The following is a 71516-nucleotide window of genomic DNA, read 5'->3' on the forward strand; positions in this document are numbered from 1 at the left end:
TCACCATCTGCAGTGATTTTGTAGCCCAAAAAATTAAAGTCTGACACTGTTTCCACTGTTTCCCCATCTATTTCCCATGAAGTGATGGGACCGGATGCCATGATCTTCGTTTTCTAAATGCTGAGCTTTAAGCCAACTTTTTCACTCTCCTCTTTCACTTTCATCAAGAGGCTTTTTAATTCCTCTTCACTTTCTGCCATAAGGGTGGTGTCATCTGCATATATCTGAGGTTATTGATATTTCTTCCGGCAGTCTTGATTCCAGCTTGTGCTTCTTCCAGTCCAGCGTTTCTCATGATGAACTCTGCATATAAGTTAAATAAGCAGGGTGACAATATACAGCCTTGGCATACTCCCTTTCCTATTTGGAACCAGTCTGTTGTTCCATGTCCAGTTCTAACTGTTGCTTCCTGACTTGCATATAGGTTTCTCAAGAGGCAGGTCAAGTGGTCTGGTATGCCCATCTCTTTCAGAATTTTCTACAGTTTATTGTGATCCACACAGTCAAAGGCTTTGGTATAGTCAATAAAGCAGAAATAGATGTTTTTCTGGAACTCTCTTGCTTTTTCCATGATGCAGTGGATGTTGGCAATTTGATCTCTGGTTCCTCTGCCTTTTTTAAAACCAGCTTGAACATCTGGAAGTTTATGGTTCACGTACTGCTGAAGCCTTGCTTGGAGAATTTTGAGCATTACTTTGCTAGCATGTGAGATGAGTGCAATTGTGCGGTAGTTTGAGCATTCTTTGGCATTGCCTTTCGGAGTACATATATATTATTCATCTATTTTTACTTCTTTTATGAGTAAACGAAAGCTCAGAGAGGTCATGCAAGTTACCTAAATTCACCCAGCTAGTAAGCAGCACAACAGGATTTAAAAACCAGGTCTCTTGGCTGCCCAAGTCTTGAGTCTTCCCTAGACATTACATTCAAAGTCAGGGTCAAGTTGAAGCCATTCGTGAGGAACCCTTTAATACCTCCAAAGTATTTTGTTCTGGAGATCAGTGCTGTCCCTGGGTTCAATCCCCTCAGCTCTTGTTCTGCTAGATTCTGTCCTTGGCTGCAGAGTTTCCCTGTCCCACCCTCCTCTAGCTCTGTCTTCAGACATCACTTGGAATGGTTTGGGCTTCTTGCCCCAGGTTTGCTGCTGCTGCTGCTAAGTCGCTTCAGTCGTGTCCGACTCTGTGCGACCCCATAGACGGCGGCCCACCAGGCTCCCCCATCCCTGGGATTCTCCAGGCAAGAACACTGGAGTGGGTTGCCATTTCCTTCTCCAACTACATGCACCTTAATTTATCTGTTCAGTGATTTTTTTTTTCCTGTCTCTTGTCAACTCCTTCCCACTCACTGAAACTAACTCTGCAAACTCTTTATGAGGAAACCCTGAGCTGGACAACCCCTCTGCCCCCAATATTCTTACAGTCTAAAGAGGAGGCAGCATGTTCATTACTAACCTCCATCCAGTGGTTCAGAACTTTCTGAGGACAAGGACAGATAAGATCTAAAAACAATACTGTTTGTAAAGAAGATTAAAATAATGTTCCCTCAGGCAAATGAAAAAAAAAAAAGTCAGAAGTAGACAATACAGAAAGGGGCTGGGCATCTTCACAAAGCTGTCAGGCACGCAGTTGATCTTATCCCGCAGCCCTGCCTTGTGGTCCAAGATGATTGCTAAGCTCCAGCCATCATGTTCTTATTCCAGTCAGCCTGAAAGTGGGAGAGGAAAGATCAGTCCTGCCTAACCACTCAGATCAGGCCAGCTTTCTAGTCCCATGCTCCCTTGGCACTTTTGCTTCCCTTTCCGAATGGAGAGTAATTTATTTTCCGTGTCACTATTTGTCTGAGGTCTGTCTACCACTTTCCCTTGCCTCTCACCAGCCTAGGAACTCCGTGAAGTCTGGCATCACACCTGTCTTCTCTGTTGCTCTAACCCTGTTGTGCAGCACAGTGGCTGGTGCATAATAGGTGCTCCACAAATAGTTATTAACAGGAGAAACACGTTATACACGTTGTTGATATTATAATGAATCCGAATTGACCTGGTCCAAGTCCAGAGCCTTCTGAGTTGAGTCTGTAATGATGAGTGCTGCTGTGGGCCAGGCCTTGTGCTAAGGGCTTCTCATGCATTATCTCATTTAATCTTCACCAAAAGCCTGGGAGGTAGACGCTGCTATTACCTCCAGTTGGCCATGGGAAAATGGCAACAGATCATGGAACTACTAAGAAAGCAAGCTTTAATTTGAACTTGGCTCTCCTGACCCAAAGCCTCTCTTCACTTCTTCCTGCCTTTCTGGGCTAGCAAGGTGCCCACCATCACCTCCAGAACTCCTCCACTATGGCCCTGGCTCTCTCAGTTGCCAGCAGACAGTTCAGCAGGCATAGATGCTCAGGAAGCACTAAAGTGGCATCTCTCCTACAGAAAATGAAGGAAACTTCTTTGTTCAGAGGTGGTGGGCACCCACATTGATTAGGAGAATGTTGGTTGCCCAGCCTCCCTTCCCCTCTGACAGACTTCTAGGAGCCTTTGTAGACCCAGGAGATTTTTCAGACTACAGAGGAGGAGCAGGTGAGTTTGCAGGGGTCTGTGGCATGTCTGGTAGTGTATGCTGTGTGTTACGGTGCTTAAACTTTGTCTCCCTCTCAGTGGGGCTCACTTGGTAAAGGGAGGGTGATGGGAAAACCCTGGGATCCTCCTGGGCCAGGCTACCCTTGAATCATGTGGGGTTTATAGAGCTCCAAGCCCAAGGAACAGTACATTGGGGGTGGGGTTCTGGTATCTCACTTAAGACTCATAGAAATCCTCCAGATAGGAGCTAGATTCTGGCTTGAGTCCAGGAATCAGACTATCCAAGCCATAAAGAGCCCTTTCAGACCTTCATTGCACAGATGGGATGTGGAAGCCCAGCGACGGAACTGACTGGACAAGACCAGACACTCAAAGAAACGCTGGCTCATTTGACTGAAGAATTCATGATGCCCATAGGCTGTCTGAGGGACTTGAGGGTACCAGTTTGACACCTAGCTTGAAGAGGGTGCCACGGCTCAGTGGAGGTCACCGTAGGACCAGCCAGTTCTAGTCACGGCTGGCTTGCTTCCAGTGGTCACCAGCAGGTGGCGCTAGGCACACAGTGGCCACTTGACTCCCAGAAAAAGGGAACCACAGACCGTGTCTGGGAGTAATTAGGGCAAGAGGCCGGCCGGCTTTGGGGCCCACTTCGGTCACCTTCCCTCTGGAGCCCCTGTGCTTGGGCACCGTGGGGCAGAGGGCCCGGAGGCCCCGAATGGGGCTTCTCTGGTTCCAGACCCTCCGGGGAGTTGCTCTGTGGTCAGTGAGCAGGCACCTCCGGGTGTGCTCCACTTACTCATTTTGAATGATGATGGGGTAAAAGCAAGGAGGACAAACAGTTGCCTTGCCTCCACCTGGCATGAGGCTTAGCCTGGGCTCCAGCTCAGGCCCCTTCCCCTCACTCACTCACACATGCCCATACTGAGTGGCACAGAGTACTTCCTTTGCTGTTGGGCAAAGCCCCTAGAACTCAGGATCCACCTGAGAGGCCATCTGGTTCCTTCCTCTCCTCTCTCCTTCCTTCCATCATCCTCTCTCTCTGTCTCTCCATCTCCTCTCCCCTCTTGTCTCTCTTTCTCCTGCCCCTTGTCTCTCTCTCCCCTCTTTTCTTCCTCTCTCCTCCATCTCGTTTCTCTGAGGGACCCTGGAGGTCTAGCCCCTGCCCCCAGCACCTCATCTGCAAAGGCAACAGGGACCAATACCAGTGGGTTTCTAGGATGTGGTTTCCATGGCAACAGTGCATCTCTTGCCTCTGTGGTCTCAGCCCTGGCCAGGTTGCCGTGGAGACTCACCTCATTGAAGAGTGATTTGTGGGACTGTTTTTCTTAGCTCCATCTCCTTCCTTCTTTCCAGAAATCCTGCCAGCCCAAATTGTCTTTTCCCCACTGATGGCAGACCTAGAAGACTTCTCCAGGTCCATAAAGGCCTGGCAAGCATTTTGTTTACACAGGGTTCCCCTGGTAACCTTTGCCTGCTCTCATGAAGACAGTGAGACACCCCTAGAGGCCAGTTGAGGGCTTTTCACAGAGAAACAGGCCAGAGCAGACCCTGTTCCCACCTCTCCTGCCCACGGTGCCCTTCAGGACTCTGGCCCCTTTGCTTGTAGGCAATGACATTGGCTCAGGAGATTCTGCTCGTCAACCCCGTTACCTAAGACTCCTCAGCTTTGGAGAGAAGGTGAGAGGCAGCGAAAGGGGTGTGGTGGGAAAAAGAGGGATGTGAATATGGGAAAAAGAGATGAGTTAACAGAGGGAGGTGCATTGGGAGAGGGGGACAAGTAAGGCAAGGAGACACGGATCTTAAGGGGAGAGAAAGAGCCTGTGGGGGTGGGGGAGAGTTCCAGAAAGCTGACCCAGGAGTCTGTAGTGGGAGAATTTCTCTGATGTTGGTGTTCTCTGTAAATCACTCCACAGCCCCAAACCCCAAGCAGGCCTCTTTCTCTGCCAAGGAGAGAATGTGTTTGTCGACATCAAAACATATTAAGCACATTGTGACCCTCTCCCCCCCAACCTCAAGTTGAAAGCCATTACAATAATTAATGAAGGCAGGAGATTAATTAAAGAGTCGTTTCCCCACATTCTCCTCAAATAGATCAGTCGGGGGGTGGGGAACATGTGCTACACTGCCGACAGAAGAAAGAAGGGGCTAGAGAAGGGGGTGCAGAGAGTCGCTCACAGACACAGCTGCAGACAAAGGACATACTGGGGGGACAGAGGAGCTGGGGGCTGGGAGGGGCTGCCAGGGAAGCCCAGGAGGAGAGCTGGTTCTGCTTCCAGAAACCTGTGATCAGCTTCCCCTCCTGGTGGACAAGGCCTGAGGGGTTCTGGTACAATGGAAACAGGTCTTGTGGACATGAAGGAGTGTCAGCCCTCCTCTCCTGGAAGCTCCCAGGTTGTCCTGTGTGATGGCCAGAGCTCCCTCAGGCCAGGGGAGCGCAGGCAGGAGCCCTTTCTGTAGTGTGGGATGAGGGCTGGTGGCTAGCTCCCGTCCTGCTCCCTAAAACCAAGTCACTGCATGGCCCACATACGGGTGACACCACTTGGAAGTCCCATTCATCAGGTGCTGCACTGCAGAGCTGAGAGGCCAGTTTCAGCTCAGGCCGAACATTGCTACAACCTTTTACGTAACTTCTCTCATTTTGCTGAGTTCTGAGGTCTTAATGATTCCTTCCTCCCTTCCCTCCTTCTTTCCCTCTCTCTCTCCATCTCTTAGTCTTTCTCTCTTATTTCTTTGGCCAACCTATTTTCCTAATTCATATTTCTAAGAAATTCTTGTACACAAACAGTCTCCAGCTTATAATGGTTCAACTTATAACGTTTCAACTTCACCATAGTGCAAAGGCATTCAATGGAAATGGAACTTCAAATCTTGAATTCTGACCTTGTCCCAAGTTAGCAATATATGATGCTGGGCAGCGGCAGGTCTGTCTGCCACGCCACCACGAGGGTAAACAGCCAATACACTGACAACCATTCTGCACCCACATCTTTCTTTTCACTTTCTGTAGAGTGATCAATAAATTACCCACGAGATTCAGCTCTTTATTATGAAATAACTTGGTGTTAGGTGATTTTGCCCAACTGTAGGCTACTGTCAGGGTTCTGAGCGTGTTTCAGGTGGGCTGGCTAAGCTATGATGTTTGGCAGGTTAGGTGTATGAAATGCGTTTTCCACTTACAGTGGGTTTATCTGGATGTAACCTCATCATGTAAATCAAGGAATATCTATAATATAGTGTAGTTCACTTGTGACATAGAAGGTTTATCCCATTCCATCTTCCTGTCTTGCTTCCTTTTGAACCTTCCAGAATTTCCTGATTTGTTCAAAACAAAACACACACACCCACAAACGCTATTTTTGTGTTTTCATATTTTATATGATATTTTCCACATCTTTAATAAACACTGTAAAAGGTGTAACACTCTGTTGATGATTCCCCATCACCTCCCCTGATACCTCTTCCTTCTTCCTCTTGTTTTCTTTTAGGCTTTGTGTATCTCTGAGCATTGTGTGGACTTAGCAGGCAGTTAGCTGCCGGAAGGGGGTCACTGGGCAGGCCGAGAGCAGAGGAGCTCATTCACCCCTTGGTGCTTTGTGTTCTGACACTACACAGTGTCCCACACGGCAGCACGCTGTTTACTCTCCCTGTCATCGTGGAAGTGGGCTGGGGGGCCTAGACTCTGGGGACCCACAGTAGACAAGACAGATGTGGACCCTGCCCTCTGGGACTGACAGACACCAGTCAATAAACACACAGAAATACAGCAACCAATTATGGAAACTACTCAACAGAGGAAAAGCAGGGTTCTGTAAGAGAGAACAGCAAGGCCCTGTTGTAGGCTAGGGCTCAGGAGGAAGTGACATTTACCTTGTGATAAAGTCAACCAGACAAAGTGAAGGGTGAAGGCCTCTGGCAGACGTGTCGCTACCAGAAGCTGATGAGACTTCAAAGCCAGGGTGCCCCCGTGCACCGGAGCCTTCGCAGGCCCAGGAAGGGTCCTCGCTGTGTGTCCCCATGGTGACAGGTATTTGTAATAATTGCACAAATGAAATAATTGAACTGCAACCTGTGAAGACCACTGACCTCTCCCTTCACTTTGCCTGATGCTTGGAGGGGTTGGTCAGGATATCACTGGGATCTGGCTCCGGGGACGCCAAGCTGAGGAGAGTCTGTTTGGGTTCAAGGAGGTGTGTCACTGGCTGTGGCATTCATCTCTGGCTGTCCTGGGTTGCTGCTGCTGCTGCTAAGTTGCTTCAGTTGTGTCCGACTCTGTGCGACCCCATAGATGGCAGTCCACCAGGCTCCCCGGTCCCTGGGATTCTCCAGGCAAGAACACTGGAGTGGGTTGCCATTTCCTTCTCCAGCGCATGAAAGTGAAAAGTGAAAGTGAAGTCGCTCAGTTGTGTACGACCCTTCGCGACCCCATGGACTGCAGCCCACCAGGCTCCTCCGTCCAAGGGATTTTCCAGGCAAGAGTACTGGAGTGGGGTGCCATTGTCCTGGGTTGGAGGGAGGCAAACAGCTCCTGTGGGTTTCTGATATCCCCTGTGCTGGGCAAAGAGGTGGCTCTTGGGGCAATGTGGAAATGCTCCAGAGCAGGTGGAAGGGAGGGGAATGAGGTCTGAACTGGGCAAAGGCAGAGGCTGATCTGGAATATCGATATGGATTTTGTAATGTCTGTGAAATTCATCAGCTTTTTAAAACTTGTAATTTGTTTTGATTTTTCTCATTCTAAATAAGTTTTCATTTTTGCATCTATGATTATTTTTGGATTTCTGCATTTTTTTCTTTAAGAACCCCTGCCCTACTGCTGTAGATCTTGGTTCTGCTCCCTTCTGTCTCCTCTGAGACCAGGAGAACTCAATGGGTACTCAAGGGGGTGTCCCCAGGGCCAGAGCTGCTGGGCACATACTGTGCTGTGTGTTCAGTGCCTGCAGCTCTGCGAACTGGCCTTTCCATTTCCAGGTCTCTCCTCTCTCCCTTCTCCCCACCCTCAGCCTGCAATGCATGAGCTTCTGTGAAAAGTGAAAGTATTAGTCATTCAGTAGTGTCCAACTCTTTGTGACCCAAGGGACTGTAGCCCCCCAGGCTCGGTCCATAGGATTCTCCAGGCATGAATACTAGAGTGGGTTTCCATTTCCTCATCCAGGGGATCTTCCCGACCCATAAATTGAACCCACATCTCTCATGTCTCCAGCACTGGCAGGTGGGTTCCTTACCAGTAGCACCACCTGGGTAGCCCATGAGCTTCTGTACTTGTTCTCTTTTAAAATAGCTGTGCTATCAAACAGTGTTTATACATAAAAACTTGTATGAGATGTATTAGGTAGACAGGGCAGAATGAAAAATACACATATCATTTTTATACATAATACGTAAAATGGCCCAAAAGAAATGTCTGTACATTTGGAAGGATGGAAGGGAACCCATGGAGATATTAAAAGGTTGTGTGTGGTTGCGTTTTATGAGAGTGTGTGTGTGTGTGTGTGTTGGGAGTTGGCAACCCATGAGGATAAATGCAAAGTGATCCAAGGAATTTCCTAAAGAAAAATGCAAAGCCCGACAGTCCCTGGCTGGGGGTGTCTCTGAAGGTGGTAGGAATGAGGTTGCTTGGCCTGGGGACTGAACTGGAAGCCTGACCACATCAGCTGTCTCCAGCTAACCTCCCCTTGGGCCACAGACCCTAAAAACCCTGACTCCACAGGACAAAACCCAGAGCTGAAAGGGACTTTGAAAAGGGGGGTTGCCCATAGCCCCCTTCCCTTGGCCGCATGGACTCCAGCCAAGTCCCTCACCTCTATCTGCTGTTGCCCAGGCCAAGCTCCCCATAGATGTGGCTAGGGTAGGGCTGTCACTCTGCCTTTGTGGAGTTTCTACCTGGCTATACCCCTTCACCCTCAAACAAGCCCCCTCAAACCTGAAGTTCCTGCCCCAACCGCACTTAGAGTCCTGGGGCCTCTGGCTCAGTGGTGCTGCCAGTGATGTTTATCAAGGAGGTTGGCAAATGCTGTTGATTCCCAGTGGGCCCCTTTGCCCTCCCCACCTTGTTCCAAGGCCCTGTGTATGGTGCTGAGGCTTAACTAGGTCTTTGTTGCGCGGGGCAGGCGCAGGTGGGGTGTCTGGAGGCTCACGTTTGCCTCCAGCTCTTCAGAGTCAGCACCAGAGCCCGGGCCTTCTTCCTGCTCACTGAGGCTTTGCCCTGAGCCCTGGGATGCTAAATGCTTCTCTCTCCTTCCATCCAGCTCTCTCTCGTCTGCCCTGGCAAAGCCTAGGGGTGCAGAAGAGTACGGCCGCCTGCCGGGCCTCCTGAAGCTTTTTCCTCCAAGCCCCAGCTGCTGGACTCCCTCCTCCTGGGGCTCATCCTGTGTGCCTCTCCCCGTCTATACTTTACAAGTAACAAATGAAGATTTGTTGAGTATGAGGTGCAGCTTTCAACTTTCCAGAGGAAGAACAGGAGGGTCGTTCTGGGCTGCACGCTGCTCGGTTCCTAACAGTGCTTTGACCTAGAAGGACAGGTTTGTTATTGTTATTTAGTCACTAAGTCCTGTCCAACTCTGCAGCCCCATGGACTGCAGCACCCCAAGCTTCCCTGTCTTTCACTGTCTCCCAGAGTTTGCTCAGCACTTTGCATAGTTGGTTTACATGAGGTAGGTCTGGGAAGTGGCCCTTCACAAACTCCAGGTCCCCTTGAACTTGCGACTGACTGCTTGCTTGTATTCTGAGGTCTTGTTTGCTGGGCTGGCAGGGGCTAGGAGCTGGATTCCAGCCCTTCCCGCCCTCCTGGGCCCCGGGACAAGCCTGGCAAGGCTGGTGGGGAGAAGAGGCAAAGCTGAAGATCTCCTGTCACGATCGGAACCCCAGGGATTAGGCGAAGGACGTCACTAAGGAGACAGGGCATTTGGCCCACCAGCCTGCCTCCCATCTGGAGATCTGGAATCCTCTTGGGAGCAGTGTGAGATGAGCTCACGCTCTGGGGGGTTTCCTCCAAGCGGGAAGAACTCTTTGATCAACTATGGCTGGTTTTTCCTGAGGCCATTTTTAGCCCCCAGTCTAGGCTTATAATGTGCAGAACGCTGAGCTGTCGGCTTTCCTGTGACCATCCCAAGGCCTCTGGTGCGTGGGTGTTGAGACTGGGCCAGGGAATGGCCACATTATGTCCATCCCCAACTCCGAATGGGAAACGGGCAACTGGAGGACCTGAGTGCTGCCCCTCCCGCCCCTGCCAAGCAGGAAGTGCAGTCAGCAGGGCACATACAAACGCGCTTCCTGTAATTACGGGTGCTATTCTTCCAGATAGAAGAGATCACATTAAGGAATCATGCAAGGAAAATGCGGCACATGCTAATTTTAAAACAAACAGGAAGTTGTTATGGCCTCTTTGGGCACAAGGATGTCTATTTCATGAGAATTGTATGCTGGGCGGCTTCTTCAGTCGCTCAGTCATGTCCGATTCTTTGCAACTCCAGGGACTGAAGCACACCAGCCTTCCCCGTCCTTCGCCATCTCCTGGAGTTTACTCAAGCTCATGTCCACTGTCAGTGATGCCATCCAACCATCTCATCCTCTGTCGTCCCCTTCTCCTCCTGCCCTCAATCTTTCCCAGCATCAGGGTCTTTTTCATTGAGTCAGTTCTTCACATTGGGTGGCCAAATTATTGGAGCTTCAGCATCAGTCCTTCCAATGAATGTTCAGTGTTGCTTTCCTTAAGGATGGACTGCTTTGATCTCCTTGCTGTCCAAGGGACTCTCAAGAGTCTTCTCCAACACCACAGTTCGAAAGCGTCCATTCTTCGGTGCTCACCCCTCTTTATGGTCCAGCTCTCACATCCGTATATAACAACTTGAAAAACCGTAGGTTTGACTAGACGGACCTTTGTCGGCAAAGTGATGTCTCTGCTTTTTAACACGCTGTCTAGGTTTGTCATAGCTTTTCTTTCAAGGAGCAAGCATCTTTAATTTCACGGCTGCAGTCACCATTTGCAGTGACTTTACTGAACAGACGTAAGCTGAAGACCTGTTGAGTCTGTGGCCCTGAGTGAGGGCCTGAAACGGGGACACAGGGTGGAGAAGTGTGGTTCCTGCTTTCAGCAAGTTCATGGTCTAACGTGGCAGACAAATAGGTGAACTTCTACTTCACAGTCTGGTGTGCTAAGGTATAGATAAAGCAGGAAATAGGCTTCTTGGGAGCTCAGCATTGGGGTGGGAAAGGTTAGGGAAGGGGTAGTGGGTGGGACTCTGCCAGATCTTCAGCTGGGTGCTGAGACAGTCAGATGAATGAGGTGTGGTCTCCGTGGAGGAGCTCATGCCTCAGAGGGAATGCAGGTGGGCACGTCTGCCATGTCGCAATCGAGGGGTGCCTGGAGAGCTCTGTGCCTCCAGAGAGGAGGATGGCCCCTGTTGGAGGGTCAGGCAGGCTGCATGGAGCGAATGTGGGTTGTCATGCTGGCTTGAGCAGCTGACTCCTCTCCCCCTGACTTCTCTCTAACAGTTATGTCCCCCCTACTTCTGATTCTCACTGCCAGTCATTGAGGTGGGACCACCCAGTCAACCAGAGCATCCTTCCCTCTGCCCACAGCACTCATTCAAGCTTTGGCTTCTGACCCCAAGCCAGATGAATGAAAGTGTCATGTGGGCCTTTGCTGGAGTCTCAGAGTTGCTGAGATGATAGGATGTGAGTTGAGGCTGGGGATCATCTCAGGGTTTCCTCCTAACCAGAAGAATTCTGGTCTTAGTGTGCTGGCTTTAAAATATATCCATCTTCATGAGTCCTCAAACTGTTGACTCAAACCAAGGAGGGACCTCAAAGGAAGCCCCTCAGGTCTAATCCTCTAATGTTACTCTAATCCTCTAATGATGCAAGAACACAGGCCCAGGGGGCTGCTGGCTTGCTCCGGTCCCCCTGCGATGCAGTGGCAGAACTGGATGGAACGCTGGTGTCCCCTCTGCCCCTGCCCTCTCTTCACCGTGTTCAGGATCTCTCCTTGTCCGACTTCTCAGCCTCAGCAGGAGTGAAACTGGCCCCATGACTCAACATCCAGGCATTAAAGCACAAGGCACCCTATCTCTGAGGGGAGAGGGCTCTGCCTGCTGGAACTGTGGAAACAGCACAGGGGGCAGAGCTTAGTCCACCCCCTGACTCTGAGCATGTGGGGCTCAAGGTCACACCCATGTAGCCTACCCCAGACTCAGGAGCGCTGTAGATATGCGTCTATCACCAGGAGGAGGGGTGGAACAGAACAGCTCCAGAAACCTCCCACCCAGCTGCTCTGGGGGCCGGGGCCAGGGTACCTTGGCCCAGGCTGCTCCCTGCCCCTGCTTCTCTCTCCAGGGCAGGGCAGGGGGGTGGAGTATTTAGGGCTTCTTGTGTTGGTGCTGTTCTGAGAAAGAGACATACTTAGAGCTCACGTGGCTGCCAGCAGACACTCAGAAGGGGCTAGAAGAAGACCAAGCAAAGACCAGTGAGCAAGAAGCAGAGGGGCAGAACTAAGTGGCCAGGTTTCCCTCCAGAGAATGACCTCTGGGGCATGGTTTCTGTTCTGAGGACAGGTCACATGATTTGCAGAGCCCAGTGCAAGATGAAAACTCTGGGCCCGTTTTTCAAAGATTACTCAGAATTTCAAGATGGCAACCGCAGGGCTTTAAACCCAGTGTGAGACCTCCGTGACTGCGAGTGCACATGCCTGAAATCTGAGCATCTCAGCTCAGTCTGTTAGAACTGTTCCCAAGCTGACCCAGGGAAGTGCCCAGGAGCTGTCTCTAGAGCCCGCAGGGGTGGAGTCCTGGGATCTTGGCAAGTCATTTAACCTCTCCAGACTATGGTTCCCTCACCTGTGAAAAAGGGATAATAATGGGCCATGGTAGGGATTAGATGAGTTAACACATACATTGCTTAGAACAGGTCACGCGACACTTTGCTGTTATTATTTCTATGCATACTCTTCTAGGGTGAAAATTCATCTCCAACTTCCCGGCTCACATCAGGGCCTCCCCAGCTGCCCCATCCAGGTTCTGGACTGCAGTGTTTGGAAATCAGGATGGGTTCCCAGGACCCACCCCACCCAGGGCCCTCTCACCTCTTCCACTAGAGCAGCCCAGGGTGAGCCAGGGCTGGTGGAGCCAAACCCACCCTGGTCAGGAGCCCATAGCTGTGGTTGCTGGGAACTTGGTCGGACCACTGAGCAGTTCTCCCTGGAGTGCTGAGGTGGGGAAGGCTGCCAAGGTTGTCAGAGGGAGGGTCAGAGGGTAAAATGCACGCGTAGGCCAATACTGCCCCAGCTGAGGGGGGAGTGGGTGCTGGGAGTGGAGGGAGAGAAAAGGGGGCGCTTACTCCACCCCTGTGGTAGGAAGGGGCAGTGTCTCGGAGAGCTATGGGCAGAGGGAGGAGGGGGATAGTGACTCACAGGTGGTCTCCTTAGCCTTCTCTGGGCCAACCTGCTTGGTGGGGAGGTGGAGCGTTCAACCCATTTGGGACACTCAAGCCCTGGATTCTTGGCCTGGCCCTGCCCCTGGTTGACCCAGAGCTGGTCTCTCAGTGATCCCTTGGGGCTCCCTTACCATCTGTCTGGTGGGATTAAGACTCCTTAATTCAACAGAGATTCTCTGAGAATAGAGAATATGAGGGAGAATGAGAGCAAGAAAGAAAGAGAGAGAGAAAGATGAGAGAGACACAGAGAGAAACAGAGACAGAGGGGAACAAAAGGCCTAGAGACATTGGTCTTCCATGGTGGTCCAGGTCCAGAAGCCTTCATCTTCCAATGCAGGGAGTTCAATCCCTGTTTGGGGAGCTGAGATCCCACATGCCTCACATCCAAGAAACCAAAACATAAGACAGAGGCAATATTGTAATAAATTCAATAAAGACTAAAAAAACAAACAACAAAAAAAATGGCCTAGAGAGACAGAAGCAGAGAGAGCCGGGCACAGAGAGAAAGGGAGAGAACATAGAAGCACAAGGAACCGGTGCACGGATGTGTATGCCCTTGGAGGGGTTTTGACTTCCCCTCGCGGCTCGCTTGCTCCAGGAGAGGGGTGCTCTGGGCCTCGAGCCCCGGAGTGGAGGTCCCCCTGCCACCCCCAAGCCTGGTCACTCAGGCCAGCTAAGCCTTGCTCTTGGCCAGCTGGATCCCTGAAAGTGAGGCAGTGAGTGGCTCTGCCGCATCAGGGCTCTGAGCCGGGCTCTCTGCCAGTTCACCCTGGGAGCCTCCTTGGGGACCTGTGAGCTGTGCACCAGGAAGGCCAGGACGAGCTGCTTCTGCAGGACTTGAGTGTCCCAACGGGTGTACTTCTCAGCCATCTTCCCCTGGATGGCCCCCCACTGAACCTTCCCTCTGGGCCGCAGACTCAGGCACCTTGAAGAAGAATAGCAAACCAGCCAGATTCCAGGAGGCACAGGGCCAGTGTATGGCCTTGGAGTGTTTGCTTTTTTAAACTTAGAAAATATACAATTTTAATTTTCATCATGAAAACAATTGTGTTCTTAGAACTTCCAGGCGGCCCCTGACTTGGCCAGTCCTCATTCAGGCTGCCTCTCACGAGGGAAAACCGCAAAATACAATAACCGAGAAAACAATGGGCTGGGTTATATTTAACATGGGGCCAGGGCTCAGGGGCCCGCCTGCCACAGCGCCCAGCGCTTACCTTCCTGTCCCCTTCCGGGCTCCTCGCTCCCAGCCACCCCTGCATCTCGCTGTCTCCAGTCGTCCTCACCCTGAAGCCATTACTGATGGAAAGTCAGCCGGGCCCCTCCCAGGGCAGGAACCAACCCCTTCCTCCCCGCGGTCCTCCGCAGACCCTCTTTGTGATCCTGTGTCCCTTGACTGAAGTCACACTCCTGAGTCAGAGATATCCCTGAGTGGTACCGGCGCCTCCAGGGGTGGAGTTGTCTGGAAGAAAATCATCCTCACCTTTATCTGCTGCCTTCAGACCTCAGAAATACTTCATCCCCAATGTTCCCAGCCCACAGAAGACCGTCACTGCTTGGCTTGCTTAAACTTCATAATCAGTCTATTTTACAGATGAAAAACTTGAGGCCTGCAAAAGTGAAGTAGGCCCATCACAGAGTTCCCGTGATCCCAGGAGAGTCTGCATCACAGGCTGTGGGCTGCTGAGGCCTCTTACAGTTTTGAGGTCTGACGAACATGATGTCCAGGTGCTGGTGGTGGTGGTGGTTTGGTCGCTAAGTCGAGTCTGACTCTTGCGACTCCATGGACTGTAGCCTGCCAGTCTCCTCTGTCCATGGAATTCTCCAGGCAAGAATACTGGAGTGGGTTGCCATTTCCTTCTCCACCAGATGCTAAGGGAGCCTTCAATTGTGGACCTCTTAAGAGCAGGAGGTGTCTGTAGGAGCAGGGCACGTACAAGGGCCAGGGCCATGGGGACAGAGGAGGGCAGGCCTCGGGTGGGCAGCTCCGTCACTTCCTCGTAGAAGCCTTCCCAGACACCCCGTGCTGCCAGACCGTCTTCTCCTGAAGCTCCCCAACCTTTCCTTCATTCAAGTTTATACTTATTCCTGCAGTTATTATTGTTTACTCTGTCTCTTCCACGATGCCATGGACTTCTTGTGTCCTCCTTGTGGACACACTACCAGTGATCCCACCCTTCTTCCTCGGGCAGGACAGAGGACCACCCGACATCCAGACACATCGTGAATGGGTGTTCAGTGACGATTCCGGTCAGGCTTTGCTGACCTCCAGGCTTCGGGGGGCGGGGCGGGCGGGGGAGACGGGGAGTAGGAGACATGGAATTCATTCCGTTCATGGACAGGGCTGGCTGCCTCTTGGCGCCTTTTGCAGACCCTGTTCGAATTTCCCAGGATCTTCTGCAATCTCCGGTTTCAGTTACTCCTCCTTGGAGTTTTCCCAATGAGGGTCTCCTTTTGGCTGCATCAGCATCATTTTTTTTTTTTTTTTTTTTTTTGCCACCCAGCATGTGGAATTTTAGTTCCCCAACCAGAGATCGAACCTGTGCCCCCTGCAGTGGAAGCATGGAGTCTTAACCACTGGACCACCAGGGAAGTCCCTGCATCTGCATCTTGACTATTTCTTGAGGCTGGGAGTTTGGAGGTGGTGGTGGGTGAGGTGAGGGTTGGTGCTGGGAGGCTGTGTTGGGATGTGAGGTTGATGCAGTGATGCGGAGGTAAACAGGGGTGTGGCTTTATCTGTGGGGATCAGCTAGAGGAGGGACTGATGGAGAGACCTGCCAGGTCACACTAAAAGTCTTCCAGTGGGTCGTGATCAGCTGGTGGGGCCTCCTAGGGTGCGTGTTTACCTAAAGATGAGGTGCACTGAATGCCCAGCTGATTACTCACTCCCATGTGCTATGTGTTGTGAGGAATCAGGTCAGCAAGAATAAAAAGTCACATTGACGTTCAAAGCCTGGTACAGAAAGAAAACACAGTGAGGATTGCGGTTCCCCTTGGATCCTGGGGAGAGGTCATCAAAGGAGAGAATGGGAAGAGGAGTGTGCTTAAGAGCATTCACTCAGAGACCCCCGACTGCCCAGCTTTGGGGTCTGGTTTCAGCTTCTGGGGCCTTTCAGCCCTGAATCCAATACCTTACAGTCCCTTCTCAGAAGGGGCCTTAGAGAACAGGCTGCAAGCAAGTGAGAACCAGGAGAACCCCTCATCCCTTAAATTCATGTGGGCCAAAAAATAAATTTTAAAGTAGCTCATCTAAACATGCCCTGGGCTTACTCCAACTGAAAATACTAGACACATAGTCCAGAGCACTCAACAAGCTCGAATCTTGGCCAGCTCTGCCCTCCCTGGTTCCTCATAACTCCAAGGAACTGGCAGCAGCCATCAGGTTTGACTAATAGCATCTCGGCAACAGAAACCCTATTCAGATCAGCTGGTGCAGAGCCCCGAGAGCCCTTATCCCTTGCCCACCTCCTCACAGTTCCCCCACCTTATATTTATATTACTTATATTTACACTTAGCTCAGGAAGCCTTATAGACATAACCTAATTGAGGGGACAAAAGGGGTGGAGTTGCAGGGAGAAGGAACCATCTTTTTAACACAGAGGGATGCTGGGCAGGGGAGTTAGAGATGCCAGAAAGCCTATACCAGGTGGCCTTCTGAGAACCATGCAACCACGATGACAATCTTTATGGCTACCTCCTGAGCCCAACCTGCCTTAGAGCTTGGAGGAGTTCAGAGGCATGGAGCATAGCTTCTGCTCCCCAGTCGCCCTTGACTTGGTACAAAAGATAAGGGTGCACCCGGGGACATAGGGTGAACAGAGCTTGGCTAAAGATCAGGAACTGGGGTCCTGCCTGCTCTCTCCATCCTGTGCAGACCTAGACCTTCCTCTATGCTGCCTGCTTCCTTTTGACTTGGGCTAAAGAGTCACCTCTTTGCCTGGCATTAAAGCCACTTGACTCCCACCTACCTTTCCAGCCTCTAAAGCAGGCGCAGTTGCGTCTCTGTCTCTCATCATCACCATTGTTTTTAGGTCCCAGACAGGCATCAGATGCCCTGACACATGTGGTCATGGTCCCCCCCTTGCTGTAGGTGAGTGGCTGCCATTTGCTTAAAGCCAACTGAAAGGTGAGAGAACTGGATTCAAACCCAGCCTGAGCTCTTTTCATAACATCCTGAAAGAAAGCCCACCATCCCACAGGGATGGACAGAGGCAGGTTCCAGGAGGAGGTGACCTTTCCGTGTAAACGTCTGGAGGTGTCTGGGCTAGAGAGCATGTCCTGGCAAGAGGAAAGAGACCATGTACAGAGACTCGCAGCCAGGCCAGAGCTGTTCCTTTACCAGACAGAAGGGAGGCCACGTGGAAGGGCAGGGAGCACCAGGGCCTGGAGAATGAGCTGAGACCTAGAGAGGGCATGGCCTGGGGATGGATAGGGCAGGGTGTGTGGAGAAAGCTGGGTTGTGCCCCAGGCCACCCAGGGCCCTTGTGTTCCAGGCCGGCATGGGGGCCTGGGTCCTTATTACCTGCTTCCAAGTCCTTCTATGAACCTGTTCCGGCTGAACTGGCCCTGCGTGTCACCTGTGCCCATGTCTAGCACAGGTCCCTGCACAGATGGAGCAACGTGAGTGAGTGTTGAATACCTGGACCTCTGAGGATGCTGTGACATGGAGCTTTGGAAGCCTGGTCAGGCACTCAGTGAGTAAGAGGTTGCTGATTTTAACCAAAAGATCACTAAATGCACAGCAAAAGCTTGACGCTTCCTGCCTGTCTACGTCGCTTTGTTTCATATGCCCAAGAACCAAGATAACAAAAGGGAGCTGCTGTTTATTAATCATTTTCTATGTACTAAGTGCTATGCTAAAAACTTTACAAACCACTATTTTAATTTAATGGCGTGGGGTGTGAGGTGAAATTGGTGGTGAGGAGTGGTGGTGCTGCTGAGTTTGGATGTGGGGAGAATGGAGTGCCATCATAGGTTCCAGAGTGAGGGAAGACGAAACTGGTGTCTGATGTTGGTTTTAAAGGCCGTGGGGCCAGGGACTCCCCTGGTGGCCCAGTGGCTAAGACTCCAAGCTCCTAGTTCAGGGAGCCCAGGTTCGATCCCCGGTCAGGCAACTGGATCCCGCATGCCACAACTGAAGATCCCAGATGCCGCAACTAAGACTCAGGGCAACCAAATAAATGAATATAAATTAAAAAAAAAAATAAATAAAGGTCGTGGGGCCAGGAGGAGAGGGGAAGGACTAGAGGAAGAGAGCTCAAGAGAAGAAAAAAGTAAACTAGACAGAGAAAAAGAGAAGGAGGGGGTGAGGCCCAGGCAGAGGAGGACACAGTGATAAGTGGTAATTGCTACCATTCGTTCACTGTATTTCACCAAGCCTTTGCATGCACATCATCTCTCTGGATCTAATCCTCAGAACAGGCCTATGAAATAATAATGATAACTCCTGCTTACTGAGCCCTGCTCTATGCCAGGGACTTTATGTACATTTCCTCTAGCACTCATCTGCCAGAGGGTGAGTGCTCTTATCCAGTCCCCTCTACAGATGATATATCTGGGGTTCCAATAGGCTGAGGAACTCACCCAGGATTGAGGCTCAGACCTGGGGTTTGAATGCAGGCCTGTCTGGCCCTCCCCACTGTTTCAGACTTTATCCCATTTACAGATAAGGAAGCTGAGGTTCAGAGAGGGCCCGAGGTGCCGTAGGCCAGGGAGCATCTTGGCTGCAGCTCTTCCATTTGGCTGCAGGCTGGCCACACTGGGCCTTAGGGGTTTGGGGACCAAGTGGCCCCTCCCTGATCAAAGCCCCTGAGTCTATTCATGTTGGTCCCTGTGATTCCTGAAGTGGCCGTGTCCCTGCTAACCACTGCTGGAGGCAGCTCTTCCAGGTGCTTGAAGTCTGGTCTGGGCCCCACAGTAAGGCTTTGGGGAGCGGAGGCAGGTCCTTGGGAGCAGACAAAGTCCAGATTGTCTCTTACCTTGCCAAGTCAGCATCAGAGCTTGGCACTGCAAGGCATGGGGCCTCTTCAGTGCATGTTGGGCCCACGTGGGGCCACTTTCTTACTTCCTGGTACCACAAATGCTTTAGGTTCATTTTGCATTTTTCCTGTCCCAGACATAGAGTTCCTTTTACTGGAACCTGGTTCCTTGTACTGGACGATGATATTTAGAAACCAAGATCTGGGCATGAAGTATGCTTGTTACTACTGAATGTCAGTGCTTCTAGATTCTCTTAGTGGACAGAGCTAGGAAATGTATCTATCTACAGATGGTGACTGCAGCCGTGAAATTAAAAGATGCTTGCTCCTTGGAAGGAAAGTTATGACCAACCTAGATAGTATATTAAAAAGCAGAGACATTACTTTGCCAACAAAGGTCCATCTAGTCAAGGCTATGGTTTTTCCAGTAGTCATGTATGGATGTGAGAGTTGGACTATAAAGAAAGCTGAGGGACTTGGGCTGTGTCTCTCAGAGGGTAAGTCTCTCTAGGGTACACTTTTGCTGTTATTTGTTAAACCAGACATCTCTCCAGGGGCACATGGCCAAGACCCAGGTAACCGTGTACCGTGATAAGAGTGTTTTTATAAGTTCTGCAAAGACACAGCGCTTTCCCGATGGCCAGAACAATGTAATTTGCGACCTGGCCCGGGCCCTGGTCACTGGCTCGTGCGGGGCGGTGTCTCGGGGGAGCTCCGCGCGGCCCCAGGAAACAGCAAGAGATTGACTCCAAAGATGCTATTATTTTGCATCAGTTTGCAAGACCTAACAATGGTGTCCCCAGTTTATCTCCTTTCTGTTTGAAAATGGAAACTTATTTAAGGATGGCTGACTTACCCTATCAGAATTATTTTGGTGGAAAACTCTCTGCTCAAGGGAAAATGCCTTGGATTGAATATAATCATGAAAAAGTTTCCGGGACAGAATTCATAATTGACTTTCTGGAAGAGAAACTTGGAGTGAATTTAAACAAAAACCTTGGTCCTCATGAAAGAGCCATCTCCAGGGCAGTGACTAAGATGGTGGAGGAGCATTTCTACTGGACCTTAGCTTATTGCCAGTGGGTGGACAATCTCAATGAGACCCGGAAGATGCTCTCTCTTAGTGGTGGCGGTCCCTTCAGTAACCTGCTGAGGTGGGTCGTGTGCCACATAACGAAAGGAATCGTGAAACGCGAGATGCATGGCCACGGCATTGGCCGCTTCTCCGAGGAGGAGATTTACATGCTGATGGAGAAGGACATGCGGTCTTTAGCAGGGCTTCTGGGTGACAAGAAGTACATCATGGGGCCCAAGCTCTCCACCCTCGATGCTACTGTCTTTGGACACTTGGCCCAGGCAATGTGGACCTTACCTGGGACAAGACCTGAACGGCTGATTAAAGGTGAGCTGATCAATCTCGCTATGTACTGTGAGAGGATAAGGAGAAAATTCTGGCCTGAGTGGCACCATGATGATGACAACACCATCTATGAGTCAGAGGAGAGCAGTGACGGGAGCAAAACACACACGCCCCTGCTGGATTTCAGCTTTTACTCAAGGACAGACACCTTTGAAGACGAGGGAGCAGAGAACAGTTTTTCCAGAACCCCAGACACAGATTTCACAGGACACTCGCTCTTTGACTCTGATGTGGACATGGATGACTACACAGACCATGAACAGTGCAAGTGACGGGCAGCCTCGCTGACCCTCCTCTGTTGGAGCTGCCACTCCCTGGGGTCAGTCCAGTTTCCCAGGCAGAAATCCATTGATCTGGGAGGAGATCTTCGTGCTTGGCACAGTTCTCACAAGCTAACTGGAGTAGAGCAGCCTTATTTCTTTTTTGTACAAACAAGACACAGAACCATTCCTATGGCTCCATTTAAAACAGAGGCAAAAAAAATAAAAAAAGTCAGCATGGTTCCTGAAATCCATTTTTTGTTTTCATTAGAAAACTAACATTGTGTGGTAGAGCAGTGCAAGAGCGGGTTGTCCACAGACTGCTTATACGTTGATCCCCTGCAACCTGAGGGCTTAGGTGTGAGATGGATCCTGGAACATCCTTCATCCAGTAGGATTCAAAGTCATGAGTGATGTCATCAGAAGGAATGCAGGAGATAAATGTTCTTTGGTGGCCACTTGTATTTTCTGTGTGTATATTGTATGTTGAAATATAAGTCAAATAAAATCCATAGATATTCAGTGAAAAAAAAAAAAAAAAAAGCTGAGCACCGAAGAATTGATGGCTTTTGAACTGTGGTGTTGAAGAAGACTCTTGAGAGTCCCTTGGACTGCAAGGAGATCCAACAAGTCCATTCTAAAGGAGATCAGTCCTGGGTGTTCATTGGAAGGACTGATGCTAAAGCTGAAACTCCAATACTTTGGCCACCTCATGTGAAGGGTTGACTCATTGGAAAAGACCCTGATTCTGGGAGGGATTGGGGGCAGGAGGAGAAGGGGACGACAGAGGATGAGATGGCTATATGGCACCACCGACTCGATGGACATGAGTTTGAGTAAACTCCGGGAGTTGGTGATGGACAGGGAGGCCTGGTGTGCTTCGATTCATGAGGTTGCAAAGAGTCGCACATGACTGAGTGACTGAACTGAACTGAAGAGAATTAAGGATCTTCCCAACCCAGGGATCCAACCCAGGTCTCCCACCTTACAGGCAGATTCTTTATCAGCTGAGCCACAAGGGAAGCCCAAGAATACTGGAGAGGGTAGACCTATCCCATCTCCAGCGGATCTTCCTGACCCAGAAATTGAACTGGGGTCTCCTGCATTGCAGGCGGATTCTTTATCAACTGAGCTATCAGGGAGGCCCATTAAGGGAGGGGAGAGGTTTCAATTCCTCCTTATCTTTATTCCACTGGCCTGCGAGGGCTTTGCCAAAGTACAAACTCCTAAAGTCTGGCCTGATGAGCGGCTGGAACCCTAGGAGGAAGAAGAAGTAGGGTCTTCTGGCCGCTGTGGCCAGGGGCAACTCCAAATCTAGGTTCTCAGAACACTCACCAAGGCCCCAGGTGGCTAGGAAGTGCTGTCGGGGCATGTGGGCGGCAGCTGAGAGAGGGGGCAGTAGCGCTCCCTGCTCTTCCTAAACCCCAAGTCCTGTTGGTGTCAGGTCTCCCCCGGCAGAGCCTGTGGTTGTTGTTCAGTCGTTCAGTTATGTCTGACTCTTTGTGACCCCATGGCCAGCCTTCCCTGTCCTTCACTATTTCCTGCAGTTTGCGCAAACTCATGTCCATTGAGTCAGTGATGCTATACAACCAACTTGTCATCTGTCACCCCCTTCTCCTCCTGCCTTCAATCTTCCCAGCATCAGGTACTTTTCCAATGAGTTGGCTCTTCACATTAGGTGGCCAAATGGAGTTTCAGCTTCAGCATCAGTCCTTCCAATGAGTATTCAGGACTGATTTCCTTCAAGATTAACTGGTTTGATCTCCTTGCAGTCCAAAGAACTCTCAAGAGTCTTCTCCAAAACCACAGTTCAAAAGCATCAATTCTTCAGCACTCAGCTTTCTTTATGGTCCAATTCTCACATCCATACACGACTACTGGAAAAGCCATAGCTCTGACTGGATGGATCTTTGTCAACAAAGTAATGTCTCTGCTTTTTTAATACCCTATCTAGGTTGGTCATAGCTTTTTTTCCAAGGAGCAAGCATCTTTTAATTTCATTGATGCAGTCACCATCTGCAGTGACTTTAGAGCACGAGAAAATAAAATTTGTCACTGTTTCCACTGTTTCCCCATCTATTTGCCATGAAGTTATAGAACTGGATGCAATGATCTTAGTTTTCTGAATGTTGAGTTTTAAGCCAGGTTTTCACTCTCCTCTTTCACCTTCATCAAAAGACCCTTTAGTGCTTCTTCGATTTCTGCCATTAGGACAGTGTCATCTGCATATCTGAAGCAATATTTTTCCTGGAAATTTTGATTCCAGCTTGTGCTTCATCCAGCCCAGCATTTTGCATGATGTACTCTGCATATAAGTTAAATAATACAACCTTTACATACTCTTTTCCCAATTTTGAACCAGTCCATTGTTCCATGTCCAGTTCTAACTGGTGCTTCTTGACCAGCATACAGGTTTCACAGGAGGCAGGTAAGTTGGTCTGATAGTCTCATCTCCTTAAGAATTTCCCACAGTTTGTTGTTATCTACACAGTCAGAGGCTTTTAGCATAGTTAATGAAGCAGAAGTAGATGTTTTTCTAAAATTCTCTTGCTTTTTCTGTGATCCAACATTTGTTGGCAGTTTGATCTCTGATTCCTCTGCTTTTTCTAAATCCAGCTTGTACACCTGGAAGTTCTCAGTTGAAGCCTAGCTTGAAGAATTTTGAGTATTACCTTGCTAGCACGTGAAATGAGTACAATTATTTGGTAGTTTGAGCATTCTTTGGCATTGTCTTTATTTGGGATTGGAATGAAAACTAACCTCTTTCAGTCCTGTGGCGATTACTGAGCTTTCCAAATTTGCTGGCATATTGAATACAGCGCTTTAACAGCATCATCTTTTAGGATTTTAAATAGCTCAGGTATTTAAATAGCTCAGTGGGAATTCCATCACCTCCTGTAGTTTTGTTCATAGTGATGCTTCCTAAGGCCCACCTGACTTCACATTCCAGCACATCTGGCTCTAGGTGAGTGACCACACCATTGTGATTATCTGGGTCATGAAGACCTTTTTTGTATAGTTCTTCTGTGTATTCTTGCCACCTCTTCCTGATATCTTTTGTTTCTGTTAGGTCCGCACCATCTCTGGAGTCGCAGGTGGGTGAGGGAACTGAGCCTCAGGTAGATCTGCACAGTGCCTGGGGCTCCCAGCAGGTTGAGGTGAGAGGATCCTCCATAAGGCCTGAAGGGTCTCTCTCTGACCTGGGGCACCTACAGGCCCATTTCCAAGGGTCTGTCCTTGCTGGAAGGCCACGGAAAGCAAAGGCTTCCAAATAGGGAATGTTCTAGTGGGGGTAAGGGGTGCAGAGAGATGAGCCTCCCACCCCAGGGTATGAAGGGGCAGTTCCTTGGCCTTAATCATGAGGAATTGGGTGCTGCTGGGCGGTAGACAAAGCTCCACCAGGGAGCTAGAAGGTTTCAGCGCAGCCTGTGACCTGGACTAGCAATTTAACCTCTGTCATCAGAACGTCAGAATATTTTTCTCACTAGGTTGCTGTGGGGCTCAGAGGAGATTACAAATAATGGTTGCCAATATTTGTTTTATTGATTACTGGCTAGGAACCAGGCAGGAAGTCCCAGGCAGATCGAACATCTGCTCCTTAAGAAAAATGGTGTTTTAATGCCTTGTGGGCTGGGCTCTGAACCTTCTCCTCAGGGTCTGCAGGGCTCAGCAGGAACGGGGAGACCCAGACATCCCGTGGACCCAGCTCCTGCTGCCCACACATACCTGAGATGCCTGGAGGAGGCAGGAGAGCAGATGGTGGGCAGGAAGTATGGCCTTGGGGCACTGGTCAGGCAAGGTGCCAGTGTTCAAATGACCTTGGGCATGTCCCTTACTCTTTCTAAGCCTTGGTTTCCTCATGTATAAAATGGGCACAATAGAAGTATTTACATCACAGCATTGTTGTGGTTTAATAAGATACCATCCACCAATAGCACTTTGAAGAATCAACTGGTATTTTTTCCCCACTGTATTTCCTCCCTTCCCCACCCTTCTCCCCTTCCTGCAGAGCTTTTGTGCTCATTGCCTCAGGGAAAGGATGTGACAGAAGGAGGCAAAGGAAAATAGAAAGAGTCTCTTCCAGACTTTTGTGTGCAAAGCCTTGGCTGGAGGGAAAACTGAAAAGATTTAGGGAAAAAACATCCTGAGTGAGTAAGAACACCCCACCCCACCTACTAGCAAAGCACTCCCTGATGAGGAGGAAGAGGAGGATGGCTGGGCGGGTTGAGGAGAGGGAGGGGTGAGTCCTGGAGGTATCCTGGGGAAGCACCACCGCTTTAATAGAGGTTTTGGATCTGGAGTAGAGTGGGGACCTAGGCTCCGCTCGTGGGGAGAATCCTGGGGAGGCCATGAGGCCCAGCAAAAGGAAAGGGCTGGGCAGCATGACAAGGTCATGGCCTCAAACAGCCCCACTGTGAGTTCTGCTCCATCAGGATGTGGAAGCAGCAGGTGGGTCCCAGATGCAACTGTGACCCAGAGGTGGATAGACAGTCCCGTCCCCTCCCAGACTGACAGGATCGTCAGACAGGATCACAGGGCACCTCCATGGTGACCAAGTGGACTCAGGACACCATTGTCTCACTTGATGCCTTGTCTGTAATGACAGCCACCCTCCTCCCCATGGGAACTAGGACATCCTCCTGGGGAAAGTGGCAATGTAACTTGAGTTGTCTGAGATTAAGATTCAGCCACCACTGGCACGGAGATTTGAAGAAAAAAATAAGGCTGAGTCACAGAAAATGAAGTCCTATGTCTTAGCCACTTAAATGATGGACTGTGTGCAACTGGTGCCTGCTACAAATTTAGGCAAGGGGCTTAGCGTGGCGCCTGACGTGTGGCAGGTCCTGGCTGCCGTGCCCAGAGCCAGGTGGGCTGCAGAGCCTAGCCCTGCCTGTCAGGCTCTCCCCTGCTGAGGGTAATCAGGTGGGTAGCGCGGCTCTGGGGAGTGCGTACCCACTCAGCTCCCTGTCCTCCCCAACCTCCCTGAGGTCTGAATGTGACATTGCTCCCCCACATTCCATGAACATTTCTCCCACTTTTCTCCAAGCTGTTGGGGTTCTCTGCTGAGCCTCTGGAGCCCTTGGCTTGATGGCTGGCACCACCTAGACTCGGTGAGCATAAAGCGTTCTCTGGGAAGATGGACCTCAGTGTGTCCTGCCCGACTCTGCATGACACAGAGATCTCCTAGGACACCCCAGCCAGTTCACCCGAGTCACAGCCAAGTGAGTGACATATCTACTCTGGCCGGGGCCCATGCTTACACCCTTCTCAGCCTGGAGTCTTGAGAGGCAACACAATGGCTGGGAGTGGTCCGTGTTGTCTGGGCAGGGGCAGCTTCATCAGGGTCAACAGAAGATTCTCAAAGAACAGCACCCTGGTCAAAACCTTTCAAAGGCAGCTTGAGGTTGAATGTGGCATTTTCTACACACACCTGGATCTGAGGGTCCTCACCAGAGAGAGGGTCCAGGCTTTATCCTCATTCGTGGAGCTGATTGGCCTGAAATGTCATTGTATTAGGATTCACCAGAGAAACAGAACCAGTTGGCTGTCTCTAACCCTCACCATTGGGTTTCAGTAGAGCTCCAAGAGGGCCAAGGTCTACCTTTGTCACGTGGCTGGAAGGTGGCAGAGAGCCCTGGCTCTCACTCCTGTGCTCCTTTGAAAGAAACCTGCTATATCTCCTCAGGCAGAGGGCAGTCCAGATAGATTGTAGAAGCAATGCCAACCTCACTCCCGTTACTTTCCTGTTTCCCACTCATGAGCTCTTTGTAGCTTTTTATCACAGGACTCAGAGGTGCTTGGCTAAGCCTGGTTCAACAGTATGAGTGGCAGATAATCACAGTTGTTATATGGGTTCAGGGCAACTAAAAAAGACAAACCACCTGGTCCTCGTTAACTGTGATAGGCAGCTGAGCTGCTCAGCACAGAGGGTGCACTCAGCAGACTTCAGCCGTGATCATCACCATCATCCCTGTGGTCATAACAGGCAGTCTTGCTCTAAGCTCGTCTCTGCACTTATTCATGTTGTGACCACGAGCACTCTCATCTCAGGTCCTCACCTGTAAAACGATGGCAATGATAACATCCTCTTGGGATTAATTTGAGGACCAAATAAAACAATGGATGTAAAACGTCTTTGAAAAATATTAAAGTAAGCCAGTGGTATTATTTCTTGGTAAATAGTTGAATTTTCTTGTACTTAAACATCAAACCAAGCACGACTCACCTCTGAGCTTGATGACTGTGACCATTCTTGACAGAAACTTGTGTGTGAATGTAACAGTTCGCACTTTAATCCAAGGGAGAACATTTTATTTATTTTCGCAAGCTAACCCCTGCAATTAAGACAGAAAAGTGAATTTAAAGAAAAATAAAGCTTAGGTTTGGAAATTGGAACATAAATCGAAGAATGCACCAACTTCTGATTGTTAGTCAAACGCTCACTGGAGTTTGGTAGCTTATAACTGAAATATAGGACTCTGGTTTTTAATACCAGTTTTGTCTTTTAAAGACAATTTGATGGTAAATCATTAAAAAAAATCAATGTGATTTAAAAAATGGGCCATAGATATAAATGGAAAGTGCAGAATTATGAAACTCCTAGAGGACAGAAAAAGTGAAATTCTAGATGACCTTGGATATGGCAATGGCTTTTTAGGTAACCCTAAAAACAAATAGATGGGGAAACAGTGGAAACAGTGGCTGACTTTATTTTTCTGGGCTCCAAAATCACTGCAGATGGTGATTGCAGCCATGAAATTAAAAGATGCTTGCTCCTTGGAAGGAAAGTTATAACAACCCTGCTAAGTCACTTCAGTCGTGTCCGACTCTGTGCAAACCCTGAGATGGCAGCCCACCAGGCTCCCCGTCCCTGAAGCATATTAAAAAGCAGAGACGTTACTTTGCCAACAAAGGTCCATCTAGTCAAGGCTATGGTTTTTCCAGTAGTCATGTATGGATATGAGAGTTGGACGGTGAAGAAAGCTGAGCGCCAAAGAATTGGTGCTTTTGAACTGTGGTGTTGGAGAAGACTCTTGAGAGTCCCTTGGACTGCAAGGAGATCCAACCAGTCCATCCTAAAGGAGATCAGTCCTGGGTGTTCATCGAAAGGACCGATGTTGAAGCTGAAATACCAATACTTTGGCCACCTGATGCGAAGAGCTGAGTCATTTGAAAAGTCCCTGATGATGGGAAAGATTGAGGGCAGGAGGAGAAGGGGATGACAGAGGATGAGATGATTGTATGGCACCACTGACTTGATGGACATGGGTTGGGTGGACTCTGGGAGTTGGTGATGGATAGGGAGACCTGGTGTACTGCGGTTCATGGGGTCACAAAGAGTCGGACACGACTCAGTGACTGAACTGAACTGAACTGAACTGAAAAGCAAAATCTATGAAAGATGTAATTGATAATTTGAACTTCAGTAAAATTACAAACTCCAGCCCTATGAAAGACTGGCAAGAGATACGGAAGACAATTCACAGACTAGAAGAAAATATTTGCAAAAGACATCTGATAAAGAATTGTTATCCAAACTATGCAAAGAATTTTTAAACTCAACAAAAAGAAAATGAGTAATTCAATTAAAAAGTGGGCAGAAGACCTGAACAGACACCTTGTCAAAGAACAAATGGACAACAAATAAACATAAGAAAAGATGCTGAATATCAAAGAACTGTATTAGAGAATCACAAATTAAAACAATTAGATACCTCACACACCTGTTAGAAGGGCCAAAATAAAAAACACGTTGTGACAACACTGTTTGCTGGTGAGGATATGGGGCAACATGAACTCTCATTCATTATTTATGGAAATGCAAAATGTTGTTGTTAAGTTGCTAAGTCGTGTCTAACTCTTTGCGACCCCATGGACTGCAGCATGCCAGCCTTCCCTGTCCTTCACTACCTCCCAGACTTTGCTCAAACTCATTGAGTTGGTGATGCCATCCAACCATCGCATTCTCTGTTACCCTCTTCTCTTCCTGCCTTCAATCTTTCCCGGCATCAGGGTCTTTTCCAATAAGTCTCCTCTTCACATCAGGTGGCCAAAGTATTGGAGCTTCAACTTCAGCATCAGTCCATCCAATGCATATTCAGGGTTGATTTCCTTTAGGATTGACTGGTTTGATCTCCTTCCTATCCAAGGGACTCTCAAGAGTCTTCTCCAATACCACAGTTCAAAAGCATCAGTTCTTCATGGGAATGCAAAATGGTACAGCTACTTTGGAAGACAGCTTAGCAATTTCATGCAAACTAAACATACTCTTAACATATGGCCCAGCAATCACATTCCTTGGTATTTACCCAAATGAAGTGAAGACTTATGTCCACACAAAACCCTGCACATGAATGTGTATGCCAGCTTTATTTATAATCGCCAAAACCTGAAACAACCAAGATGGCCTTCATTAGGTGAACAGATAAACTGTGGTACATCCACACAGTGTAATATTATTTAGTACTATCAAGTCATCAAAGGCATGGAGGATATGTAAGTGCATATTGCTAAGTGAAAGAAGCTGATCTGAAAATGCTACTTTATGATTCCAACCACATGACATTCTAGAAAAGACAAAACTATGGAGACAATAAAAAGGTCAGTGATTTCTAGGGGTTTTGAGGGAGGGGATGAGGATAAATGGTGGGACTCAGAGGATTTTTAAGGCAGTGAAACCACTCTGTTTGATGCTTAATGGTAAATACTTATCATTGTACATTTGTCCAAACCCATAGGATGTACAACATTCAGAGTAAACCCTAATGTGGACCCTAACCGTGAACCCTGAACAATAACGATGTGTCCATGTAGGTTCATAGGTTGTAACCACTATACCTCTGTGGTGCGGGATATTGCTAGTGAGTGGAGGAGGCTTGCATTTTTGGGGACAGGGGTATTTGGGAACTCTCTGCACCTTCAGCTCAATTTTGCTGTGAATCTTAAAACTGCTCAAGAAAATAAAGTCTATTTTTAAAAAGTCGACATGAGAGAAATTGTCTTCCGATACCATTCTGTCCTCCTCTTAAAAATGTCCTTTTGTTTTCAATTTTTTATTATGGCTGAAGTCAACTCTTTACTTGGGACTCAGCCTCTTTGATGAAAACTTGAGAGATCTGAGCTTTAGTTCCATGAAAGCCACTACATGTCCTGTCTTATAAATCACCTCTTCTGGCCCTCATTCTTTCTATGTAGTGGGGGTGTTGGGTGTGCTGGAGCTGGTGTGGGTGCTGAATGGGTGGTGCCGGTGGAGGAGATGATGGTAGTTGTGGTCGGCTCGGTGATGAAGGTGGTGAGCACGGCACCGGGCAGGGTAGTGGTGGTCCTTAGCTTGGGCGTGACTGTTGTGGAGCTGGTGTAGGAGCTGGCAGAGGGGATGGTGGGCATGGTTGTGACGGTGGGGGTGGAGGTGGTGGGCATGGAGGGGAGTGGTTGCAGTAACAGTAGAGGTGGTGGAGATGGAGGTGGAAGGAGAGGTGGCGAGGGAGGGGTTGGTCCAGATGGCCTCAGGTTTTTTCCCAGAGCTGCTCTTCTCTGTTCTTAGATCTGTGCTGTCATTTCTGTGGACAGTGGTCGGCCTCTGAGGCTACCAGTGGAACAAAGCGGAAAGGAAGAAAAGATTCAAAATCAGCAGGGCCAAATGCTTTTACTTACTTTACAGTTTGTAAGGTTCTACATTTGTATTTTGGGATCCTCTTCTCCAGTATTCTTGTCTGGAAAATCCCATGGATGGAGGAGCCTGGCAGGTATAGTCCATGGTGTCACAAAGGGTCAGACACGACTGAGCAATTTCACTTTCACTTTCTGTAGTATTTGTGGAGTATAAGTTGAATTAGGGAGGTTATTCTCAGTCAAGAGTTCATCAGACACCTACGTCTTCCACCAAACTGCTGGAATTGAGATGAAAAAGAGAACACTGTATTGGAATTTTGCTGCACAAAATTTGAATTTGGGGATTATGTCAGACTCTCAAAAAGATGCCACACAAATTAGGAGAATTCTAGAGATTTAATTTACAAAGAGATATTTACAGAGGCATGGCCAGGGTGAAGGGACATCACCAGGGATGGTGTGGGAGCCTGGGTTACCACCGCTAGTCTTGCTTATAAGAGCAAGCCGTTGCCAGCATCCAGGAGAGACCATGGTTTGTGTGATAGAGGAACTTCTGTAGCGGGCTCCAGCCAGCAGAGGAGATTCTGTAGAGATGTAGCCAGGTCAGTGGACTTCACTGTCCTCCCTCCCTCCAGTCTCCTACCTGGGATCCCCACTGGCCAATCCCTAGAAGAGCCAGAGGGCAGGGGAGCCCACTGAGGTGGTTCACCCCATAAGTCTTCTGGGCAGAGAGCAAGGTGGAGACAGAAGGAGAATGGACCTGGAAGGGCAAACATATGTCCCTGGCCAGGATGGTTTAATTACCATTAATTCTTCCATTCAGTACATATGTTTTGAACATCTATGATGTTCTAGCTAATGTCCAGGCATGGCAGACAAAGTCTTTGCCCTCATGGAACTGTCATTCACTGGGTCATGGTATTAGGTGTGACATCAGGACTCTTGGGCCCAAAGTTGGAATGGCCATTTAGTTTGGAATATGCCCCGCCTGACCTCCCTCTGCCCCCAGTGCACATTTTCATGTCTAGTCAAGTGGGCCAGGTCAAGGGTTGCCACCCCTGTGCCCTTTCCTGACCCTGACCATGACGCATCCTGCCCCGCTGCACTGTGAGGCTTTACTTGACATAGAGGTCACTGTCCTGCAGTTTCCCTGGTGTGGTCGTGACCCCGCTAGGAGCCCTGTGTCCCTGTGCCTCGAAGGCTAACTGGCACTTACTAAGTACTCAGAGAGTAGAGGCGTGACAGGCATTTGAGGCATGATAATCAGTGGGTTTTTTTTTGCTCTCACGGATATTAGTGCTCTGTTTTCCCACTTTTGGCCATGCTTCCCTCCCAACCTTTTTTTTTTTTTTTCATACTTTATTTATTTTTGGTTGCTTCGTTGCTGCACGAGGGCTTTCTCGAGTTACGGTAAGCAGGGGCTACCCTTCGTTGCCAAGTAAAGACTTCTCACTGTGGTGGCTTCCCTTGTTGCAGAGCACAGGCTATAGGTGCGTGGGCTTCAGTCGTTGCAGCACATGGACTTACTTGCCCCACGGTATGTGGCATCGTCCCGAAGCAGGGATCAAACCTGTGTCCCCTGCATTGGCAAGGTGAATTCCTATCCACTGGACCACCAGGGAAGTCCCCATGCTCCCCTTTTATCCTCTTCTTAGATCTCATTGTCCTCATAGACTCCACCCCACAGCAGCCCCACCCCTTTGTACTGATGACGGTTCCCACCCACAACCAAACTGTTTCCCCCTTGTCCCCTGTGGGCCACAGGGCTCTCCTCTTTAGCCAGCCGTGAGCTGGACTTCAACCCAGGACTGTGAGTTTCAGAGCCAAGTCTTCTGCTGCTTCTGGTGTTTGCAACCCCCTGCTCCCCAGCCCCACTGTAGATGATGTGAGAGTGCAGATGATAACTACTGATTGTAATGATGAGCAGTTTCTGAGCCAAGAACACGGGGAACCCCTTGACTCGCATTGTCTCATTTAATTCTCACGACAGCCCCATGAGGCCATAGCTTGGCATCCCCATGTGATGGATGTGTAAACGGGTTCAGAGAAGTTTTTGGTGGCTTGTCAGACCGTCCACAGCTGGTCAGCAGTGGAGCCTGACCTTGAACCCAGGCTGTCCAATTCCAAATCCTGCTCTAATAACCACATCTCTACCCTCTGCTATTCTCCCCACACTCTACCCCTTCCCCATCCAACACAGAGTCTAGAGCAGATCTGGGCATAGAGAAGGTGCTTAATAAATGCATGCTGATGGATGGTTGGGTGAGGTACCCCGTGACTGATCAACACGCTGGAGCCCCTGACACATCTTGGGACACAGTAGCGACAGGAAAGACTCTGCAGTTTAAGCTTTGCCTCCAGAAGCCAGCATGTCCTCCCTGTAACAGCTGATGTCCTTTGTCTCCCCAGACTGAGGCACTGGCTGGGCTTCCAGACCTCCCAGGACATAACTCCTGACAAGTAGCCTTTGCTTCCAGAGCAGAAATAGCAGGCGGAAAACCCAGGTCCCTCTCTCAAGCCCCTCTGAATCAGAATGGCGGGAGCCCATAAAACGGCCAGTTATGAAGTGTCAGTGTCTGAGACAACTGCTTCTTTATTGCATAAGCACTCACCAGAAATTGGTTCATTTCTGGGCAGGGGCTAATGGAAAAAGAGAGCAGCTTTCCATGTATTTATTATGTGAAACCTAACATATGGGGAATATGTGTGGCAATATGTAATTAGACATAAAACGAGCCAGACTTGAGGAATTGCCAAGAATCTGCAGCAGGATAATGAAGCTGCTTTACTGGGTTTGAGCATTATCTTTCTTTGCCAGTCCATCACTGTACTCCACTACCCCACTTACCTGTTGAAGAATACCTGGCCAGGCATCATCTTTGATTAGTTCCCATGTCTTTTCCAAGGCAAGGATATATTCATCTTGATCCCCTGGACTCAAAGGAGATGGACATAGAGAAGGTGGGTGTGGAGGGTATGAGGCCCATCCCAGGAAGTGGGTGATAGAAGTAAGTGGCCTGCTGTCCCCAGTCCTGCTTGGACTGGGTCACCTGTTATCATTTACGACACACCAGCTGGACAGGTCAGGGAGGGAGTACTGGGGGCCAGAGGGAGACTGTGGTGGCTTCTAGTTTCAGCTCTGTGGCAGTCTTGCTTTGTGATCTTTCCCAAATCACTGGAATTCCTAGGGCCTCAGTTGCCTACTTTGCAGAATGGGGGTGATTCACCCAAGAAGCCCAGGTACAGGAATATGTACTGGGTGATTGTGACCACAATGTGAAAGAGAGCCTGCTGTCCTGACCCTTCCACAATAACCTGTCTGGTGTTTTCTTCATCACCACGGGTTGATTTCAAATGTTTCATAACGCTATACCAGAACAGGTCACTGTGTGTGTTTTTTCCCCTGTTCATATAGAAGATCGGTTACATATACACCTGGCACTTAGCAGGTAACTGAGCTCTCCCTTGCCTTGGAGATAATTGCTCGCCAAATTCTGCCAGTCTTACCTCCTTAAACTCTTTTGCATCTGTCCTCAACATCTCCTTTTTCTCTGTAACTGCCCTGGTGCGGTGTCTTTTTCCCAAACCATGACAACGGCCTCTCAATCTGAACTGGGCTAGTGAATCTTGTTTCTGTCTCTTCCCATCCCCCGCACCCACCCCTCATCCTCTCTCCATCATTCTCTGCCCTGCTCAGTGTCCCCAGAAACTGACCCCTGTAGTCTTCCTTCATGGGAACTGTGTTGCCAGCAGCTCTGGCTTCTGCCCCTGGAGAGCCCCAGGAGGAGATATGAGGGTGGGTTCTTCTTGCTCCAGGCTCCAGTCCTTCTTGGAGCCATGTTTCTGGCTGTGATTACTTCCCCAGGGTCTGCACCTCTGGCTCTTACCTAGTGATGCAGTTTCTTGCTCTTGCTTGGCAGGCCTAGCTAACAGTGGCAAAGCCTTCCCACTGCTCATCTCCAAGGGTTTTTTTCATCCCTCATTGGTCCCACTGACACCTCCCTGAACGATGGGCTTATTTACACATGGACTGAGCCCCCTGTCTCCTGCCAGAGACCCAAGTGTGCATGTTGTTCCTGCTTCCAGGTTTTCCCCTTCCTGGATTCTGTTGTCTGTACACAATTCTGCAAACTCAGTCCTGGACCGCATCCCTCCATCTCAAACACCTTTACCTCTCCTTGTCTTCATTCAGTGTCAGGGGGACGTTTACAACGCTCTGCAGCTTGGCTGGTGTTCTCTTCTCTGATCTACCTCTTTCCTTGCTGTCTGTTGCTCCCTGGCAGAGCCGACTGTCTCCCTAAACGTGAACCCCACTGCTCCCTCTCCCCAAGTCCACACGGTTCTAAATCCTACCTGCCCATCCAGCCTCGGCTAAGATGTCACCTCCTTCACAAAACTTCCCTGTCCTTCCAGCTGGAAGCCATGTTCCCCTTCTCTGAACTCCCAGGAGGCATTATCTCTTCCTCTCTGGTCACTTCTCACTTCCCCAGCTTCCATTAGGATAATTTATGGACAAGCCCTATCTTCCCTTTGGGCTGGACCTCTTTCATCTCCCTGTGACCATGTGGCATGGTCATTAAGCATGAGTGCTCTGGAGACAGCCGCCCAGCTTCAAAGCCTAGCCTGCTGCTTTTTACCCACACAAACTTGGCACACTGTGCTACTTCCCTGCGCCTCACGTTCCTCATCTTTGAAATGGAGGGGGCGTAACCATAACACCTGTCTTATAGGCTGTATGGAGGATTACACGCGTTAGTACACAGAGCACACTTCGAAGGGGGTCTGGCACATAGCAAGTGCTCCATAAATGTCAGACCTTTTTTTTGTCTTGTTGTTTCTCTAAGCAGTGCACAGATAATGAATTCCATGTGTTGTCAGAGATAATGTGAGGGTAGATGGAATGATAGAATAGTGCCTTGAAAACAAAAACTTTCTCATCAGAAGGATTTTCCTGGGTTGGTCATGTTGAAGAATGTAACCATTTCCAAAGCTAGAATTATTTTCAGGGTCCACGTCCTGCCTTCTCATTAAAGCTGTGGGTAAACAGATGCCTAGAGCCCATTTAATTAGTGGCTATTTGCTTGGTAAAGCCTTATGTGACCCGTGAAGTAATCAAAATAATTATGGGCACAAATTGGAAAAAAAAAACTTGCCCAAAGCCACACTGTGAGTGGCCAGAGCTAGGGCTTGAACTCAAGTCTTACTGAAACTGTTTTCTTCTATGCTTGTCAAGTTTCTGAATAATTAGAGTTTCCAAACTTTTCCAAATAACTAGAGTTTCCAGCCCCAAGAGAAGGCGACCTCTATGGGACTAGGCTAAACAATGGGATCCCTGGGATCCCATTGTGAACAAGGGGCAAGGGCCCATAGACTCAGGGGTTCCCTGGGACTCACCAGACCTTCTTATGCTTTGGGGGTGGAATTCAGGGGTCTGGAAATCCTGCTTCCTGTTTGCCTTCTGGAGCTTTGCATCCCCTTCTAGGGGGCAGCTTACCCCCTGAGCAGGTCTCAAAACACCGGGAGAGTCCTTGCTTCTGAGTGAGAGACAAGAGCATATTAATGGGAGGAGATGGATGAGAAATAGTCTGGTTGGTGTTGGCCAGTCTGAAAACAAAATAGATCTGATCTGAGGACATTTGGGCAACTATTGACCTTGTCATGGAGCCCAAAGCTGTTGGTTGGGTGGGCAGGGATTTGGCAAGAACTTTCAGAAAGAATGCTCCTGGCCTCAGCCCCCAGGAATGGTGTTCATCCCCACCTGGAGGAGGGAAGCTGGGGGGAGAGGAGCCCAAGGGGCCAGTGGTTGGATGAGTGGGGAACCTGCTCTGGAGCCCATCTGCCCACCCGTGCTGATGTCTCACAAGCCAGTTGTGAGGTAACATCCTCGTCCCTAGGAGCCTGTCCCCTGCTGTCACACATGCTGTACAGCAGGGTCTGGGAGGGAGCCTGAGTGAGGGCAAGGACAGGAAGGGTGGGCGCTGAAGCTGGGCTTGGGAGTGGGGGTGGTTTTGGGGTAAGGCTTCTCTTATGGGCAGTGGGGACGTTGAGCCAGGTTGGCACTCCCACCCAGCCTTTTATTAGATCTCTGGAAAATCCCCTAAACCCACCAAAGGTCAGCTTTTTCATGACATTCATACCTGTCCCAGCTTTTTCAGTGTAATTAGGGGAAGGTGAAAAGTCTAGAGATGAGGGAGTGCAGGGATGGGGAGTCTTAGTCACCTGTGACAGGTGAATTCAAACCCTAGTTCTGTTACTTAGCACTGTGCGTCATTGAGAAATGGTTAAACTGAGTCCCCTTGTCTTCATCTTTTACAGAGGGGTCATTGTTAGGACTAAATAGTGATACAGGTTAAAGGCTTTAGCACAGCACCTGTTCGTGTTATTATTGGCAAAGCACACTTCTAGGCACAAAGTCAAGTCTCAACAAATATTAATCAGACAGACAATTTATGGAAGATTCCTTGGAAATTACAAAGACCCACAGAGATGTGAGGACTGTTACCATCAGACCCAGACAATGGGGTGCTTTGGGAAGCATGTAGGGTTTCTGTACCTGTGGACCATTCTCCCTGCCTTCTGAACCTCTCAGATTGGGGCGCAGCTAAGACTAGCCAATTCATACAATTCCCCTATCCCCAAGTGGGGAAGGGTCCTGTTGAGATATGATTTTCTAGATGGGAGTTAACCTATGATCCAACCTTAAGTCTCTGTCCAGAATGTTCAATGGTCAGGACACTAGGGCCCTTTGGAACCCTCCCACAAAGCTCCAGTTGTGGGTTGGAGCAGTGGAGGGCTTTTCTGGGAGCAGAGGGGTAGGAAGTGAAGAGGAGGCCCCTTTGTCTCTTGGTGTGCTCCCCAAGGCCTGGCTACTGGCTGAGGAGATTGGTGTATCAGGATCTCTCAATCCTACCCTGTCACCCTCTCATGGGATCAATCTTTCAACTTCCAAACACCAGGGAGGGAGCACACTATCTTTCATCCACATGGAGAGGAGGGATCATGGAGTGTTGCTCAGAGATCTTATTGAAGCAAATATGTTCAAGAATGAGACTCAAGAATTCCCCCCACCCCCATGACTACCAGATGTGAGTAGATGGACAAAGGTCCACCAAAACAGAACTAGCCCTGTGGTTCTGATATACTTGGAGGGTTTGAAAACATCCATAGCTTGCTTGGCACTGGGGCTGGGTGGGCTTAGCTGGCAGGACTTTCACTGTTCGCTGTTCCCCGATGAATCTAAAGTCACATCATAACAAAAGACTGACCAATTCATTTGGGAGGTGAAGAAACCAAAGCTCAGAAAAGTTTATGAACACGTCCCAGGATAGCAGGGCTAGAACCAGCAGAGCCCTGAGCCCAGGCAGCCTGACCCAGAGCCCTCGCTTCTGAGCTCTGTTTCATAGGACTTCCTAGCAGGACATGAAAGCTCAGATCAGACTGATTCTAGAGCATCGTTTCCTAGAACTGCTAATGCCTACTTCTAAGAGCTGGGGCAATGCTGGAAACAAAGAAGAGAAGGCAGAGAATGGTTGATGGCACCATCAATAAAGATACAGGTGTTAGAACATTAGAAGATTCCAGTGGGGAGGATAATGGACAAAGGGCACATTTTGTCACATTCCCTCTTCAGGTGAGACGGGCTGTGGGTAAGACATGAGTGCGAGGTGGGGGATAGGCTGCAGACTGCTCTGTTAGCTCCCCACAATATTTCCTGTTATTTAGCCTGGTTCTATGAGTACCCCCATCATTTAGCCAATTCAGGGTAAAAGAGAGATTAAACGCTGGAGAAGCTTAGCTTTTGAAAGAATCATCAGTGAAGTTGGTTAAAACTTTTCAATCTTGTCAATAAAATTGGTTAAAACTTTTCAGTCAAACCGGTCAGAAATCCAGTCAGGTGAGTTGAAAATTCAGGGAACTCAGAAGTCCAGTCAGGTGCATTGAAAATTCAGGAAGCTCAGGCCATACTACTTTCAGTTGGGTTTTGTCTGAACTTCTGCAAAATCAATCGGATGCTTGGTCGGTTCATCACGAAGTCCTGGGAGTCTAGACGGAAATACAAGCAGGCTTCACGCACACCGAGGTGGTGAGTTGGAAATCTGGTGAATTTGGTCCAGAATCCAGCAAGGTAAGTCCAAAATGCAGATCAGTCCCGAGATCAGTGTGGTGAGACTGAGGTCCAAGCAGTGTAGTCAAATACTTACAACAACCTACGCCCCCCACCACCAACCCACCCCCGGCTGCAGCTTGGCATAGTGTGGGCCCAACATCCAGTCACGGGACTGGGTTTGTGCGGGGTAGACCAAGAGACAGAGATTGACTGTGAAGAGGAGTGAAAGCGGAGACAAAATGGTGCTGTTGGGGGTTTCTAGAAGCATCTCCACCAGCAGCCGGGCCAAGGAAGTAACAGGCTGAGCAGGGGTGGCAATCCCAGACAAACCCTTTGCCTCAAGAAGACCCCCAATGCCACTCTGTTGACCTCTGTGAACCTAGCATGTAGTCAAGCCATTAGGCCTTCAAAAGTAGCCCCCCTTCTAGCCCCTGGGCAGCCAGCCAGGGTGTTGTCCCCTCCAGGACACTGTCCCATGAATATACATAGCGCGCCTGTCCCCTCTCAGCCCGCCTGTATGTTCTCCCACGCTCCTTCCCCTCTCTGGCCAGAGCTGAGCAGGCAAAGCCAAGAGCTGGCCTGGTGCCCCAGCACACGGAGGTGTAGCTGGGCTCTGACCCAGCTCCTCAAACAGGTTCCATATGGTCCTCCGGCCGCCCCTCATCCCTCTTCCCCACCTTGACTGTTTCCGAGATTAAAACCCTTTCCTGGTTGTCAGCAAACAGCCTTGCTGCTTCTGCGGCTGAGCTGGTGTGGAATACTCATCAGAAGGCTGGCTGGAGGGGGATGGAGCTCCTGGGCTCTTGGGTGAGGGGTGTGGGGGTGCAGGTGGCCTGAGAGTGGAGATGCCCCCGTGTGCGCCTCAGCCCAGCTGTAGCCTCTAGAGCAGTCCTCGAGTGTTTGGCCATGGCATCAGGACCCCAAGTCTCAAGGCAGGGACATGCAGTGATCTGAACCCTCTGTTTTGAACCCAGAATTCCTCCTGCAGCTAAGAGGGATGTGATGAAAGCAGAGAGAGGGACAGCTGAGATGGGAGGGGAGCTGGAATGGGAGCAGGGAGGCTAATCCACATACGTAATCACTAGTGACAACCGGCCGATCAGTCGGCGGCGGGGAAGCCAGACGCAGCTGGGGTGGGCTCCCGGCTGCCGGCCCGGCTGACCCTAGCGTTCACCCTTTGGTTTCAGGCCTGTGGGGGTCTTGAGTCCTGGGACTGGAGTATCAGGTTGGATACTCCAGGGGCTTGGGACTGCACCTATTTACCCTGGTAGTGAAGTATTTTAAAAATTACGCAGCCAGTCCGGCAGTCCTGGAGGTCCTGGCTGAACCGTCACCTTGGGTTGGAGCCTGTCCCGACTCTGGCTCTGCCTTTCTCCCTGGAAAGGCTTCTGTTGACTGTGAAACCTGAAGACCCACACAGATGCGTGCGCGTGCGCGGCTTGTTGTTGCTGTTCAGTCGCTAAGTCGTGTCCAACACTTTGCGAGCCCATGAAATACAGCATGCCAGACTCCCCTGTCCTTCACTATCTCCTGGAGTTTGCTCAAACTCATGTCCATTGAGTCAGTGATGCCATCCAACCATCTCATCCTCTGTTGCCCCTTTCTCCTCCTGCCCTCAATCTTTCCCAGCATCAGGGTCTTTTCCAATGAGTTGTATCTTTGCATCAGGTGGCCAAAATATTGGAGCCTCAGCTTCAGTCCTTTCAGTGAATATTCAGGGTTGATTTCCTTTAGCATTGACTGATTCAATCTCCTTGCTGTCCAAGGGACTCTCAAGAGCTTTTTCCAGCACCATAATCCATGTATGTGTGTACATTACCTCTCTAGATAGACACCCAGTGCTTCCAGGTGCCCATGAAACCCACAAGCAGTGCCCACCCAGGCTCTCTACACTCCTTGCACCCCTGCTCAGCACCTTTCCACCACCAAGTCTAGCCCAGAGGCTCATCTGGACACACAGGCACAGCTGATCCACTTCTAAGCCCCTGAGGGAACCATGTTCTGGGGATTCTTAGCTTTCATCCCTCCTCCATCCTGTCACAGGACCATGCCCAGGAGCTGTCTTCTTTGATCCTCACGATTAGCTCCTTGGTGCACAGGCTATGATTCCTCCCATTTTATAGATGAGAAAACTGACCCACAGAGGCACAAGGCTACTTACCCAAGGTCACAGAGTTAGTACTTGGCAGGGGTTCAGATGCAAACCAATGCCGTCTGACTTTCAGGCCACACTCAGCACGCCCTCCTCTCTTGGCAGATTCTCTTTCCCATCCTGGACTGCCCCACCTCAGGGGACACCGGTGTATTTAAACATTTTAGCCTCAGTGTGGGTGTGTAGCCAGGGGTCTACACGTGCTTCTGTTAAAACCTTCTACTCCAGCCTGTGTGTTCTCCATAATCTCAGTGATTGGATTCTCCTTAAACTGAGCCCCAGCTCATTTTCCTCCCCATCTAGCTTTGTTTTGCCCTCATCACAAGCTCAGGAGTGGGCCTGACCCACAGCTGTGGCTTGGAAGGGACACATTGTTGCTGATACTGGACTGTCCTCTTCCTTGTAGAGCACAATGCTGGTTTCATTGCCCCTCACCGCAGCTCTAGGAAAAGGGCAGGGCAGGAATTGTGCCCATTTTACAGGCAAAGAACTGAGGCTCAAGGCTTGACCTAGGCACACTGAGGATGAGGAGGAGCTGGAAACCAAAGGCAAGTCTCTCTTTTTTTCTTCTCATATTTGTCCTAAGATGAGAATCACTTGATGTGTTTATTAAGTACTCATTTATAGGTGTCAATTCAGACTTTGAAATCTGAATTTCAGAGAAGAGAGAGCAATTCACCTGCCTCTTCAGACAGAGCTCACTTGCTAGTGATTGGCAAATCTACTCAAAGCCTTGGAATCTTTTATTTTTAAAAATCCTTATGCTGGAGAGAAAACCAATGAAACAGATCCTCTGACCTGGAGGTAACCACCCTGCTGCCCTTCAAGGGGTTCCACAGAGCCCCAAAGCTGGCTCTGGGCCCAGGTTACAAACTGTGAGCTACACTGTCATTCAAATCGCAGGTCTGCCACTTACCAACTTATGCCCCAGGAATGTTCTCTGTGCCTCAGTTTCCTCATCTGTACAATGGGGACAATAATATCTGCCTCACAGAACTGTTGTGAGAATCAAACAGGTGAATGTCTGTGAAGCACAGAGAACACTGTCTGGCATGTAAGAAGTGCTGAATGAATCAATGTCATTCGCCCGGCCACCCTGTCTTGGCTGACGATGTGTTAAGGACTATACCGTGCATTATCTGATTCAAATGGTTGCCTTGGTTAAAGGAATGATTCAATGGCATCATCCTACTGAGTCAGAAAGAAATGCAGCCAAAGCAGTCGGTAGATTTAATTGAACCGTTAGGAATGTTTTAAAAAATACGGATCAGCTTGTGGTGGATGCTGTCATTTTTGCAGGGTGACCGCCACCTCCTTGCCTGTGGGAGGCTGGAGTGTGAGCAGATTTGCCTTAACACCGTCCCCCCCGACCCCCTTCCAGGAGAAGTTCCCACGGAGGTGAGAGGCGTCAGACGGAGGACTCACCGCCAGTGTTTCCTTGATCGCTCAGGTGCCCTCAGAGTCGCCATGGGATCAGATCCTGTAAACCCTGAGTGGTTTCCCAGATGGGACCTTGGAGCTCTGCTGATTTGTTCTGCCTTGTTTCCTCTAGGGGAGCTTGGCAAAAGGATTATTCACTTCCCCTCTTCCTCCATAAGGCTCTATTTAGAGGGGCCAACTCTGTCTGCTCTGGGCAGGAAGGGGTGTTGGGAGGAGGACAAGGACAGCCACTTCCTTCCAGGCCCTGCTGTCTTCTCTGAGGGACATGTGGGGCCTTGAGCAGTTCTGGGAAAGAGGCTGCCGGCTGCCACAGAGACTACCCCCTGCACCCGCCCGCCGGAATTGTCTGGAGCTGGGACCTCTCTGGAGAGGCTCGGGGGGAATTTAGGACAAACCACATTTACATCCAAGTGACACTGGTTAGTTCAGTCATCAAAGGGCAGCCTGAGTGGGAAGGAAAGGATCCCAGAGAGGAAAGGAGAGGCATGATCATATTACCTACCTTCCCGGTCAGTGGTGTCCATGGAAATAAGGTCCCCAGTCCTCCCTATACCCTTCCCTGCTTGACCCAAGCTGTATGCCAGCCTTGATCTGTGATGGTCCCTCATGCCCCAACCTCCGCTAAGGCTGTTCCTCCTGCCTCAGGACCTTTGTACATTCTGTCCACTATTGCTTTACTCAGCTTTACCCATGCAACTCCTCAAGCCAAGGTCTCAGTCTGATTGTCACTCTTCCAGGGAAATCTTCCTCGAAGCTGCACACAACCTCCCTCCTCCTTCTCCCCTCCTCCCCCACAACACACCTTTCTGGATTAGGTTAGGATATTTCGTCTTCTCCCTTATTACACACACTCAAGTTCTATGGATTTCTCCTTCAGGGCACTTTGCACAGTTGTTATGAGCTTTTTCTTTGGTGTCCATCTGCTGGAATTCTTAGCCACTAATGGTTCACAGATGCATCCTTCACTGTGCCCTGCCTGGTTCCCAGGAAGCTGCTCACTCCAGGTCACATGTCTTTCCAGGGGTGACCCGTGGACAGTGACTGGCTGATGCTGGGATACAAAGAGCCAGCCTGCTTGCCTCAATTGGAGACAACTCTTAAGGGCCATCTGAGCTCTAGAGTGTCCCGTAGGATGGCTGAGGCCTCAGTTATAATCACACTGCAGGCCAGCCCCTCCCTGCCCGGTGCTGCCTTCCTCGGTTCCTTGTCATCTTCTGCAAACACTCCCTTAAATAGTTTCTGCACACAGCTCTCTAAATCAGTCTTTCCACGGACCCCCATCTGAGATACCCACCGTACCCACTTCTTTCAGAAACCTCTTTTTTTTTTTTCTCATCAAAGCTTCTCTCAGAGAAGATTCTGAAAAGCTCATTTACATGGAAGTACCAATGGTTATTAATAGCTCAATAGGTTTCCTTTCCCAGAGTCATCTGCTGTTTATGATGCTGTTTATCTGCTGCTTACGTCAAAGCCTAGATACAATTTTTAGAAGTCAGGGAAGTGGGTAATGAGGTAAGGCTGGGGTACTTCGGATTCATCAGCAAATCTAGGAGCACTCCTTGCCAGCAGTCTAAGGGCCTGCACATATGTTCACTGGGGAGGCAGATACTTTTCAGAACCATCGAGGTCCATCATCTTGGGGGTCTCAGAGGGAGAAGCAGGTGGGTGTGACAAAGTGGGGCCTGGTTAGCTGTGTGACCACTTCTGCTTTGGAGCTCAGTTTCTTCAACTATAAAATGATGGATTGTAGTACCCGTTATAAAACTGCATATATGGATTAACTGCATATATGGATTGGCCAAAAGTTTGTTTGAGTTTTTCCATAAGGAAAAACTTTTGGCCAACCCAGTACATGTGCGCTCAGTTATGAAGACAATATACACATTTGTTTCTATACATTAAAATGCCAGAAATAGATCCCTTAGAACAGAGGTTCCCAAACTTCTTTGTTCATAGCACCCTTAGAGTCAATAATTTTCTATGGTGCTCTCAGGTCCTGGTGGCTCAGATGGTAAAGAGTCTGCCTGCAGTGTGGGAGACTCGGTTTCAATCCCTGGGTTGGGAAGATCCCCTGGAGAAGGAAGTGGCAACCCGCTCCAGTATTCTTGCCTGGAAAATCCCATGGACAAAGGAGCCTGGCAGGCTACAGTCCATGGGGTTGCAAAGAGTCAGACACGACTGAGCAACTAACACTTAGGCCAAAGGAAATACCAAAGAGGTCCTTTGATTAGGTGTTTAGGTCTCAGTAATGCAAAACGTGTTCTGTAGTCATCTATAAATCTAAACATAGTACACATAAATTGAAAGAAACAAGAAAACGTTTACGTGTATCTGTAAATAGCCACAGTTATTTATTAACGGGATGTGCGTTGGGCACAGCACGACTTCTCAAACCTTGGAACCCTGTTGGACACCATCACTCATTTCCTGTACCACAATGATTTTCACATGGTATTGGCTTTTTATCACAGCAACCACCAGAAAGCGAACTTCACAAAGATATGACACTGTTGGAAGGAATGTCACATAGTCTAACATGGAAACTGGGAACTAGCAGAGCCAGGAGTTTGCTGAGCACCCAACAGATGGCACCGTGCTTCCCTCAAAACCGAAAGGACCCTGGCAGCGTCTTCAGTTCAGTTCAGTTCAGTTCAGTCTCTCAGTCGTGTCTGACTCTTTGCGACCCCATGGACTGCAGCACACCAGGCCTCCCTGTCCATTGCCAGCTCCCAGAGTTTACTCAGACTCATGTCCATTGAGTCTGTGATGCCATCCAGCCATCTCATCCTCTGTCATCCCCTTCTCCTCCCGCCTTCAATCTTTCCCAACATCAGGGTCTTTTCCAATGAGTCAGTTCTTTGCATCAGGTGACCAAAGTACTGGAGTTTCAGCTTCAGCCTCAGTCCTTCCAATGAATATTCAAGACTGATTTCCTTTAGGATGAACTGGTTGGATCTCCTTTCAGTCCAAGGGACTCTCAAGAATCTTCTCCAACACCACAGTTCAAAAGCATCAGTTCTTTGGCATTCAGCTTTCTCTATGGTCCAACTCTCACATCCATACATGACTATTTGAAGAACCATAGCTTTGACTAGATGGATCTTTGTTGGCAAAGTAATGTCTCTGGCAGTGTCTTAGTGGATCTGTTATTGTGCCCTGATGTCTCAGGGCACCTTTGGGAGCTGCCACCTTAGCATTAGGTCTTCCCAGGTGGCTCAGTGGTTAAGAATCAGCCTGCCAATGTAGGAGATGCAGGTTCGATCCCTGGGTCCTCTGGAGGAGGAAATGGCAACCCGCTCCAGTATTCTTGCCTGGAAAATCCCACGGACAGAGGAGCCTGACAGGCTACAGTCCATAGAGTCACATAGAGTCCAACACTACTGAGTGCACACGCAACACAACCTTAGCACTAATCACGATTATTTCCAGGGAGCGGGATTTTTGATACCTTTTACTTCTTTCTTTATACTCCCCATCCTATCTCTTCAATAATGAACACATGATGCCTTAAAAGAGATCAGAATCAGGTAGAGCTGATGGCTGCCCATCATGAACGTACTAAGTTACTAACGGTAAATGTTATATCATGTGTGTTTCACCACACACTCGCACACACACAATTTCCTAAAAATAAAAAACAGAGGTCAGAGAAAAAAATGATTTCCATGTTTTTAAAAATCTCAAACCCTTCAGAAAAGTTGGATGAGAAGACAAAAGAGAAGACTCTAAGCTGGGAAGCTGTAAAGCATGCACCACCTGCAACGTGCAGCAGAGAGTTTTCACCATGCTCATGGTCCGCCTTTCCTTGGAAGGAAGGCCATTCACCATTCCACCAGCTGGCCTCCTTGTTGGCAGAGATGAGAACACAGGCTCTGGGAGGTAATCCTCCCAGAAGGTGATGCATCAGAAAGACTTCTCTGGGGGGAAGCGGCCAGCAGGGGCCACAGGAGACGAGTGGTTGGGTTTAAATCTCTTACTTGATCATGCCTGCAGTGACTCTCAAACATGATATCTCTCTTGTGGATGCTGTATCTGTCCTTTCAGTCACATAGCTTGGGTCACCCACTGCTCCAGCTGCCAAGTAAATGTAGAGAAAGAAAAATGGGGTTGTCTTTCTGCATGTGGTCATGTGTGTGCACACCTGCCCCTCTGATAATATCAGGCAACTGAGCCATGCATGCCTTCCTTTGCTGGACTTCCAAGGGTAGCATCTTGTGCTGATCTGTTTTAGCCACGAGGAAAGATGGAGGTTCAGAGGGCCTCTGGGAGTGCTCAGAGGTGGTCATAAACCTATTGCTGGAGGTTCAGATGGAGACGCAGTGAAGGAGAATGCCACTAAAGAGATTATAATCTTACCACCTGGCCACCTCTTCTTGCATCTGCTTCCTTTCCAATCTGGGACAGTCCCCTCCATCTTTCATCTCTCTCTCTCTCTCTCTCTCTCTCTCTCCCTCTTCTTATAAGCCCACCTATTCTATTGGATTAGGGCCCCATCCTTATGATCTCATTTGACCTTAATTACCTTCTATAAGCCCCATCTCAAAATACAGTCACATTAGGGGTCAGGGCTTCAAGATGAATTTGGGGAGACACAATCTAAAGAACAGTGAAAAGTAAAATGATGTTTTCAGCATGTGACATGTAATATTACATATTCCTTGTTGGTATGTACGTGTGGGCCTGGAACTACGTTTAAAAATAATTAGATAAATAAGTAAGAGAAGGTAGTGAAATTGAAACATAATCTCCCACCACTGAGGAATTTAAAATCTATTTGGGAAAACAATACAAAAATCTGTAAGTGTGAAAAACAAAAGATTAAAGGACAGCTTCAGATACATGTTTCTTCCACTATCTGAAAGTAGAGGTTTCCTACGAAACCTTTTGTAAGTGAAAATGGTGTAAAGCAAAGGAGCAATTCCCTTAAAATATATCTTGCCTAAGACACACAAAATAAATCAAGATAAAGCACAGATGCTCACAGACACTCCAAATCTATGTTGGCCTGATGTTGAGGTGCTGAGTGTAGTTGCTGGGGAAGGAGCTTGGCAGCCACTCTTGATGCTCAGGTCTACACTGCCTCTGTCCTGCTGCTGCTGCTAAGTCACTTCAGTCGTGTCCAACTCTGTGTGACCCCACAGACGGCAGCCCACCAGGCTCCTCCGTCCCTGGGATTCTCCAGGCAAGAACGCTGGAGTGGGTTGCCATTTCCTTCTCCAGCCTCTGTCATAGTTCGCTGCAAAACAAATGCTGAATGCTTTTTACTTTTCATTTTTTTTTTTTCATAAAAGCAAAAGCAATCTTCATTTTCACTTTTTTTTTGTAAAAGCAAAAGTGGTCTTCAAATCTCTCTCAGTTAGGGAAACCAGGTACTAACGTACATCCTTCACAAAAGGGAAGTTGTATAAAACTTCTAAAAGCAAAAGGAACTTTTGAAAAGTGTAGGATACTTGTATATGTTCATATACTGCTGAAGCCTAGCTTGAAGGATTTTGAGCATAATCTTACTAGCCTGCAAAATGAGTGAAACTATACAGCAGTTTGTAGATTCTTTGGCATTGCCCTTCTTTACGATTGGAATGAAAACGGACCTTTTCAAGTCCTGTGTCCATTACTAAGTTTTCCAAATTTGCTGATGTACTGAGTGAAGCACTTTGTCAGTATCATCTTTTAGAGTTTTAAATAGCTCAGCTGTAATTCTGTAACCTCTACTAGCTTTGTTCATAATAATGCTTTCTAAGCCCCATTTGACTTCAGACTCCAGGAAGTCAGGCTCTTGGTGAGTCACCACACCATCATGGTTATCTGGGTCTTTTAGACCTTTTTTTGTATAGTTCTTCTGTGTATTCTTGCCACTTCCTTTTAATTCTTCAGCAGTATGTGAACCAAAAACTTCCAGATGTATAATCTGGGTTTAGAAAAGGCAGTCAAGGCTATGGTTTTTCCAGTAGTCACATATGGATGTGAGAGTTGGACTGTGAAGAAAGCTGAGTGCCAAAGAATTGATGCTTTTGAACTATGGTGTTGGAGAAGACTCTTGAGAGTCCCTTGGACTGCAAGGAGATCCAACCAGTCCATTCTAAAGGAAATCAGTCCTGGGTGTTCTTTGGAAGGAATGATGCTAAAGCTGAAACTCCAATACTTTGGCCACCTCATGTGAAGAGTTGACTCATTGGAAAAGACTCTGATGCTTGGAGGGATTGGGGGCAGGAGGAGAAGGGGACAACAGAGGATGAGATGGCTGGATGGCATCACCGACTTGATGGACATGAGCTTGGGTGAACTCCAGGAGTTGGTGATGGACAGGGAGGCCTGGCGTGCTGCAATTCATGGGGTCGCAAAGAGTCAGACACGACTGAGCGACTGAACTGAACTGAACTGAGAAAAGGCAGAGGAACCAGAGATCAAATTACCAATATACATTGGGTCACAGAAAAAGCAAGAGAATTCCAGAAAAATATCTGCTTCTGCTTCATTGACTATGCTAAAGTTTTTGACCATGTGGATCATAACAAACTGTGGAAAATACTTAAAGAGATGGGAATAGCAGACCACCTTATCTGTCTCGTGAGAAACCTGTGTGGGGGTCAAGAAGCAACAGAACCTTATATGGAACAACTGACTGGTTCATTATTGGGGAAGGAATATGACAAGGCTATATATTGTCACCCTATTTATTTAACTTATATGCAGAGTACATCATGCAAAATGTCAGGCTGGATGGATCACAAGCTGGAATCAAGATTTCTGGGAGAAAGATCAATAACCTCAGATATGCAGAAGTGGCATATGCAATGGCAGAAAGTGAAGAGGAACTAAAAAGCCTATTGATGAGGGTGAAAGAGGAGAGCGAGAAGCTGGCTTAAAACTCAACATTCAAAAAAATTAAGATCATGGCATCCAGTTCCATCACTTCATGGCAAATAGTTGGGGAAACAGTGGAAATAGTGACAGATTTTACATTCTTGGCTTCCAAAATCATTGCTGACAGTGATTGCAGCCATGAAATTAAAAGCTGCTTGCTCCATGGAAGGAAGGCTATGACAAACCTGCTGCTACTGCTGCTAAGTCGCTTCAGTCGTGTCCGACTCTGTGTGACCCCATAGACGGCAGCCCACCAGGCTCTCCCGTCCCTGGGATTCTCCAGGCAAGAACACTGGAGTGGGTTGCCATTTCCTTCTCCAACGCATGAAAGTGAACAGTCAAAGTGAAGTAGCTCAGTCGTGTCCGACTCTTAGCGACCCCAAGGACTGTAGCCTACCAGGCTCCTCCGTCCATGGGATTTGCCAGGCAAGAGTACTGGAGTGGGGTGCCATCGCCTTCCTAGACAGTGTATTAAAAACCAAAGACATCACTTTGCCAAGAAAAGTCCGTATAGCCAAAGCTATAGTTTTTCCAGTAGTCATGTATGGATGTGAGAGTTGAACCATAAAGAAGGCTGAACACCAGTGAATAGATGCCTTCAAATTGTGGTGCCAGAGAAGACTCTTGAAAGTCCTTTGAACAACAAGGAGATCAAACCAATCAATTCTAAACTTCTAAATATTCATTAGAAGGACTGATACTGAAGCTGAAGCTCCAGTATTTTGGCCACCTGATGTGAAGAGCTGACTCGCTATAAAAAAACCCTGATGCTGGGAAAGATGAAGGCAAAAGGAGAAGAGAGCGGTAGGGGATAAGATGGTTAGATAGCATTACTGACTCAATGAATGTGAATCTGAGAAAAGCCCAGGAGATAGTGAAGGATAGGGAAGCCTGGCATGCTGCAGTCCATGGGATCACAGAGTCAGACACAACTTAGCAACTGAGCAACAACAGCAATAACCTGCATATGTGAAATAAATGCCACAATGTGCTCTAGCTTAAGGGTGAAGTAACAGGAGCTTTCATAGTATGATAAAGTATCAGCTACTGCTTACTTCCTCATTGAGTCACTCTCCTAGATTACATTAGGAGAAGATAGAGAATACTAGGAATATATTTGATCAACTGCTTTTGCCTGGATACAGATTACTTGAGGATCAATCTCATGCTGATTCTTCATTTACATGTTTTTAAAGAGTTATACCTAATTTCTAAAAATAACTTTTATTTTGAAATGATTTTTGGACTTGAGGAGTTGTGAAGATAGTACAGAGAATTTTCTACACCCTTCCTCTAGCTTCTCCTAATGTCAATAGCTTACATAGCCATGGTTCACTTATCAAAATTAAAACATTAACATCAGTACAAAATTACTCACTAAGCCATAGACAGTTTTGGGTTTTCTCAGTTTTCCACTGATGTCTTTTTTCTGTTTTGAGATTCAGTCAATGATACCACATTGCATTTAATTACCATGTCTCCTTAGGCTCCAACCTGTGACAGTTCAACATTCTTTCCTTGTCCTTCATGGTCTTACTGTGTTTGAGGAATACTAATCATATTGTATGGAGAAGGCAACGGCAACCCACTCCAGTACTCTTGCCTGGAAAATCCCGTAAATGTCCCTAAATTTGGATTTGTCTGATATTTTCTCAAGGTTAGACTGGGGTTATAGCTTTGAGGGAAGAATATTGCAGAGGTAATAGACCTTTCCAATAGCATCCCATCAGAGAGTACACAATATCAGTAGGTCTTATTACTAAAGATGTTAACCTTGAATTGGTTAACGTGGTTTTTACCAGGTTTCTCTACTATAAATGCTACTGTGTATCCCTTTTTCTAGCTATTTGTTATAAGTGAGGCAATCCAGCCCATACTCAAGGAGAAGGGAATTAAACTAACCTCTTGGGAGAGACCTGGAGAAGGCAATGGCACCCCACTCCAGTACTCTTGCCTGGAAAATCCCATGGATGGAGGAGCCTAGTAGGCTGCAGTCCATGGGGTCGCTAAGAGTCGGACACGACGGAGTGACTTCACTTTCACTTCACGTGGGAGAGACTATTATGAAAGAATTTGTGGACATGTGTTTAAAATGCCATAGTAATTAATAAGTATTTTTGGGGGATGGGGATACTTTGAGGCTGTACAAATATCCTGTTTTTTCTTATATTTTGCCCACTGATTTTAGCATCTCTGGGTGGGTCTTGCCTATAGCAGTTATTGCAATGATCTATTAATAGTAGTAGAAAATAAGCATTTTCTATTTCCCTCAGTCCTCTAAATAGAATTACGCTAAATGGAATTCTTGGGACTTCCCTGGTGGTCCAGTGGTTAAGACTCCAGGCTCCCAATGCAGGGGGCACAGGTTTGACCCCTGATCAAGGAATTAAGATCCCGCATACCACACAGTGTGGATCAAAAAAAAAAAATCCACTGTTTATTTTTTTATTAAATTACTTATGACTTCATGGGGATTTGTTTTGTTGCTGAAATTATTGTAGCTTTGGCCCTTGAAAGTTCTTTCAGTTTGGCTCCTCTGACTTTTGACCTTTTTAAAATCACTTTCTTACTTCCTGGTACCACAAATGCTTTAGGTTCATTTTGCATTTTTCCTGTCCCAGACATAGAGTTCCTTTTACTGGAACCTGGTTCCTTGTACTGGACGATGGTATTTAGAAACCAAGATCTGGGCATGGAGTATGCTTGTTACTACTGAATGTCAATGCTTCTAGATTCTCTTAGTGGACAGAGCTAGGAAATCTATCTATCTACAGATGGTATAGAAATTAAAAGATGCTTGCCATGAAATTAAAAGACGCTTGCTCCTTGGAAGGAAAGTTATGACCAACCTAGATAGCATATTAAAAAGCAGAGACATTACTTTGCCAACAAAGGTCCATCTAGTCAAGGCTATGGTTTTTCCAGTAGTCATATATGGATGTGAGAGTTGGACTGTAAAGAAAGCTGAGCACCGAGGAATTGATGCTTTTGAACTATGGTTTTGGAGAAGACTCTTGAGAGTCCCTTGGACTGCAAGGAGATCCAACCAGTCCATTCTAAAGGAGATAAATCCTGGGTGTTCATTGGAGGGACTGATGTTGGAGCTGAAACTCCAATACTTTGGCCACCTGATGGGAAGAGCTGACTCATTGGAAAAGACCCTGATGCTGGGAAAGATTGAGGGCAGAAGAAGAAGGGGATGACAGAGGATGAGATGGTTGGATAGCATCACCGACTCAATGGACATGAATTTGGGTAAACTCCGGGAGTTGGTGATGGACAGGGAGGCCTGATGTGCGGCAGTCCATGGGGTCGCAAAGAGTCAGACACAACTGAGTGACTGAATCGAACATCTGTCTACATTTGTGTATCTACAGTTGAGGCCTGTGAGATCTATTTCCTTTGCTAGGGGTCAAACTTGGGCTCCCTGCATTGGAAGCATGGAGTCTTAGCCACTGGACCACCAAGAAAGTCCCAGGTTTTGAATCTGGACAATTATACATACTTTTTTTGTTTCCAGAAGTTCAATCTGTTCATTTTCGGATCTGTCACCCATTTTAAGGGTATCATTTGTTGAGTTTTTACAAATGTATATACACCTGTGTAACCACACCCACAATCAAGATAGTATGACCTCATCTTAACTTGATCACATCTGCAAAGCTCCTATTTCCAAACAAGGTTGCACTCATAGGTACAACGTATTAGGACTTCTACATATCCTATTGGGGGAAAAATCTAATCCACGACTCTCAGCATGAAGATACAAAATTCATCCATGCTGCAATGTATATAAGTATTTTGCTTCTTTTAATTGGTGAATAGTATCCTATAGTATGGATATAACACAATTTGTTTATCCATTCTCTTGCTTCGGGCATATGAGTTACTTCCAGTTTGGGGCTGTTATGAATAAAGCCTTCTGTAATATTCATGTGCAGATCACAAGAGCGAGAGTTGCTTTGAATCCTCATTAATGCTCAGGTATTGTCAAGCTTTTAATTCTAACCATTTGAGTAAATCTGTAGTGGTAATTCAATTTGTGGTTTTCATTTTCATTCCTCTGATGATAAATGAAGTTAATCAGTGTTTCATGTACTTGTTGACCATTGCATATTTTCTTTGGTAAAGTGTTCACTTGACTTATTTACACATATTTTATTGGGTTGCTTATCTTATGGGTTTAGATTGTTTGTTATATACTCTGGATGCAAGTCCTTTGTCTGGTATGTAGATATATATAGTAACTATTTTCTCCCAGCCTATGGCTTAACTTCTCATTTTCTTAAAGGGATCTTTCCAAGAGTAGAAATTTTCAATTTTAGTTAGGATCAGTTTATGAGTTTTTTTCTTTTACGGTTCATGTGTTTTGCGTCCTACGTCTGTTAGGGAAAATAAAATGGAAGTCATCTTGTTCAGGGCTTCAGAGACAAGAAAGCAGAGCAGGCTTATGCAGTGTCTCTGACCTGCCTGGATACTACTCTGATTACTCACGAGTGCACCAGTTGTTACCAGTAAGTCGAAATATAGATAAGATACAGAGTGGATCTTGGAATTTTTGAGCCCCTCGCTGTCTGACCAGCCATACCCAGTCAGTTCAGTCACTCAGTCATATCTGACTCTTTGTGAACCCCATGGACTGCAGCATGCTAGGCTTCCCTGTCCATCACCTACTCCTGGAGCATGCTCAAACTCATGTCCATTGAGTTGGTGATGCCATCCAACCATCTCATCCTCTGTCATCACCTTCTCCTCCTGCCTTCAATCTTTCCCAGCATCAGAGAACTTCCAGATGTTCAAGCTGGATTTAGAAAAGGCAGAGGAACCAGAGATCCAATGAGAATTCCATAAAAACATCTACTTCTGCTTTATTAACTATGTCAAACCTTTGACTGTGTGGATCACAACAAACTGTGGAAAATTCTTCAAGAGATGGAAATACCAGACCACCTTACTTGCCTCCTGACTTTTTCATTGACTTACTTGCCAATGGACTTTTTCATTGACTTTTCCAATGAGTCAGTTCTTTAATTCAGGTGGCCAAAGTGTTTGGAGCTTCAGCTTCAGCATCAGTCCTTCCAATGAATATTCAGGGTTGATTTCCTTTAGGATGGACTGGTTGGATCTCCTTGCAGTCCAAGGGACTCTCAAGAGTCTTCTCCAGCACCACAGTTCAAAAGCATCAATTCTTTGGCACTCAGCTTTCTTTATGGTCCAACTCTCACATCCACACATGACAACTGGAAAAACCATAGCTTTGACTAGATGGACCTTTGTCAGCAAAGTAATATCTAGAATCAGATCACTGCTATCACCACCATCAGACCACTGCTAGAATAGCTGGTGATGATGTTAGGATAGCAGGGGCATCAGTTTTATCTCCATAGTTAACAGGCTTGTGGGCTTGGGCAAGTCATATAACTTCTCCCAGATTAATGGGGGGAAGTCAGTCCTGGTCTGTGCCTTCTTAGCCAGTCTACTGTAGGAATAAGATGGAGATAAGGTGGGTAGTTTAATGAGGTCTGCTTTAAATTGCAGGCAGGCACACGAAGTGTGTGGAAATAGCTGCCATCTCATCTTCATAAAACTGTGAGGTAGGTATGGTTTTCTTCATTTTTATACGTGGAGAAATTTTTATACATGGAAGCTTGGAGAGGCTAGGTAACTTATTCAACTGAAAGAACTGGAAAGTGCTGGAATTGTGATAGATGTTCCTCTTCACTTTCTGCCATAAGGGTGCTATCATCGGCATATATGAGGTTATTGATATTTCTCCCAACAATCTTCATTCCAATTTATGCTTCATCCAACCCAGCATTTCACATGATGTACTGTGCATATAAGTTAAATAAGCAAGGTGATAACATACAGCCTTGACGTACTCCTTTCCTGATTTGGAACCAGTCCATTGTTCCATGTCCGGTTCTAACTGTTGCTTCTTGACCTGCATACAGATTTCTCAGGAGGCAAGTAAGGTGGTCTGGTATTTCCATCTCTTGAAGAATTTTCCACAGTTTGTTGTGATCCACACAGTCAAAGGTTTGACATAGTTAATAAAGCAGAAGTAGATGTTTTTATGGAATTCTCATTGGATCTCTGGTTCCTCTGCCTTTTCTAAATCCAGCTTGAACAGCTGGAAGTTCTCGTTCACATGCTGTTGAAGCCTGGCTTGGAGAATTTTGAGCATTACTTTGCTAGCGTGTGAGATGAGTGCAGTTGTGCGGTAGTTTGAACATTCTTTGGCATTGCCTTTCTTTGAGACTGGAATGAAAACTGACCTTTTCCAGTCCTGTGGCCACTGCTGAGTTTTCCAAATTTGCTGGCATACTGAGTGCAGCACTTTCACAGCATCATCTTTGGGGATTTGAAATAGCTCAGATGGAATTCCATCACCTCCACTAGCTTTGTTTGTAGTGAGGCTTCCTAAGCCCCACTTTACTTCATACTCCAGGATGTCTGGCTCTAGGCAAGTGATCACACCATTGTGGTTATCTGAGTCATTAAGATCTTTTTTGTGTAGTTCTTCTGTGTATTCTTGCCACCTCTTCTTAATGTTTTCTCCTTCTGTTAGGTCCATGCTCTTTCTGTCCCATATGGTGCCCATCTTTGCATGAAATGTTCCCTTGGTTTCTCTCATTTTCTTGAAGAGCTCTCTAGTCTTTCCCATTCTATTGTTTTCCTCTATTTCTTTGCATTGATCACTTAGGAAGGCTTTCTTATCTCTCCTTGTTATTTTTTGGAACTCTGCATTCCATTGGGTATATCTTTCCTTTTCTCCTTTGCCTTCAGCTTCTCTTCTTTCCTCAGCTATTAAGACCTCTTCAGACAGTCGTTTTGCCTTTTTGCATTTCTTTTTCTTGGGGTGGTCAACCATGCCCAGGGCTTAACAAAATACTATGACTCACAAGATAAAACAGCATTGTAAAAAGGTTAATGTGAAATCAGAGTTGCAATTTGCTCACACACAACTGCTGATATCAGTTTGTAGCCTGCAATTATAAACAGGAATCCCCCAAACTGCAATTTGAAGTCTCACCTGTGGAGTGATGGCACGGCCTGGGACCTTTTCCCATCTGGGACTCCAGATTGCTGTTCATGGGACTTCCCAGTGCTGTTTGAGTCTGGGTATTAGTCGGCCCAATTTGGTGATGTTTGTGCTGTTACTGTCCTCTACTATTTCTATTTCTTTTTAAAAATTATTGTATATTGAAAGTAAGTTAGATAATTTTTTGTTAAATATTGAAATTGTTTATTTGTGTACAATGAGTGATTTCTTTTGTTAACAAACCTTAGAACCTGAGACAAAAGTTAAAACTTTTGGTAAACCAACCTCAAAGTCATAGTCCTCTAGAAGTTTTGGTTTTTATGTTTAGGTCCTTACCCATTTTGGGTATTTTTTATGTGGAGATTGAGGGGTTTTTTCATGTAGCCATCCAATTGGTCTAGAATCATTTATTGAAAAGACTAGTCATTGTACATTAAAATACTTGATATCTTTGTCAAATCAACTTACTACCATGCATGCGTGGATTTACTTCTGACTTCCTAACATGTCTACCCTTATGCCAGTTTTGATGTTTTGGTTCAGTTCAGTCCAGTCGCTCAGTCATGTCCAACTCTTTGCGACCCCATGAATAGCAGCACGCCAGGCCTCCCTATCCATCACCAACTCCCAGAGTTCACTCAGACTCACATCCATCGAGTCAGTGATGCCATCCAGCCATCTCATCCTCTGTTGTCCCCTTCTCCTCCTGCCCCCAATCCCTCCCAGCATCAGAGTCTTTTCCAATGAGTCAACTCTTCGCATGAAGTGGCCAAAGTACTGGAGTTTCAGCTTTAGCATCATTCCTTCCAATGAACACCCAGGGCTGATCTCCTTTAGAATGGACTGGTTGGATCTCCTTGCAGTCCAAGGGACTCTCAAGAGTCTTCTCCAACACCACAGTTCAAAAGCATCAACTCTTTGGCGCTCAGCCTCTCACATCCATACATGACCACAGGAAAAACCATAGCCTTGACTAGACGGACCTTTGTTGATTAGTACAGTTTAATAAATCTTAAAATCAAGTAGTACAAGTTCCTAAAGTTGCCCTTCCCTTCAATATTGTTTGGTTATTCTAGGTTTTTTGCATTTCCATGTAAATTTTACAATCCGCTTGTTAATTTCTGCTCCCCCTGAGAAGCCCTTGGGGATTTTTATTATATTTGCATTAAATCTGTAGATCATCACTTAAGGATAATTGACATATGTTCAATATTGAGTCTTCCGACCTATGAGCATGATATAGTCACCTTTTTTTTGGTAGTTTTTGGTGTACAAGTCTTAACACATACTTCACTGAATTTATTTCCAAGTATTTTGGGGTACTGTTGTAAATGGTATTTTCCACTTCAATTTCTAGCTGTTTATTTTTGGTATATGGAAATATAATTCATTTTAATATGCTAACTTTGTATCCTGTGACCTTGCTCACTTCACTTATCACGCTAGTGACTTCTTTGTGGATTACTTAAGATTTTGTATGTATGTAATTGTGCTGCCTAGAAATAAAGACAGATGTACTTCTTTTCCAGCCTGGATGCTTTTATGCTTCTGCGTCTTCCTATTCTAGTGGCTAGGACCTCCAGTAAAATCTTGAATAGAGATAATGATAGGAGACATCTTTCTCGATAAAAGATGATAAGACAATCGGATAGCTGTATGAAAAACAAATGAACTCTAGTGATTCCTAGCTCTTTGTGGGCTCTGGGAATTTTTCAGTGTACAGCTAGCTCCCTGGTAATTGTTCTGTTCCCAGATATTCTTTGCTCAGCCTTGGATATTTACCCTATTCTGCACAGCTTGGAATCCAGCCAAAGATTCACAGGGACCATGCAGATTTCAGAAGCTCTTTCTCTGTGTGACTCTCTTTTCTCTGGTTTTCTGTCCTGAAAATTCTAGGCACCTTGGTCTCTCCAAACTCCGGTTTCTATCTCTTCAATCCATTGAGAGTTCCTTTCCTGATCTGCTTGGGTTCACCCACTCTGCTCTGCATTCCAGAATTTGCCTCCACGCAGAAGATTGGAGTTCAGTCTGATCTCATTTGTTTCTCATCATTCAGTCCTGAGTTGCGTGTTGTCCAAAGTCTGAAAACAGTTGTTTAATTGTCTATATTTGAGGATTCCAACATTTGTAGTTCTTAGGCATGTAAATCTGTGGTGACTCATATCCTTGTGTTTTTGGTAATTTTTGACTGTGGGTTCGTCATCTTTGGGCATCAATCACAAGGGTCTCCATTGGGAACACCTTCCCCAGAGAGGATTTGTACTTGGTTGGGAGCCAGAGAGGTATGTCTGATCTGGAACCCTCCCCAGTAGACCCTCTCAAGAATCTGAGACTTAATTAGGACTACCAGCTTCAGCTCCTGCAGCCTGCAGGTGGCTCCCTTTGGTGTTGCCAATAAGTATATTTACCTTCAGGTTCGTATCACCATTGGGTTTTAGCTTCTTGTGATTTTTTCCCCCTTATTTGAATAGTCTCTAATATTCTATAAGCTTAGAAATGCATTCAAAAGTCTGTGTTATAATTTTTCCAGGTTTGAGTTTTTTAACAAGAAGGCTTTTCCAAGTATCTCATTTGCCATAATGTTGGAATCAGAAGTCCTGGTCATTCATTCTCCATCTGTCCTTCCATTTATCCACCCATTGACCGTTTCTGTATGCCTTACTCATTCTCTATTGACCACCACACTGTTCCCAGCTCCTGCAAGATGCTTCAGAGAGAACAAGAGAAGGTACTTCCCTTTCAGGAGTGACATAGTTGAGAAAGCATCTCTAATACTTGGACCCTCTTTTAAAATGTCCCTTCTTAACCTGCCAGCCCTTCCTTCATGGCTATGCTTGACCCTGGCATTGCAGGACCCAGTTTTGAGCAGCTCCCAGTGAGGGAAAGGTTCCTTTTTGGCTTTGTCCATGACCTGGACTTCAGTGGGCCCAGGGCCACCCTGGATCTGGGACCCCTGTCTCACCCTTGAACCCACCCCTGCCCCTTACATGGTCACTGATCTACCTGCAGCCTCAGCCCCATCCAGACTTCCTTTCCTGAAACTCCAGAAGCTGATGGGGTGGTGGGGAAAGGAGAGAGAGGCAGGGGTTGGTAGAATGTGGGTACGGATACTGTGGGGTGTCTGGGTCTAGAGAACAGGGACAGCAGGTGCAGCCCGGGTCAGAACAGGCCTGGCAGCATATGCTCACAGTCCCTGAAACAAGCCTCGTCTGTTAAAGGAGAAAACAAAGCAGCCCATCTTTCTCTGCATAGCCTTCATGCATCTTTGAGGCCTGTGGCTCCTTAAGGGCCCAGGAGGCTCCCGCCGTTCGTGTGTTTGGCCAGGCTGGCTGCCAGCCCGTGCCCTGTCTCTCGCCCCTGCATCGCAGTGTCTGAAGCAGTAAATCACCCACACGCTGTCTCTGAAGAGGTCTCAACCTCCTGGGGCTGTGCAGAAAGAGGACTCCCAGCACAAACACACTCCCTCCCACCACAGACCGGCAGCCTCTGTAGCTGAAAAGGATTGGGCGTGGTAGCTTGGGCAGTAGGGGAACTGCTGAGGGCGGTAAAGGGATGAGGCAGAATGAAGTCTGCTCTGCCCAGCAGCCTCAGGAGTAAGGTGAGAGCAAAAGCCTGTGTTTCTTGTAAGTCAGTGCTTTCCAAACTTCACTTGCCTGTGACTGAGCTGGAGGTCTTTCTCAGAGCAGATTCTGATCAGGGGGGCCATAGTGGGGCCTGAGGCTTGCTGTTGTTCAGTTGCTCAGTTGTGTCCGACTCTTTGCGACCCCATGGCCTGCAGCACACCAGGCTTCCCTGTCCCTCTCTGTTTCCAGGTCATGACCGATAACTTGCACTTGGGGAGGAATGACTGGAATCGGTTTAGCATCACACTCTTCCCAGGAGCATCTGCATTTTCACCAGGGGCCTGTTTGGCCATAAAGGAATGGCAGTGGTGGATCTCCGGGGAGGAACAAGTGACCTGGCGAGGCCTGTGATCTCGTTCCAGCGATTTCATGCTCTGGCCTCGTGTCTTGGCCCTGAGCAGCAGAACTCCTGTTTTGGTCTGTCTGTTCTGCCCAGAATTCCCAGAGGTCCTGCAGCTTTCCACGGCTCAGGGGCGTTTTCTCCTCCACTCCTTTATCATCTGAGTGAAAGAGGCAGCTGGGGACCCTTCCCCGCAGAAGGCTGTGCTCCCCGTTGGTGACCCCACACCACCACTAAGGACAGTGGGAATGAGGTGCTAAGGCCCCGGTCTTGAGTAGATCCCCTGAGGCCTGCACATCTGCTTTCCATCCCCTCTGCAGCAGACCAGCTGAGCAGAGCCTTTCTCTTTGGAGCCCTGGGAAGATCAGATCTGAAGGCCGGGTTCAGGCCACCCTCCATCCTCAGTTCCCCAGGAATCATTCCTCTGAGACCTTCTGCTCTTTTCCACGACCCCCCTGGGAGGTGGCCGGCTCATGCTACAGGGGAGGGCAAAATGGTGGAGGTGATGCACACCTGTTGGTTCCGTAGAGAATTCAGGAAGTGAGAAGGTTTGGAGCCATTTTAAAAGAAAAGAAACCTGCTGTGTAGTACAGGGAGCTCAGCTCGGCGGCCTGTGATGACCTAGGGGGATGGGATGAGGAGTGGGGTGGGGGGAGGGAGGTCCATATAGCGGATCCACTTTGTTGCACAGCAGAAACTAACACAGCACTGTAAACAACTACACCCCAATAAAAAAGGAGGGTCACACAAGCATCAAGGAAAGTGAGAGTGTGTTCTCCACCTCATCTGTGAGGATCACCACGAGGTCAGCCGGGGCACGTGTTCAGAAGGCTCACGTCCCGTCCTCGATTTCACTGTCACCTCGGTCGCTGTCACCATCAGGCTGGTAAGAGGGCAGCTCGGCCACACCTCCAGGGTCCTCTTGCTCTCACCAGGCCCCCAGGCACAGAGAGAGCAAGGACCCTGTGGGGTGGGGATGGAGCTCTTGGGATCAGGCTCTGCTTCAAGGAATGTCAGGGCCATAAGGACAGCAAACGTGCAGTGCTTGCTGACCAGAGCATCACTGATGCTCACGTGGTGTCCCTGCATCACTGGGGCAGTGCACCGTGGCAGCCAGGAACCTGGCCTGCCTTTACCTTAGGTGGCTCATGGAACCCCTTTGAGCTGGTGTTTTTCTTCTGCAAAGCAGGGGCAATAAAGTAAAAATTGGACTGGGCAAACTCAAGCAAACCATCCAGCCTAATAACAAACAGTGAATGCTGCTGCTGCTAAGTCACTTCAGTCGTGTCCGACTCTGTGAGACCCCATAGACGGCAGCCCACCAGGCTCTGCCATCCCTGGGATTCTCCAGGCAAGAACACTGGAGTGGGTTGCCATTTCCTTCTCCAATGCATGAAAGTGAAAAGTGAAGTCGCCCAGTCGCGACCCCATGGACTGCAGCCCACCAGGCTCCTCCATCCATGGGATTTTCCAGGCAAGAGTACTGGAGTGGGGTGCCATTGCCTTCTCTGCAAACAGTGAATAAATGGTGGCAAACATCTGTTATCCATCCTACCACTACCCATCCATCCATCCATCCATATGTACATCCATCCATGCATCTATTTGCCTATCGTCTATCTATCTAATCTGTATGATGAAAGGATCCCGTGGGTCTCACACCTGGGGAGCCTGTTAGCTCTGTTGATTCTGGACCCTCTCCCAGAGATCCTAATTCATAGGTCTGTGGTGGGGCCCAGAAATCTATGTGTTAAACAAGCTTTCTGGGTGATACCTCTAGAGGTGGTCCTCCGACCCCTCTCAGAGAACACTGACCTAGGCCCTCACCCCATTTTGCTGAGGAGGAAATGGAGGCAGCAGACAGTGACCATCAGCTGTGTGCCTTGGTGATTCAAGCAGGACTCGGCCTAACCCCTGCCTCTGTGAGTGCGGTGTGTCTGTGGTGAATGGGGGTGGAGGTGGGGTTGTGTCACCAGAGGCCCCGGCGGCAGCTGGCAGCCCACCAGGCTGCCCTCTCTCCTGCACCCTCCCTGCCCACCAGCACTGCCCCAGCTCCCACACTGAGCCTGTCGAGGAGCAGGGATTTATTCCTTTGGGCCAGCTTTCCACCCTTTATTTCCTGTGTTATTTATGTCCCTTGCTTTTATCTCCTGCCTGGCTGGCCCGCAAGGCCCTTTATGTTGCTTTGGCCATGGCCACATCAATCTCCAGTCTCGGGGGTCCGAGCCCCCCAGCCCATCCTCCTCATTTATTTACCGAGTCTCCTCAAGGCCCTGCTGGCAGCTGTCCCCACGTGCGGATGGCCTCGCGGGCGTTGTCCTCAGAGGGGACCATTGTGAGGGGGCCCATCGGATCAGACTGGCTGCAGGAGGCTCGACTGGGGCAGAGGAGTGAGGTGACCGTTCAGGAATCAGCATTGTGGAGGGGTGCAGTGGGCTGGCTGTCAGGGCTTCCTGTCCTAGCCCAGAGGTGCCCAGAGAGCTCCCTTAGACTTAGACAAGGAGCAGCGCGTCTCCAGGCCTCACTGACTCCATCTGTGCCATGGGGGCTGGGGGTGGGCCGGGCTGACCCAGATACCAGCTTCCTGGGCTCCGGGATAGGTGACAGCACTCTCCAAACTGTGTTTTATAAATCAGCAAATGTTCATGAAAAACAGCGGGACGCAGTTCCATAATCCGTTTGGGAAGTTCTGGGTTGAACAGAGATTTAGAAAGTGGACTGGTGACTTCAACAAGATATGTTCACCTCATAATCCCCAGAAACTTGAATGTTACCTTATTTGGCAAAAGGGTTTTTGCAGATGTAATTAAGCTAAGGCTCTTGAGATGAAAGGGCTTCCCACATGGCACTTGTGGTAAAGAACCTGCCTGCCAGTGCAGGAGACATAAGAGATGCGGGTTTGATCCCTAGGTTGGGAAGATCCACTGGAGGAGGGCATGCAACCCACTCCACTATTCTTGCCTGGAGAGTCCCATGGACAGAGGAGCCTGGCGGGCTATCGGTCCATAGGGTTGTAAAGAGGTGGACATGACTGAAGAGACTTAGCATGCACACACACACACAAGATGAAATCGTTTTGGATTTAGTGAAGGCCCTAAGTCCAGTGACATGTGAAGGTAGAGAGAGCTTGGAGACTCAGACACATACACTTTGAAGCAGGGTGCCGTCTTTGAGCAGCTGAGTCTGTTCAGCTGAAGCTGGCGTGGGGCTGGACCTGGAGACTTACCTACAGCCATTGGGGGAGGCAAGCAGTGCACTCGAGTCTGAATTGAGGTACAGATTACACACCCAGTCTCCAATCTCAAGCATCACCGCACACCTGGGTCTCTGTGCCAAGTGGCAATAGCTCCATTTATTGGCTTTACTATGTGCCAGACATTCTGTTAAACACTCTCCATGAACTATTTCATCTAATCTGGTAGGTCAGTGGTAAAGAATCCACCTGCTAATGCCAGATACGCAGGTTCGATTCCTGGGTTGGGGAGATCACCTTGGGGAGGAAATGGGAACCTACTCTAGCATTCTTGCCTAGAGGAGTCCATGGACAGAGGAGCTTGACGGACTACAGTCCACAGGGTTGCAAAAGAGCTGGACCTGACTTAATGACTAAACACAACAAAAAAAACTCCATGATATGCGGTTACCGTCACTCCATCCAACACGAGAGGATCAGACGCTCCGGGAGGTCGTGTAACACAATCGCACTGTGGATTGCACACCATCTGACAAAGGCGTGGGTATAACCAACAATGACAATCAACATGTTTGACAACAGGGGCTTTGGGACTCTGACCTCTTACTTAAGGTGCCACTCAGGAGCCTGCCCAGTGCAGACCAGCTGAACAACCACTTATAACCAAAACAAGTATATACTGGAATCATGTTGAGAAGACAGTAGGCACCAACAGATTCCAGCTATTCTTTTCCTCGGTATTATTTTCATTATCAATCACTCCTCCTGGGACTATGGGGAGAGCAAGGCATTTTGTTCTATTTCACACTGCATCCAGGTTTTCTCAGCTCTCGTTTGCAGGTTGTTTTGCTGCTCAGGCATCTGCAAGGGCTCCCGACTGTCTACAGGAAGTACTCCACGTCCTCTGCTTGTCGTAGCTCTTGAGGACTGGCTCCAAGCTACCTCTGCAGGTGGAGTTCCCTCCTCCCCTCCAAGGAGGCCCTTCTCCTCTGGGCTGCTTCCTCGCTGTGCCCCTGGATGAGCCATGCACCACCTCCCTCCGTGGGCCTTCACTGAGCCATTCACCCTCCTCCGATGCCTCTTCACTGAACTGTCCTTCAAGGCTGCTGAAATCCAACCTCCAACCTTCAGAATACTCTGACATTCAGGGGGCACCCACTTTTGAAAATCCTATAACTCTCCCTACTCTGCTCACACTTGTTCACATGCCATGTAGCATCTGTTTTTGCCTCCCAGCAGCCCAGTCACAAAATCAACCTCCCGATGTCAGGAAGCCATGGCTTTGCTTCTAAGTCAGCACTCCCCAAACTTTAATGTGCCTATGATTCACTTGGGGATCTTGTGAAAATGAGATCCAGATTCATCAAGACAGGATGGGACGTGACCAGTCCCAGGGTGATGCTGATGTTCTAGCCCTTGGACCACACTTGGAACAGCAAGCCTCTCAGTCTTGGGAGTTTATAACTAAATACTACATCTGGGCCTCACCCTCAGAGTCTCTTGATTAGCCGTGGGTAGTCTGGGCACTGTATTTTTAAAAGCTCTTCGGGTGATTCTGATGGGCAGCTGGGGCTAAGAGTCACTGGGCCAGCACCATGGTTGAGGATGCTTAGACTAGAAGCTCTTGGAGGGCAGTGACCTGATCCTGGAGACAAGGAGCAGGCTGGGGAGGCTGAGGTACCATAGCATTTCATGATGAAAATGAAGTGAAAGTCATTTAGTTGTGTTCAGCTGTTTTGCAAACCCATGGATTGTAGCCCACCAGGCTCCTCGGTCCATGGGATTCTCCAGGCAAGAATACTGGAGTGGGTTGCCATGACCTTCCCAACCAGGGATTGAATCCAGGTCTCCTGTGTTGCAGGCAGATTCTTTACCATCTGAGCCACCAGAGAAACCATGGTCAGGGCACTTCGAGACCATCAAGGGAGAGTACCCATGCCTGACGACCCAGCCCAAAGGCATCTCTAAACCTAAAGAACCAGCTGCTGGGAGCTGAGCCCAAGAAGATGTTAGCCAGGAGCTCCCTCCTTCTGCCCAGCAGCCCAGCGGGGTCAGTTGGTTCAGAAGGACTCCTGCCCTGGCACCCAGGAAACAGGCTACTGTGTGGAGTTAGAAGGTGCAGGGTGCCCTCTGCTGGGAGGTTTGAGCTATTTCTCTCCAGAGACTCCCAGGGTGAAGTGACCAGAGATTGAAGGGTGCAGTGGGAACATGTACTGAGGCCTGCTTCTCCTAACCCCTCGACATGGGGAGAGATCAAGGCAGGCCAGGATGCTCTGTGTCTCTTCTGTCTTCCGATTCCAGGATGGGAAATATTTGATCACACAGAAGTTACTCCAAGTCCCTTCCACCTTTTTGTTCTCATCATCTTGATCATCATCGTCAGGTGACATGAAGTGGCTCATACTAGAGGTAACAGCACTAAAAACATTGATGTTTGCTCTGTGTACTCAAGAGGGGCTGGGCTCCGAGCACCCACAGATCCTTGTCTGGATTGCTCTGTGGTTTGTAACACACAGAGGTCAGTGTGGGGTCAACATCAGCAGTAATGGGAGTTAGACTTCAGTCTGGAGCCAGGGCCAGGGGTCAGCCTATGGCTGAGATCCAGGGTCATCCTTGCAGAGTGGGGGTCAGGCTGTGTCCAGGGTTGAGGCTCAGTAACCAGGGAAGCACCAGCTGGCAGGTCTGTCTCATTACAAGTAATGGCCACACATCTGCCTATGGTGAAGGAGGCCTGTGTCTAGGGGCCCTGGGCAGGAGAGAAGAGAGTAGAACTGTCCAGTTTCCTCCAGCTCCCCCAGGATGGCTGCTCCAGCTCTTCACCAGACTTAGGGACCGAGGGTCCAGGCATCAGTGCACCGTGCATCCGAGGCCAGTCCCCTGGGCGTGATCCACAGAGGGCCCAACCCCTGGGCTCCACATCAGGGCCCAGTGCCTCCTTGTCATGTTGACTGGTTTTGTCACAAACACATGCTCCAGACCAGGAAAATGTGGGCAATACTGAGGGGAAGGGGTCCATCTAGCATCATTTTGGGGGCGTTGGAGATGTGCAGTAATTGGCCCTGCTGTGGACCAAGGATATGAAACCTGGGGTCTGAGGGTGGATTTCACAGGTATGTGGGACTTTCTGTGGTTTCATCGGATTCTTAGAGGGCCATAATCCAAAAACATAGTGAAGAATCATTGCTTAGGCCCATCCTCAAAATCCACCCTCCCACAACCTATGTTTGTTAAAGCTTTCTTCAGATATAACTGACAAACCATAAACTATACACTATATATTCATAGTACCCAATTTGATAAATTTCAACATGTGTTTATACTGTGAACTGATCACCACAGTTAAGATAATGAACATATCCACAACCCTCAAAATAAATCTGCCTTCCATCACTATATATAAAATCAGGATTTTTTATTAATGGAATTATACACTTTTGGGTTTCCCTGGTGGCTCAGAGGTTAAAGCGTCTGCCTGCAATGCGGGAGACCGGGGTTCGATCCCTGGGTCGGGAAGATCCCCTGGAGAAGGAAACGGCAACCCACTCCAGTATTCTTGCCTGGAGAATCCCATGGACGGAGGAGCCTGATGGGCTACAGTCCATGGGGTCGCAAAGAGTCCGACACAACTGAGCGACTTCACTTCATTTCATACACTTTTGGGGGGGGGGTCCAGTTTTTTCCATGCAACTTATTTTGATATTTATGCATACTATTGTGTATATCGGTAGTTTATTACTTATTATTGCTGAGTAATATTCCATTGCATGGCTTTACCACAGTTTGTATATCCAGGCATCTGCTGATGGATGTTTGAGTTGTTTCCAGTTTTTGGCTATTACAAATGAAGTTGCCGTGAACATTTGAACCTATTTGTGTAGACATATGCTCTCACTGGGCTTCCCTGGTGGCTCAGTGGTAAAGAATCTATCTGCCAATGCAAAAGACATAGGTTTGATCCCTGAGTCAGGAAGATCCTCTGGAGATGGAAATGGAAACCCACTCCAATATCTTTGCTTGGGAGAATCTCATGGACAGAGGAGCCTGGCAGGCTACAGTCCGTAGGGTCGCAGAAGAGTCACACTTGACTTAGCAACCAAACAACGACAACAGTGCTCTCAATTTCTTGTTTTTAAAGCTTTAGTGTCATTCTTTTTTAAAAAAATATTATTGATTTGTTTTTGGTTGCGCTGGGTCCTTGCTGCTGCTCAGGCTTTCTCTTGTGGTGAGCAGAGGCTACTTTCTGGTTGTAGTGTGTGGGCTTCTCATTGCGGTGGCTTCTCTTGTTTCAGAGCACAGGCTCTAGAGCACAGGCTCAATAGTTGTGGCACAGGAGCTATGTTTCCAGACATGTGGAATCTTCCTGGACCAGGGATCGAACCCAAGTCCTCTGCACTGGCAGGCGGATTCTCAACCACTGGACCACCAGGGAAGTCGTAACTCACTTACTAATTCTAGGATCTTCTTGTCAGTTCAATATGGTTTTCTGTGTATTCACAAATATGTTTCATGTTATTCGCAAATAAAGACAGTTTTGCTTCTGCCTTTCCAATCTAGGTGTTGTTTGTTTTTCTTGCTTGATTGCATTGGCTTCAACACTAGTACCATGTTAAATAGGAATGGTTCGGGTGGGCTTCCTTGCCTTCTTTCCAATCATATATAGCAAGGAGGTGTTCAGTCTTTGACTGAGTGAAAGTTTTATTTGCCCTGGTAGGTTCTGGGGAAGCTCAAAGGGGTGGCATTCTAGGACTGTTTGGAGGACCTTGGAATTAGCCTTGGGCAGTACGCTCTTCTTTTCCCCTTTTTGGTTCAGACCTCATGGAGACTCCCAATCCCTTGAGGGCAGAGATATTATGTTTGATTCTGGTTCCTTATGCTATTCCTGACATGGCTGGTGGGCTTGACAGATTCTTACCACCAACCAAGTCACTGAATCTTGCAGAAAGGGCCTATGTGACAGGTCCCTCTTTGCTCTATCCCTTTGCTTTCCTCCTAACCCAAAGGCAGCCATCCTTCCCTCCTTCCCTTCTGTTCCCCTCCAGAAACCTGAATGGAAGGAGACATGAAAGCAAAGGGGTCAGGTTTCCTGAGCATCAAGTTCCTTTCACGAAGAGTCCTCACTCAAAAATAAACCTGTGGGGAGGAGGGGCGGAGGGTGACTGAGACAGGAGGGAGCTGATAGCATAGCTCTGCTTCCAGGCTGTATTTTTAGGGCTGGCATTTAGGCTTGGCCTGGGGACAAGAGGCTGGAAAATGCAAGGCATTTCCTCTTCCTGTCAGCTGAGACATTGTGTGTGAGTGTGTGCATGAGGCCCCTGCCACCTTCCCACTTAACACCTCGGAACAGCAAACAAGATGCACTTCCTCCACCAGCCTGCTCTCTGCTCTGCTCTTGGCTCGGCTGATACCAGTCCTTCAGTCCTGTCTCATCTTGGGACACTCTCGAGGTTCTTCCCCAGACCACAGCACAAACTGCTTCCTGCAGGGAGAGGAGCACCGTGCTCCCTTGGGGGTGGGCTCTGCCCTCTCTAGCATCCTGCATGGAAGACTCAGTGGTGACATAACTGATTCACTTGTTTGATTATTTATTCATTTGTTGCTAGCTGTGTGGCTTGTGTGAGTTACTTAACTGCTCCGTGCCTCAGTTTCCTCATTTGTAAAATGGGGATAATAATAGAACCTGCTTTATAAGAATGTTGCAAGGATTTAGTGCATCAGTATTTATAAAGTGCTTAAAGCAGTTCCTGGCAGGTAATGAGGGCTCTGTAAATGGTAGCTGTTATAATTTGAGTGTCTATTGCATTTCAGCCTTGAGCTTGGGCAGGGGCTGGGGCTGAAGTGGTGAACTAAACAGATATGGTCTCTGACCTTTATTTGAGGTCATAGAGACTTGGTTGCTGCCCTTAAGAATTTTAAATTCTCAACCTCAGCTTTAGACCCGGGCCCTGCTTTCTCTCCGTGGAGGAAAAGGTCTCTTTTGCCCATCACAAGGTGATAAAATATGTAATCAGAGATGCGATGATATTGATGTTAATGGCACTTTGTGGAATTCTTAGTGATTTTGTTCCTTCTCTGCTTTGTAAAGTTTTTTCACTTTTCATGGTCTCATTTTCCGTATTTATGCAATGGAAGGGAGGACAGTTAAAGTGGATGATCATCAGGTCTGTTCCAGCCCTTCTTTCCCATAAACAGAATCATCTCTTTCTCTCTCCCTTGCTGTCGGCTGCCCACTCAGGTGCATGGGCTGTGCACCACGCAACTCCTGGGGGTGCTGCTTCCCACTGCGGACAGCACTCCCTGGAGTTGCGCAGTGCAGAGCCTGCTCAGCTGTATAACCTAGCCTGCTTATGAGCCACCGAAGCACCTAATGTCCCATCTCCTGAGTTTATGCAAAGCAGAAAAAAAAGTATAACATCAGTCAGCTCAAACAGGAATGAAAAAAGGCAAAATAACACTTATCTGATTCCTCCCCTCCTCCTCTCCTCCCCTCCTCTCCCCTCCCCACCCCCACTTTGTCATTCCCTGAGCTTGGACGGTTGTTCTACTGTTGGTTTCTTTTGCCCAAGACTTATTTCAGCAGGGGCTTGTTGACATTCCCAGTCATCCATTTGCAAATATTTATTAGACACAGTGGGCTAGGCACCATGGTACATGCTGAGATACAGCGAGGCCGAGGTCCTTGCTCTCATGGGGTGCGCATTAGAGTTCAAGGAGATAGATAAGAAACAGGCGGACAGAGAGGCAGGACAGTGTCCAAGAGGGTTAGGTACAGTGTAGACAATCACAGAGAGTCCTGGATGTGGGGAGGTGAGGGGGCCAATAGACTGAGGTGAGGGAAGACGTCTCTAGAGAGGTAACACTGGAGTTGAGTGACATGGGCATCCTCACACTGGCCCAGCCAGAGAGGGGTGAGCCACTTCCTATGCTTGGCCTCCCTTCATCGCCCCTTGCTCTTTCTCTAGACCACCGCTCTACTTCCCGCCACCTGAGAAAAAAGTCTCCGGTGGCCTTTCATCTGAAGAATGGAGGTGTTGTTGTTGTTCAGTTGCTCAGTCATGTCCAACTCTTTGTGACCCCGTGGACTGCAGCACGCCAGGATCCTCTGTCCCTCACCATATCCCAGAGCTGGCTCAACTCATGTCCATCGAGTCGGTGATGACATCCAACCATCTCATCCTCTGCTGCCTCCTTCTCCTGCCTTCAATCTTTCCCAGCATCAGGGTCTTTTCCAATGAGGACAGCTCTTCACATCAGGTGGCCAAAGTATTGGAGAACAGAGGTGGAGGCTCATAAATCTTCATTCAGATTGAAACAGACAGATCCAAGCAGAGGAAGGAGTCTTTTAGTTCTCTCTGGGTGGATGTTTGGGGTGGGTCTCCTCTCTGAGCCAGCTGTTACATGGATATGCGAGGGTCACCTTGAAGAGAGTCGTGTGTGCCTGCCAGGCTTACTCGAAGGTAGCCCAGGCTGGAATAATGGGAAAACCAGGGTCACTAGGCCAGGCTGGTGAAGAAGAATAGAATTGTCTGCACTCCCTATAAGAACAATGTGTAGAAGCGAGAAAGTCATGGGTTCCAAACCCCGTGTCAGCCTCTTACTGGCTGGCTGAGTTGGGGAAGGTACTTGACCTCTCTGTGTCTTAGGTACCTTGTTTGTTATAAGGGGCAAGAGGTAATCATATATACCCCCAAGGGTGCTCTGAGGATCCAGTGAGTTTGTACACACAGCGCTTAGAGCAGCATTTGGAATGCATGAGCACGTGTGTTCAGCCTGATCTCATTTTTCAAGAGGATTATCTATCCACTGGCAAGTTTTCTTCTGTGTGTCAGAGACCTCTGTTCCAACTCTAAATGCAGTCTTCATTCTCTCGTAAGAGGCTTGCCCTGGAAGAGAGGAGTTGTGCATGGATCAGGGGGAAATGTCTGAGTGTGTCTTTTTAATATATGGAAGGAGAACCAGCATAGCATGCGTGGGACATATGCTCACATTTCCCTGGTTGTGTACATCAGAGATTTTAGCTTGAAGATGTGGGTATCTACATTTGCATCTCTAAAAGGAAGTTCTTTGTTGAGTTCTATTAATGAAGGTTTTTATTCATCTCTCCACACCCTCATCCATCCATCTACCCATCCGTCCATCCATCTATCCTCTCACCCATCCATCCATCCATCTATCTACTCATCCATCCATCCATTCAACATTCTATAGCACTTTATTTTTTGCTAGATGTTGTACTGTTTTTTCGGAGAAGGCAATGGCACCCCACTCCAGTACTCTTGCCTGGAGAATCCCATGGACGGAAGAGCCTGGTGGGCTGCAGTCCATGGGGTCGCGAAGAGTCGGATATGACTGAGCGACTTCACTTTCGCTTTTCACTTTCCTGCATTGGAGAAGGAAATGGCAACCCACTCCAGTGTTCTTGCCTGGAGAATCCCAGGGACGGCAGAGCCTGGTGGGCTGCTGTCTATGGGGTCGCACAGAGTTGGACACGACTGAAGTGAC

General features: G+C 48.2%; 1 protein-coding gene across 1 annotated transcript; it reads left to right on the forward strand.

Moving 5' to 3' along the window:
• The first annotated feature begins 19480 nt into the window (after positions 1–19480).
• Positions 19481–21177, forward strand: LOC129641826 (failed axon connections homolog). Its single transcript, XM_055566418.1, has 2 exons — positions 19481–19536; positions 19690–21177. Exon 2 carries the CDS (start codon positions 19787–19789, stop codon positions 20651–20653), a length of 867 nt encoding a protein of 288 aa, XP_055422393.1. The 5' UTR covers positions 19481–19536; positions 19690–19786; the 3' UTR covers positions 20654–21177.
• Positions 21178–71516: the final 50339 nt, after the last annotated feature.

The sequence above is a fragment of the Bubalus kerabau genome, chromosome 1 (genome assembly GCF_029407905.1).
Source record: "Bubalus kerabau isolate K-KA32 ecotype Philippines breed swamp buffalo chromosome 1, PCC_UOA_SB_1v2, whole genome shotgun sequence".
In the NCBI taxonomy this organism is placed as follows: domain Eukaryota; kingdom Metazoa; phylum Chordata; class Mammalia; order Artiodactyla; family Bovidae; genus Bubalus; species Bubalus kerabau.

Excerpts from the sequence above, each read along its gene's own strand:
- LOC129641826 (XM_055566418.1), top strand. The coding sequence starts at position 19,787 with ATGGAAACTTATTTAAGGATGGCTGACTTACCCTATCAGAATTATTTT.